General features: G+C 39.3%; 1 pseudogene; it reads left to right on the plus strand.

The window, feature by feature from the left end:
- Positions 1-47390: 47390 nt before the first annotated feature.
- On the plus strand, positions 47391-49055 carry LOC116475673 (chromatin assembly factor 1 subunit B-like; annotated as a pseudogene).
- Positions 49056-72089: the final 23034 nt, after the last annotated feature.

Consider the following 72089-nt stretch of genomic DNA (forward strand, 5'->3'; position numbering starts at 1 on the left):
GTCTCTTATAGGGACTCAATCAAGTCAACTCCATATTAAATGTCTGTTGTGTGCAAGGCATAATATGAGTGCCTTGAGAGCCATAAAGAACAAAAATCTTTGAAATGTTTCTAACCCTCAGGAGTTTACAGCAAAGTTAGGAACAAAAATTTGAATCATGATCAAGCTTTTAATCAATCTAAATAAAAATAAAATATGTCAATAGCAGCTCAAAATAAAAAGAGACAACAGCTTTCACAAGGCTGTCCATGGTTAATTGCCAAGTGAATTCTACAAGCAGGAAGTGCCCCGACCTCAAAGAGGGCAGGCCCAGGAAGGCATCTTTCAGGACAGGCAGAATGTAGGTAGGCTGGCAGGAGGCAAAACAAACCCACCTGGTTCTTGTTGGGTTGTGAGGTCAGGCTGATCTGAGCTCACCTCCACCAAAGGTGACCTGGGACAAGTTCTCTTCCACTCTGAGTTTGTCTTCTCACAAGAAAACAGATAATAAACTCCACGCCTACCTTTGAGTTGTTGTGAGGAGTAGATGAAAGCTGTGTAAGTAAATTATTGGCACAGAGTCTCACACATATTACATCTTTTTTGTTTTTGTTTTTGGGACGGAGCCCAGGCTGGAGTGCAGTGGCGCTATCTCGGCTCACTGCAAGCTCCGCCTCCTGGGTTCACGCCATTCTCCTGCCTCAGCCTCCCAAGTAGCTGGGACTACAGGCACCCGCCACCACGCCTGGCTAATTTTTTGTATTTTTAGTAGAGACGGGGTTTCACCGTGTTAGCCAGGATGGTCTCGATCTCCTGACCTCGTGATCCACCCACCTCAGTCTCCCAAAGTGCTGGGATTACAGGTGTGAGCCACTGTGTCCAGCCACACATTACATCTTATGATACCAGACATCATATTATGTATTGATTATGTCTTTTAGTTTATTGTCTGTTTTTCCTACTCCAAAATAAACTCATGGAGGGTAGGTATTTAGTATTGTTCCACTCTTGGATCCATACTGTCTATGTTACTACCTGGCACACAATAAATACCTAGTACATATCCGTTGAATGAATAAAATCAATGAATAATTAATTTAAACCAAAAAAACAGCAAAGTTCATATAATTGTCCAACCATATCTTTTTCGTATTTTTTTCTCATCTCTGTCCACTTTCTTCAACTTCGTGAGCAATAAGAGATGTTACAAGCAACAGGCTAAGTTCCAAAAGGAGCAAGATCATTTGGAAGTTGTCCCTATGAGTTAATGGCTACTAAAACTCGGATTACTTGCCTTGAGAAGAGTAGATAATGCAATGGGAAAATAGTTTGTCTTCCCATTTCCTCCTCCTGCATTTGCTCCTGCCCATTGGCTCCTGATCATACCTGTGCCCCACAGGCCCCTCTTACCATCAATGTCTAAAAATAAGGGACAGAGACAAATTGCGGGGAGAAAACAAATGGTTTCCCATGTAGACCTTCTAAATCTCACGGAGAGAGGGTTGGAATGTTACTTCCTTTTTCTCTAACGTACCTCAATGCCCTATTTTTAAGCCTGAGGATGAGTGAGTTAGCCAAGGCATGCGAAATGAAGCACGACGGTTACAAAATGTTATGTTTTCCGTGACATTAGGTCAAGCAGCAGTGAGGTTCTGCTGGAGATCACTTGGCTGTACGTAAAAGTCCCTGTCACCACCACTGGAGACAGACTTATTTTGACGTAATTTTTTGTCCCATTATAATTTCGTAAGCTTAATTAAATTTGGTATGTTTCAAGAACATGGACTATCACTAGCGCTGGGAGGGAGGAGATCAACAATCAACTTTTTATTATCTCCCGTTGGTGTGTGACCAGCTAAAGAATCTCATTAAAATCTTATTTGCAGGAAATGGACTCATTTATAGCTCCCCACTTGGTAGTATGTTTGTTACTAGTGCAGAGGGGAGGTAAAGTGAGTCACAAAATGTCAATGCTGGATCGTGTGAGCATCCTCCCAGACTGCAGATTGCTGACACCTCATTGCGTTCTGTGTGTGTGACACAAAGCTCTGATCCATGTACACTCTAACCCCTCAGATAAAATCCTGTCCCCAGACCTGCAAAACCCATTATTGCCTAAGAAAAGCCAGAATTACTGAATGTTTTCCTTTCTTCTGACTTAAAATGCACGTCATCAACCACGTAAAGGAAAAGAACAATGCATGAAGTATTCTCTGGGGTTTCTCACCCTTTCTAAGATATTTTCATAATGAGTTTTCTGCTTAAAAATTGTTTCGTCAGAGGATTTTGATGTCCCTGTGTGAGACCTTCTAGAGCTTCAAAGAAATAAAATCCAAACATCTCTGGGACATCTTGTGGGGAGATTGATTAAAAAACTTGGGTGTTTTTGTTTTTCATGTGAAAAAATATCTTAGAGTCTACATGAGAATCTTTCTGGACTTTATATAAATATTCGGTAATATTATATATTAGTCAGGATCCTGGCAAGAACAAAATCCATCCCAGAAGTTTCCATAAAGACAGTTTGATAAATGCCTACTTACAGAGGTACAAGCAGGTTAAAGAAACAAACAAGGGATGCTGAGGCACCCAGAGACTAGCGACAGTGGGAAGCTCTTCTTTTACTTAGGCCTACAGAACAAGAGGAGGAAATAGTGCTGCTTGAATCCAGTGTAAGCTAGTAGAGGCTACAGCCACTGTCAGAGACCTATCCAGGGAAGGCAGGAGCCCTGGAAGAAATACTCTGATTGCTATCTCCTTCCACCCCGATCTCCTGCTGGTGCTGCTCATTGGACAAATTTCACTGGAAGCCAGTGTCACGGGAGCCTGGGTAACAAAGCCTATAGGGTTCAGCTTCCCAGGACACAGCAGCATGGAGAAAGGCCAAATATTAATCTGTTTAGCATAGTGCTCTTTATACGCAATGATCTTGTTCAAAATTATGTCATTATTTTGCCGGGGCTTATGATAAATTTGCAGCCCATTATCTTGGTGCTTTCTCTTTATCCTGACCTCCTTTGTGACTCTGTGATCTGCACATATATTCTCAGTCCTGAACAGAGTTTTTCTCTGTGCAATGCTAACTATTCTCTGTTGAGATTAAACCCGATCTCCATATCAACTAAATAAATGTTAAAATTATGAAAACTGTGAAAGTCCTTCTTCACTCTCATGAAATTTTAAATTCGTAATCTCTTGGCTTGGCATAGTTTCATTCCTTCAAGGACATTAAAACATTTTACTTTCATTATCTCATAGATTTTTTTACCATATCTCTCTTGGGTAGGCATCTTGGTATAGTACCTAGTAGAGTGATACATGAAAATAGATGCTTAATAAATGCTTGTCAAAGGGACGATCACCATCAAATGCCCCTTGTGCAGATAGGGGAGCTCATGCTGAAAAGTTAAGCAACCTGGCCAATATCTCATGATGTGCCAATAGGGATATAAACCAAGTCAGAGGGCATACCCCGAATATGCTGTCTACAAACTGAGATTTTGCTAAGCAGGGCAGGAATTTGAAGAAGGGTTCATTTTCTTCCTGTACTTTGACCCAATGTTAACAACAGTTGAGATACACAGGGCATGGTTTTTCAACTGATTTGTTTCCTAGATTGTCAAAGAAATATATGCCCATTATTTTTTTCTTAATCATTAGACATGAAATGTCATCAACAGGAACAAAAAGTTGAGTTATACACGTATAGGAATTGAACTGAACTGTGATGGTTTTTTATTTCCGGGATGAGTAAAAGGAAAAATCAAGGGGGGATTTAATCCTAAGATTTACCTGGAACTCAGTTACAGACAGCTTTTTCTTATCAGTGGAACAAAGGACAGGGAGGAGCTGAAAAAGCAAATGTTTACGGTTTTATCTCCACAGCTGCTATAAACTCATCTTCAACCAAACCTCCCACTGTGTTCCAAAGTTCTCAATGATGATTTTTCTTGCATGCCACTGTCTTACTAAATATCTGGTGGAGGATTCACATAGAGAAGGAAAAGCTGAGGGACCTGGATTCACTGCCCGCCAGGTCAAATCTTTGTGGCATAATACCAATCAGGTAGATTAAGTTTTGTAAATAGGGTAAGTCATCCATTGCCATGAAAACATTTGCGGATGAGGTGGGTCTGTATTTTTGGAAGCACCCTCGGTGCCTTCCTTTGGAGAGTGTGCCACCAGCCCACATCATTTGTAGATGGTGTCTTGTGTGCACAGCTTCGTGGTGGGTGTGATATTATAAGAGAAACCATCTGAGACCACCGTTTTCAGAATTACATTGATTTTAAATCAGTTATACCCAGTTTCTAAAAAACTTATGTTCTTTAATTGGGTATTATCTTTATTTTCTTCCTCTTTCTCTTCACACTCAGAATCACATGGAATCCTATTTCCTACATAGGAAATATTCCCGTCTCTTGAATGTGACCTTTTTCCTCACCATCTCCTTTGCTTAAACCGGGTTACTATCTATCAATTCTTATGTGGGCCATCACAGGCCATATTCTTAATTAGCCTCTCTCTCTCCACATTCCCACCTCAACCTCCTTCACACTGCAAACATCTTTGTTGTTTAAAAATACAAATATATTCAAGCCCATCGTTAGCTTAAAATGCTTCAGAGGTTTCCCATGGCCTTGAAATTCAAACCTTAACATCATCTCTTCATGCTTCTTAGCTTTCTCTCACACTATTCTCTACCTCAAATTCCCTTTTGTCCGCAAAATAAAGCCCAAAACTCAAGGCCTGTCATAATGTGATCACAGCCTGTTTCTTCGGCTTCATTTTCTACTACTCTCTTCTTTACCATCTATATCCAGGGGTGAAATCATTGAGGATCCAGGGAAATAGCTTTGTGGCATGTGAGTAAGAGGAAATTATAGAAGACATTAGTTACAACTGAGCTACCAAACTAGACAATACACTTCCTAAAACTGATGATATTGAAAGGGCCAAAGCTAACCATTCTTTCTAGGAAGACGTTATTTACCAAATTAATGACGAATTTCCTTAAAGCCTTATTTGAACCTTCCAACATTCTTTGTTTTTCCAAAACACAAAAACTAATCTACAAACTACTCTAGATGGGTTGAGAATGAAGTGAAATAAAACCTGAGTCAGACAGCAAACTTAATTGTGGGGCTACATTCCATCCAGAGAAGAATAATAAAAACTAGCAACAAAATTTCTTGGAACTAACATTTCAGGTCTCTGCCACTTCAGATGACCCCTTTATCTTTCATAGACAGATAAGACATTATTGCAAAAAGGAGGAGGCTTTGTCTTCCATATGGAACCCTAAGACCTAAGGTCCTGCTTGCCAAAGAATCATGGCTCAACATGTTGAGTAACCAAGACTTCTTATCTCTTATCTCTTCTCCAAAGATGGTGCTTTTATTGTTACAATTTATGCAAAAACTTTCAGGCTAAAATATATATATGCATATACTTATATGTGTGCATATGTATATATGTATAGAGACTCAAGGGAAAATATTGATAGAAAAAGAAACAGATAGATATAAATGGATATTTAATATGAAAGGTCAACTATTAAATGACTTGTCTATACCCAGCCTTTGCCACATTATTCTAAGCATAGGGAATAAAGGACAAGGTTCTGTTCCCAGGAAAGTTTACAATATTTGATGGAAGTTGGGCCTGAGGGAAGGAGAAGCATTATGGGCAAATGTTGGAGGGGGTGAGGTGGGGAGGTGGCTCACATTTGCCAACTGCCTACTATGAACAGACACTGTGATTAGATGTGTTATATGAGGGTATCTCATTTAATTCTTACCAAATCAGTGCATGAAAGCAATATCTCTGTTTTCCAGATGAGGAAACTGAGGGTTGGAGGAAGAGCCCAATGAAAGGGCAGTCCCACTGAGTAGCTGTCAGAGAATCATTTAAAAGAGACATAAGATATTTTGCAATTAATCAGGAATGTGGTATTTGTTAACTTAAAATAATTTTATTGCATGGTTTCTTACATAACTGGTAAAGTGTAAATTGGCCCCCTTCTGCTTAGCACATGTATTACTCTCTTATGTGAATTTAATCATACAACAGAAAAAAGTTTACACGTGTATTTTAACAATTTCCTCACTGCCTTTTAAGGAAGATAGAGTCTGGTACTGAGCCTTGGTTCTTTGATTTGTTGAGTTCAACGAAATTGATATTCTCAGGAAAATGGTCTTTGACATAGCTGAAGGTTTATATCATTCTGCGAAGGAGATTCCAACTTTAGAGAGAGAAGCTGAGGTGAGGTTAACTCGCTCTGCCAAGAAAGGGAGAGAGATTTCAGGAGGTGTAAGATCTGAGAATAGGGTGTCAGAGTTGGGAAGGTTGAGGCCCGAAAGAGAAAAGGGAAGAGAGAGGGGGAAAAAAAAAGAGAGAGAGAGAGAGAGACTTGGGCAAGAGGTCTATCCAGAGGGGCTTCTCAAGTTGCAGGCTGTGGGAGAGGGCTGGTTCAGGGTTTTCTTCTCTTGTGTCTCCCACGGGGCCAATGCAGTGCCGAAAAATATACAATGTCAATAAATGCTGAATTGGATTGAATCAAGATTGCCAAAGAGGAAATAAAAGAGAAAAATCAAAGTGACCAATGAGAAGCAGGGTATTTGCAGTGTGATCATCCTCCATACTTCTGGAAGCAGTAGATTTTGTTAAAGTCTTCACCAAATATATGAGTCTACAAGGGTCATTAATGCTTTTGACTTGGAGAAACTGGAGTCACAGGACAAGAAGGTGGACATATTGTTCAAAACAAAGGAATGTGGAATTTTCGTTATTAGAAAGTCAGTCTCTCCAATTCTCACTAAATAAAGATAAGCATCTAAAACCTATCCATTTGAAGGGGAAGCTGGTCATCATCCTGCCCGATGCACTGATGTCTCTGTCAGGTCTTATCTCTGGCAAAACAACCAAGCCAGGCAGGCGACCATTGGCAGAGAGGCCTTATACCCAGCCCTGACTTCTTTCACCACACATGACCTCTTGTATGATGGGAACAATTCAGAACTTGGAGAGGGAAACTTAGTTTTAAATCTCAGCTCTGCTACTTACTAGGGTTTAAATTAGTATTACTGAATCTAAATTAGGCTCTCTGGGTCTGCTGCCCCTGTGTGTGAACTGTGAATAATCAGACATTTCAGTCTATCTCACAGGTCACTTTTGAGAATCATACGAAATAACAAATGAGAAAGTCTTTTGCAGACCATACAGAACTTTAAGTGACTGGGCCAGCTAATCCTGCAGAAATACCTGAACAATCATGAACATACTTGCTCTGAAAGGAGAGATCCTGGGTCAGCATAAACTGATGTTACCGAAGAGTATTAGTCGCTTGGCAAATGCCAAAATTGCCACTATGAAAATAAAACAAAAAAATCCAAAGCAAAACAACCAAAAACAAACAAACAAAAAAGCAAGACAAAAATCAAACATACACATCCAAGAGATTAGGCCTCTTGTTTTTACAGTTAGTATTAAAGTTTTGTTCAGTCACGTGACTTGGTAAATAGTTTAGTATTCTCTTTTTGACTCAGTTTGGTTCCTGGAACTGTGGCAGGAAGAAACAAAATGGGATTCAATAGAGTGTTTAGCATGAAGTTCATTAGGTAGCACCTTTCTCTTAATAATGCTGGGCATTCTGGAAGTCATTTTGAACAACCTGAATGGCAAGTATTGCTGTGAAAGCCTTCTTGGTTTCTTGTATGTCTGAAGCAAGAAGGATTAAGTTTGGTGCTTTGAGCCAGTGACAAGAAGTCCTCAGTCTTATCATCACTCCCATCTTGGTACCTGCAGACCCAATGTAAACTCTCTTGACCTTGATTGCCGTGGCATGATCTTTTTCTTTCTATTTCAGAAGACTTTTTTAGGTGTAAAAATACAAGTACTCTATGAAATCTGATTTCTATTCCTCAAGATAGAGAGGAAGAGTGAGTCTCACTACAAATTTGTTTCAAGGCTCTTCCAACTCACATCACTTTTTTTTTCAGACATGAGAGACTGCTGAGTCAAACTAATAACTAGGTTAGCATTTCTCTTCTTTCACCAGCCAATAAAATAAAAGCAATTAAGCAATAGAAGGTATGGAGAAACTTCAGGCAACATAGCAGGGTTTTAAAGTTATGTCTTGTGGATTTCTTATCCCTAGAGCACAGGAAATATTAGTGCCAGGAAAATCTACATTTATGTCTCCCTTAGGCATGTGTTCCTATAATAGCCAATTTAAGATTTTCAAAAAATTGTGCCTTTCCTAAAACATGTGAAAAATGAATCAGCTGTGGTACCACTCCTGGGGATTGTGTTTGTCATAAGAAAGGATTTGTATTACACCATCAGAAACTTTAATTTCCATGCCTAATATATTTTGTCACATTTTCACTAACCTCCTAATTGAGATGAGGCTGAGCAACTGTCAATTTGGATGGCTTTTAAAGGCTGGAGGGTAATCATCAACCTGTTTCCAAAGTGCTTCAATGAGTGAGTGCATGTAGACCATGCCAACACAAGCCTTGGAGAACATGCTCTCAGAGGGCTGAGACAGGGTTTTCCTTCTCTTGTATTTCCCATAGGGTTGATGCAGCACCAAAAATATAAGATGTCAATAAATGCTGAACTGGATTGAATCAAGACTGTAAAAGAAGACGAAATACAAGAGAAAAATCAAAGTGACAAATGGGAAACAGGGCATTGAGGAAACAAAAAGACAGAAACCAAACCATTCTTTAAATAGGAAGTACAAAGGGTACCAATCAAAAGTCAACCCCATTGAGGCCTTTTGGATAACTTCCTTTTCCTTTTCCTATTGACCTCCCTATGGATCTGTTCTTCCACTGATATCATTGACCTTGATCAACTATCAAATTCCAATCCATCCTTTAAAACCTATCTCAAAATAACCTTCTCTGGGAAGGCTTTCTTGATGTCCCCAGAAAAAGTGAGTTTCTTCCTTTCCTGTGAAGTTTCTACCCTCCTAGGACTTTGTCCTTGATTTTGTCTCAGGACTTATTATATGTTTACGGTTTCTTTACATATCTGTCTCTTCCATCCTCTTTGCCTCCAGACTCAGGTTATAACTTTACTGAAGATCCAACTTTTTTTTTCCTATCTGCATCAACTATCTATGTAACCAATCCCTAACCCAGTCTCTGGCCCACAGGAAGTTCTCCATAAATGTTTATTGAACAATGCACAAGGTAGCTTCCATTTGTAGGCTCTATTAGATGTATCAAAATGCAAAAGGAGCTTTTTGAGTGTCTGCTTGAACCTCAGGAAGGCTATAGCTCTTTCTCAACAGGCAAGAAGAGAAGCATGTTAGACACAGAAGAGTGACCTACATAGGCTTCATTCTTATCTCAATGTGTGAGCCACAACCCAGCACACCAAATGGTTCACATCCCTGTAGAACAAATGAAACCAATAGACATTCGTGACAGGGAAGTTCTTTCAAAAGACTCACTGTCCTGCTTACATCAAGATGCAATATGGGATCACTCTCTACACTGCTTTCTCAAGGGCCTGGTTTAATTTGGTTTTAAAATAACCACTACAGAGAGGGTCCCATGAATTCCCTAAGATGGCTGTCTCCTAAATTAGTGGACTTCTAGGGATCTCTTGTATAAATAAACAGTTTGTGACACTGAACCAGGGCTAGGCCGCTTTGGTATTTGTCTGTGCACAGCTTAACTGAAACATAGCTGGACTTGGAACATGTTTATACAAACTAGCTAATCCTACTAGGTCATCATGACCTGCAATCACCCTGCTCTTCCCAGCCCGTATTCGTCGTGTGCCAAACAAGGCAGTAGCTTCATAATGAGGAAGAGTTTCCATTACAGAGGCAGGTAGGACCCCTGCACTGCTTTCCTTTCACTCAAGCAACCCACGCCTCCCTGTATCTAAAACTCCCATTCTCCTTGATAAAGAAAAAAACACAAAGAGCACCAACCTCCGAAGGGCTGCTGTGCTGAACTCGAGAGAAAGCTTCTCTTTGTTACCAGTTGGATCAGAGTTAGAAACTCTTAAACTGGAGGTCTACTGCACCGTGTGGTGGCAGTCACTTTGCTTAAGTAGAGCCTTGTGGCCACTCACGATAACTCCAGTTACTAAATAGTTCACTTATACAAATGTCAATGATACTCCAATATTGTGATACTCCAGTAGGCTTGCAAAGTCATACTTCAAAATCACGGCGTATCTTAAAATATTCTGCATTTAGAATCTGACAGAACCTAAACTATATTTTCCTCAAATGTCTCTTGTAAATTTTTAAACAGCCTGAGGATTCTGAGGGGATATTAATGCATGTGTTTTTGATTCATTTACACTCGTACCATTAAAATCCTGTATTATAAGAACTAGCTGATGTTCAAGAAAGTAGTTAAAATTTTACATAATCTTTGTAAAGGCTTTCTTCTTAACAACAGGAAGATGTGTTTGCCAAAAGAAAATGAACTCAAACACTAGAAAATCTGGGTTTGATTCAAAACTAACCCGGGAGGTTTAAAAGGGCCATAAATTTGGTGAGTGAGATGAGTTGAGTTTCCATATACTACATATCCATATGCCATGTTGATACTCGGTGTGCACATGCTATCTCACACGTGCTGATGTATAGTGTTAACATTTGAAAGGTCAGACCCAGTTGGCAGGTTAGGTTCGAACAGGGTGCTAATGAGGTCAAGATTCCAGACCTGAGCATGGAGTGCCACTTCTCTTAAACCAACCACTTGCCATTAATGAGCTCAGCGGCCTTGGGCTACTCTGATTCAGTCCAATCTAAGTTTATTGAGGCCTACAAAGCGCTGGCACTGTACTTGGCACTGGGGCTACTACAAGGGCTACAACCTAATCCCTACACTCAAAGAGCTCACAGTCCACCAAGAGAAACAAACAAGTAAATGTACAAAGGCAGCACATAAGAAAGAGTTACAACTAACCAAACCTTGAGGGTCGATGAAGGCTTCATGGAGCCAGCATTTCCTCCTCTTTCAAGCCTCAGCACAAGCATTCTCCTCTTCTGTATGGATTTCTCTAGGAAGATATAGCTGTTCCTTTCTCTATAGTCCTAATGTACATGAAATAGACCTCCCTTATGAGCAATCAAGAAAATCTGGTGAATAGATAGCAAGGATTATACAGAATTATAGAGTTTGGAGAGGAGAAAAGCATATCAAAGGAATTGGGAGAGGGCACTGGAAGGAAGGGCCAGTGGATGAAGAAATGGCAGGAAATAAGGCCAGGGAGGTAGAACACTAGAATGTAACTCTTGAAGATTTTACTATGGGAAAAGTTTGGATTTCATTTGGTAGCCTGTGGGGAGTTGTTGAGGGTTTTAAGAACTGGACCTGTGTTTTAGCAAGACCCATTTGATGGGCTGTTTGGATGGGAAAGAAGTGAATCTAGAGGCAATGAGACCAATTGGAAATCTAGTGCCACTCTCTAGGCAGAAGCCAAGGATAGCCTGAACTTAAGGAATAGTGGGGAGGATGGAGAGGAGAGAGTGGATCCAAGAGACGGCTAAAGGGCACAACCAGTGAGGCTTGAAGGATGATTGGATGTGGAGTGAGGGAAGAAGGAGTCCTGCTTCTCCTTCGGGACACTAGGTGAATGGTGGGATTACCAGTCAGCACAGGCAATGTGGAAGCAATTGCAAAACTGAGTGGGAGGAAATGTAAGAAGTTCAATTTCAGAAGGAATGAATTTCAGTTTGTAATGGACATGCATGGAAGAAAATGTCCATTGTGTAATAAGAGATAAGGTGCTTTTTCAGGAGCTTGGGGAACTGAGATATAAGATGAGATTAGAGATGGAGATGGAGAGGAAGATGGACATGGAGGTGGACATCGGTGTCTAGCTAGAGCAGAGAGAGTGAGAAGAGAATAGGAATGCAGCAGGAAAACACTCAAGCATCCCAACATTTAAGAGGTGGACAGAGAAATTGATTCAGTGAAAATTCTGAGAGAGAACGTTCAGAGAGGTAGAAGATGAACCAAGAGAAGGTACCACTAGAGAAGATAAAGGAGGAGGGAGGGAGTGGTCAGTCATGTCAAATGTGACCTAGGAAGGTCAAGAAGGGAAGGGACTGAGAGGAGTCCACTGAATTTTGTATTAGGGGTTAATCAACAACTTTACTGAGAGCAGGTATCGGAAGCAAAGACATGTTTTCAGAGGAATGAGAAAGAGGTGAGGAGAACTGTGCCTTTTGTTGAGAAGTTTGAAGACAATAGAACGGAGAGTGATGAGGGGTCAAAACTTGAGGGGCTTTTCCTTCATGTAGAATGGGTAAGATCCAGAAATGTTTAGAGGCTGAAGAAAGAAAGAGTAAACACAATGTCTCCGGGATAGAGAGAATGAGCACAGTGGAGGGGCTGGTCTACCCAGGAGCCTGACACCTCAGCCACCCAGGAGAAATTTCTTCCTCAGCTTTTGGAGTAATGAATTATGATGTTTTCATGCCAAACATTTTATTCCATTATTCATCTAAAAGTCCTCCCATTTCCCCACTTAAAAACATCTTTAACTTTGTTTTTAGATGTGATACCAACTCTCTGTGAAATGATGTGGAATTGGGGGCATGGTCATGGTGCAGTTAAATGAGTCTTTGGGGAGGACTTGGGTAGAGTCCCAGCTCTATCAACTATATATTACCTGGCCTCCCTGGGTCTCATTTCCTCCTGTTTACTCAACCTATCCAACAGGGTTACTAAAGGATCAGATGAGACAAGGTCTATGAAACCCCTTGGTAAACTAGTGTAAGACAGTGTTAGCAATTGCATTCCATTTTGTGGCACATGGTCTGTCTTCTCCTGTCTTACTGCCAGGGCTGATTTAAGTAAGGTAATATATTTGCATAAAGCCCTTAAACAAGGCTTGGCACAAATAAGTGCAAAATAAAACTAAAAGATCATCAAGCCCTCTCCCCTATCTCCACCATGCCTCAGAAGCCATCCAGATGCCATGCTGCCTTCTGTAGTGATCCACGCGACACATTTTCTGCACTTTCGCCCTGCCCAGAATGAATACTCATTGGACTCGTGTCACATTTCCTCAGACCCACCCTTCTTAGCAGTTATTACCGTGAAACACAACCATTTAGCTAATTCTAACTACAGCAGAGATGACTGATAATAATATAAGTGATTACTCCTCCCAAGAATATTTACAGTTTAGAATGGCACAAACCTTTAGCCAAGAGAGAAACCCACTAATGGTAAAATATCAGGTGATATGTTAGGCACACTGCAAATTAAGTGGAATTCAAGCTTGGTATATTTGAGATGACTAACACTTTCCAGCATAGATGGAAAATCAAAGCTGAATGTTGCTTGGGAATGTTCTATGTTAGAATTCTCATTATTCATAGTCACATTAACCGTTTGTTTATATCACAGCCCTTCCTGAAAAGGACTTGAGTCATCTTACAATAAAATACAAGTATATAAAGAGTTTAATAAAATCAAAATAGAAAATCAAGACTATGGAAAGGGAAAAATATATAGAAAATATTGTAAATGTAGAAACATAAGAAACAATCCTAATATTCACATGGAACCACAAAAGACCCCAAATAGCCACAGCAGTCTTGAAAAAGCAGAACAAGCCTGGAGGTATCATATTCCCTGATTTCAAACTCTATTATACAGCTACATTAATTAAAATAGTATGGTACTGGCATAAAAACAGACATACGAACTGATGGAACAGAATAGAAATTACATAAATAAACCCATGCATTTATGGTCAACTGATCTTCAGCTAAGGGGCTAAGAACACACAATGGGAAATGGAAGTAATCCCAGCACTTTGGGAGGCTTAGGCAGGCGGATCATGAGGTCAAGAGATCAAGACCATCCTGGTCAACATGGTGAAACCCCCTCTCTACTAAAAATACAAAAATTAGCTGGGCGTGGTGGTGCATGCCTGTAGTCGCAACTACTTGGGAGACTGAGGCAGGAGAATTGCTTGAACCTGGAAAGCAGAGGTTGCAGTGAACCGAGAACATGCCACTGCACTCCAGCCTAGCAACAGAGTGAGACTCCATCTAAAAAAAGAAAGAAAGAAAGAAAAAGAATAAAATGGACACTTATCTTGTACCATTCACAAAAATCAACACAAAATAGGTTACAGATTTAAACATAAAACCTGAAAGTGTAAAACTTCTAGAATAAATCACAGGGGAAAGCGTTCATGACATTTGTCTTGGCAATGATTTCTTGCATATGATACTAAAAGCACAAGCAACAAAAGCAAAAATAGACAGGTGGGACAATATCAAACTATTAAGAAAAAGCTTCTGAAGCAAACAGAAACAATCAGCAGACTGAGAAGGCAGCCTACAGAATGGAGAAAATATTTGCAAACCATGTGTCTCATAAGGGGTTAATATCCCAAATATATAAGGAATACTTGTAACTCTATAGAAAAAAAAACCAGATAACATAATTTAGAAATGGGCTAAGGACCTGAATAGACATTTATTCAAGGAAGACACACAAATGGCCCAAAAGTATATGAAAAGTTGCCGAAATCATTAATCATCAGGGAAATGCAAATCAAAACCACAATGAGATATCACCTCACATCTGCTAGGATGGCTATCATTAAAATAATGAAATATTATATGTCTTTGAGGATGTGGAGAAATTGAAACCCACGTACACTGTCGATAAGAATGTAAACTGGTGCATCCACTATGGAAAACAGTTTGGAGGTTTCTCAAAAAACTGAAAATAGAACTACCACACTTCTAAGTATGTATCCCAGGGAACCCACTTCTAAGTATGTATCCAAAAGAATTGAAATCAAGATCTGAAGAGGTATCTGCATTCCCATTTCTTGACAGCATTATTCCCAAGCACTAATGTGTACATACATGTACATGAATGAAACAAATTTGACTTTGAGCTTCCTGATTTCCCAGGACAAAAGAAAAACAAGATTATTTGATTCTATAGTGGAAATTGCAGCTGCTCACCAAGGCCTACTTCTTTCTAAAAATGATGTTTCAAATTTTTCTTACAGCTAAGCCTAGTCATGCAGTTAACCTCTGGCCAACAGGATATGAGTGGAATTGATAGGTGCAACTCACAGGCCATCCCTTTTAGTGTAATGGATGTGCTGAGATACAGGTGTGATGGTAGGAGCTGGGGCAGGTATTTGGAACCCAGAGAGGCTGTGTGGTAAGGATGGCAGAATCTGTCTACTGGCCCTGGACTGCTGACCTTTGAGCTATTCCTTTGCTGAAGCTACTGTAGTTTGGGATATTTTGTTTTATCAGCTTAGACTGTACTCTACCAATATAAAAGCTGGTATCTAGAAGTGGAATCCTATAGGAAAAACAGAAACCCTAAAATAGACAACAGTGCCTTAATATCAGGCAACAGGCATTGAGGACAAAGATACTGAAATCTGTAAAGGTATTGATAGTTGTCATGTCATGGTAAACATTTGGTAAAACTACTACCAGTGATAGATGACTGGTAATTGCCAATTTTAGCAAAGACTTATGAGAGTGGTTAACTTGGGTGATAGAAGTCTGCAAGCAGATCTCTGCTCAGAAAGGCTCTCTCTTGCCTGAAGCCTGCATGTAAATTGAACAAAAATCTGGTAATTCGTAGGTTTGAAAAAAATTACTGCTTTTGTACCACTAAAGACACTGAAAGATGAAACCGTAACCTCAAATCTTCTTCAGACCTAATACTATGTGCTCTCTACTAGATAATAGGCCACTCCTAAGGTAAAGATTAAGTGTGTTGCCTTCTCACTCAAATCTATTGTTTCTGATGACCTCTAGGGAGTCTCTAGCAATATGAGAGAAAGAGGTATGTTGAGCATGGAGACCAGGAAATGAAAGAACAGAATCTTGTGGCTGATGATTTATTGATAGATGAGAACTTCAGCAGTGGTTACTGGCATCTGGAACTGACGGAAAGCAACTGGATTTTAAGTCTATTAGGTTTTAAGGGAATTGTATTGCCAAAGAAACCATAAGCCTGGCCTGCAAAACTTTGTGGCTATCTGAACCCTAAACTAATCCACAGCCTTCTAAACCTTCACCAGCAGGCAATAGGTTATGCCCACTTCATGTGTGGCCATGAAGAATAAAAGACAAGGAAAATCCTTCCGAAGGGCCAGGGAGAACAATAGATGCCCAAGGGAGTTGTTCCCAGAGTCAGGATCTAACCAAGGAGCCTGCACTGCCAGAGCATAGGGTCTGCAATTCCTGCCCGATGGGGTTTGACAACTTCTCTGCACCAGTGGCTGCTGTCTGTTCATCATTTTTCACTTTTTTGAATAGTTTTTATTGTGGTTATCCACGATAAAATGATCATAAAGCTTTGTTTATTGTGGTATTTTGGGTGGAAAGTGGGGTTGAAGATAACTTGTCTCTTATTTTCTAGGTCACCAGATCATAGGAGTTAGATGTAGACTTAATGAAGAGGATCGTACATTATGTGGATTTTGGACTTTAAGCCTGATGGAGAATGTCCTACATGTGGGAAGAAGGGTGCACGTGGACACTTACATGGCCAGAAGGGAAGATTCCAGCAGAGACTCCAGCTGTCCTCCAATATCTATTCTCCTTTCCTCCTTTAAATCAAGCATTTCTCATCCTCCTGTGTAGACAGGATGGCCATCAGGCTAACATCTGGCTAGTGGGAAGTAAATGGAAACAAATGCCTTCCAGTTTCCTTTGATCCTTACTTTGGACCAATCACTTTGAATGCACAGAAGCTGAATACTGAGAATGACAGAGCTCCCGCCAGCTCTGGAACACCTATTTGTGCAGTATTACACAAAATAAAAGTACACTTCCATTGTGTTTAAGCCACTGAATTGTGGAATACCTTCATCATAGCAGCTTATATTACTAACACACTCTACTTATTAGAAAGGAAAAAGTCTGCCACTTTCTTAAGAAAAGCCTTTTTATTTATCCTGACTCTCAACCCAAAATGAAGATGTTCAAGTAGAACCTTATACTCTGTGTCCTGTAGACAATATCCTTGACAACATTACAACAAATCCACAGCAGTTTGCTATCCTCTACTTTTCCCTTCTTCAAGTGTTAAAATCGAAGGCACAACTTTGCAAAGCAGCAGTGAGCAGCCCTTTACGGGCCTCCCGACTACTGGAGTACTTCAGACAGAGTCTTCCAGGGGAAAACCAAAACTTGATTCAAGGATAGATCTTAAGACCTACGGAGTAGCAGAATACACAGAGTGTTTCTCACTCTAAGCAATCTAAAATCTCTCCAGTTAACTCCAGCAATGGCAAGGAGGGCCGAGAGGGTGTGCATTGAATGTCACTTTGGAGATCTGCAGAGCGGGTGGAGTGGTTGACGTTCTATCAGAAAGCCAGAGAAGCATGATCAATGTTCTTTCGTGCACTGAATCCAACCCTTCCTCACTTGAAGGGGACCAAAAAGCTTCCCCTGAACCATTAGTCAGGGATTTCCTTACAATGAGCTCAAGCACACAGGTACCAAACTTCACTGGAGACTTGTAACCACGAAGAGGCATCACACCACACTACGGGACCACAAGCACCACAAAAAGTGGGCCCCGTGCTTTTTCCATCTTCTCAAAATAAATCTCAGTGGCCAGGGCAAACACACAGAAAACAGAACAGTTCATTTTTGCAGCACTGGTGCTTGGCATATGGCTTCCAAATACACCTGCAAAAGCCAATAACGTCTGTCATTGTCATGGGAAATCACTTTACATTTTATAGTAAAACAACATAAAATGAATTTAAATCTATCTTTTTTTTTTTTTTGAGATGGAGTCTTGCTCTGTCACCCAGGCTGGAAAGCAGTGGCACGATCTTGGCTCACTGCAGCCTCCATCTCCCAGTTCAAGTGATTCTCCTGCCTCAGCCTCCCAAGTAGCTGTGACTATAGGCACGTGCCACCATGCCCAACTAATTTTTTGTATTTTTAGTACAGACAAGTTTTCACCATGTTAGCCAGGATGGTCTCAATCTCCTGACTACGTGATCTGCCCGCTTCGGCCTCCCAAAGTGCTGGGATTACAGATGTGAGCCACCACGCCCGGTCTAAATCTATCTTCTTAATTGGTCTGTGGAATTATTAATTTCCAAGATGAATTAACATGAGTTAAGAAAAATACTCTAGAGGCTCTGGAGAGACTTCTGCTCATGGGCGCAAGAAGCCTACAGTTCTATAACCACAGCAGGACACAGCTGATTCAGGCCTGGAATAATTTCAAAACAGATATTACTAGGACATTGGCTTTATCCACAGAAACCTTCTGCAGTATGTCTATGGGTTCTCAATTCCATGGCCAAACAATGACCCTCTGGGTATCTGAACATATTGGCTTGCGGTATGGGGTTATTTGGTTTCCAGCAATTTAAATATACAGATTATCTGTCAGCGCCACTGACTTTGGTTTCAGCATAATATTGAGCTACACTTTTTTGGTTCCATAGTTGATATCCATATTGCTTAGCTTCTTTGGGCCACTGCTACCTCATGATCATAAAACCATTGCCAAGGAGGTTATTTGTTTCCTGTTTGTTGCATAGCACAAGTGCATCTAAACAGGTCATTAGTTCAAGCTAACTGAAAAAAGTTGACTATGAAACTGCACATTGTGTGTAAAAATTTGGAGGGTGGGAGTGTGGATAATTTTCAGTTTTTTCATAGTACATATTTTTATTATTGAAATAAACACACATTACTTACATATTCAGAAAAAAATACTTTAAAAAATATTCCCCTCTAATCTTCCAGGATTTTACAAAACAGGAGTTGGGCTGATAGTTACCTAAACCCATTGGCCTGGCCAGTATTAGTATCTTTAAAAGTATGCCAACCAGACAGTACATGTTTCTTGATACAAGGCAGAAGAACACACACAGCATCTAGCCATAAAGTGTTCCTGCTCTCTTCCTGCCTAAAAGAAACCCTCAAGCCTCAATATCTAATTGCTACCTTGCAGGTAAAGCAACTATAAAGACATTTTTGAGAAATGTCTTTATTATGACATTTCTATATTAAGAAATTAATACGAAGAAATGTCTATATTAAGAAATTAATATGAAATGTTGACTGAGAAAGTAAAGTGCCAAGGAAAATAAATATCAACCTAATTAAACTGTCCTTTGAGAGGAAAGATAAAATAAAGATATTTTTAGTCAAATAACTTGCCCTCTTCCCAAATGCATGGCATTAGGGTGAAAATTAAGAGTATGAGAAGATTAAATTTAGTTTTTTTTATATGTAATGAGTCTGTCATATAATCTCACAACTTCTGTTTTGCTGTAATTCTTGCAGAGGGATTAAAATCCAAGTTTCATAGCAGCTATCACCAATAATCAATGTAAAGTAGAAAAGACATGGTTCCCACAATGATGGCTAATGTCCAAAACAACCATGGGAAATAGCACAGATAAATACTATAATAAAATGATAAAACTGAAAACCACCTCCTGTTATTGTGAACACAGTTTCCTTAAGGTGGAAGAGAATTTAATTTAGTTAATATATCAATATGCCTGAATTCCAACTATTTCTCAATTATGATTTTCGACTGAGAGATAAAACCTGCATTTGTTAGAAGAACACTAATTTGAAGCTTAGAATTCCTCAACCTGTTCCCTATGGAGGGGCAGAGACTACTGAGAAGCAGCTAGAAGGTTAGCCCCACAATGGTAAGGAATTTTGTGTTGTTTGATGATGTGCCCTAAGTATCCAGAGCAGAGCCTGGCATACAGTAGGTGCTCAATATATTTTGGTCAGTGTTTAAAATGTGCACTATAAATGGGACACAGAAAAGAGAGACCATGAAAGTCATCCTGCGCCTTCCAGACCTCACTTAGCAAAAAGGAGACTGGAGGAAGAATCACTGAGGGCTCCACACTAAGGCAGGCAGGTCTGCTCTGGAGATACATGGGAATAAGTTGGAGGGAAGTAACGTAAAGATGAGGGCTTTGGGTATTAGTTGACTTGCTGGGTAGAGACTTTAGGCCACCATAACAGATTCTTACTCTTCCTTCTGGAGATGAGGTCAAGGATTACAGGAAAAGGTCCTCAACTTACTCCATTTTATGGACTGATTGATTGATGATTGATTGATTTTAGGAGGTTGAGGTTCATGGTCAGTAAGTGCAGTGGTAAGATTCCTGTTTTGATGGAAATACAGGGATTCAGAGCAGCCCAAGGTGTTTAATGAGTATTTTTTATTTTGTGCCAATAGCCCCAGTAGGAATGCTTCTCTCTATCCTAAAATCTGTCCATGTCCTAGCCAGTATTGTACCCATGGTGATAAAGGAAAGGCATATTTACATATATGTTTTGATTACCATCATATGTACATTCAACCTGCATCTGCAGACCCTTAGATCACATGTGTATTCCATCCAAGCCCATTTATTTATATTGAGATTAGCATATTTCACAGGGAAATCCACAGATAGGTAGATCTCTTCTTAAAGAGTACCATCCTACCCAATCAATTCAACTTGGGAAGCTTAGCATGAAAACTCCTAGGGACTTAGGAGATATTCTGACTCTGGCCATGACTCAGCACCCCAACAGTCCCATTGTCAGCTTATCGCTGATACTTTAGTTTAGCAATTTATGAAGGATTTCAAAGATGTTGGAGAACAACCAGCATGGACTTGTTAAACATAAAAACTCCCTTCTCCATTAATGAGAAAGCTTTTGTACAAACACCATGGTCATAACAATGGCTATAAACACCATTAATTTGCATACGTATTTAGTAGCTCAGTTTGTACTAACTTAAAGGGGGGGAAATCCTTTATAGCTTGGTACATTCAAACTAATCATTCTACCTTGATTCTCCCTAGCGTGTGCCAAAGGAGATTTTGTTTTAACGGGTGTAGAATGAAAAGATGAGAGGAGTGCTCCTCTGCAGTTCTTGGAATGTTTTTGTCATTAAGTTTCCATGAATGTCTTGATTGTACTTTCATGTTAATAGTCTGCTCTGAATTAGGAGGAAATTTTATTTCATAACACTTGTCACCAAAGACAAGCACATCTCATAGCCCATCCATAACATGTATAAACATATGAAAAATCAAAGACAGGTGTGCAGTTGAACCTGAGATCCTAAGATGGAACAGGTTAAACTGGTAGAAGGAAATTTTGTAGGGCTTTGATATTCCTATTTTGCAAAGTTTAAGTAAGGGCCTATTTCCTCAATATTCCAGTAAAGAAAAAATTATATATAAATTTGCAAGTATAGTCAAGCAATTTTTAAAAAGTCAGAATAACATTGGGCAAGGAAAAAACACATCTTATCAGTGAGGTGAAAACACATCCTATCAGATAGCATGACATTGTAAGGCCATAGTAATTAAATACACATAAGTGTTTAAGGACAAAAAGATAAATCAATTGAATGGAGCGTTCAGAAGTATATGCAGAAAATGCAAAGTTTGAGAGAAAGTGAGAAAATGAATGAGTTAGATATGTAAAATATGACCCGCAAAGAAGTAGATTATCAAAAATCTAAAATCATTCATTGATTTAGCTGACCCCATTCATTCTTTACTTCACAATTCAGGTTTCATTCAAGGATGGGGATGAGCTTGTTGAAAATGCGTGTTTATTAAAAATGATACTAGGAGCACTAATAATAGTAGCAGAGTTACTGACTGGAGCTAATGTAGATTCTTTTGATTAGTGACTTTCGCTTGGAGGCTTAGAGCTTCCAACTACTACCCAGTGGCATTGAAAACCATATAATGTGTCACTCAAACTGTGATACTTTGGAGAACAAAAGAGGCATCATTAATAATTGTGCTCAAATAACACACACAAATTGGCACCATACTGGGAAAATCAGGATATATAATCACTCTACCCACAGACGTATAATACCAGAGACTTCATATTAATTCTAAAGACCTTAGGAGCACTGTAATTTTCAAAGTTGCCCTCAGAGATCCAGACCTGGCTTAGTGTGAATTGGTACATTCTGTCTTGGCCCAGAGAGTATAGATGTATTTGTTCCAGAATCACATCATTCTTTTCCTTCCCACCATGCTCCAACATCTTTAAGATCTTTCAGTTTGGGGTTCTGCCCTATGGAAAGGAACTAGAGTGCATTTCTCAGGTAGAAAGATGTGTTCTTGATCTCCTTGTAGCCTTTGCAACGCCAACACTTTCCAGAACAACCCATTCTACCATGACTTGAGCTAAACTCGTGGCAAGATAGCTATAAACTACATTTCCTATGTATGTTACTTGGTTCTATAATTTTGAAGCCAAGACGTTTCAAAGCTGGTAAGACACCTGGAAGTATAATGAAAAAGTGAAGGGAGTGGGTGGGAAATTAACATTTTCTGAGCACCTAGGAATGTATCAAGCACTAGGCCTCATGTATCATAAATATAATTTCATTTTAGCATCATCCCGGTAACTCTATAAGATCGGTATTATATACACATTTTTAAGATGGAAAAATTAAGCCTCAAAGATAATTTACCTAATGTCACACAGCTAGTAAGAGCTAGTTAAAGGAATGCTTGTTACCCTATGCTTTTCCATTTCCATCTGAGCCTCTTAGTGATAGCAATGAAAACTTTAAGATACAGCCAATGGAGACAGATCCAATGGAGAGGAAGGTGCACTCTCTCAGCACTGGGGAGGCAGAAACACCATCATATGGTCATGTAAAAGAAACAAATGACTTAAAGAAAGATTCGTAAAATTTAGCTTTATTTCCCAGATGTCAATTGGACCTAAATGGGCGTTTTCTACACTGACAATATACTTTTCCGTACCATGGCTATAGCATATGTTCTGAGTTCTCAGAAACCATCATTTTTCGTTCACTCCTTAGGGTCTCTGTCACTCTTGGGGGTGAGTCCTGTGCTTAAAAAGCTGATGCTTCCCCAGCATCAGATGTGCTGTGTACATGTGACCACATTGGTCTCTTTGATTCTCAGTTTCCTGTACATCTGGATGAAGAATGGCCAGCTGGGGAGTTGTAGGCATACAGTTGTGCATCATGTCATAGCACACAGTAGCATTCTGGGTTATATACTGAGCTTTTAGATTACAGTTTATTTGGGTACCCCTAAGTCAGGCAAATAAGTTCCTGTCCTTTTTTTTCCTGGCAGTACATCATCTCGCCTTTCAGCCCATACCTTTTCTCTCTCTCCCTCTGTCTCTTTCTCAGGCTTGAGCTCATAAAAAATCATAAACTTCGGACATGCTTATGGTTAAAAAAAAAAATTCTAGAAAAGGATACACATGGTTCATCCAGATTTTCAGCACAACTCCTCCTCCAACAAACACTGAAAAATTAGAAAGCAATTTGAGAAAAATTGTTTTGAAAGGTATGTAGGTTTGACTTTTCAGTGTGGGCATACCCATATTTGAATTACAGGGTTATCCGTTGTGCTCAGAAATTACAATAAACAGGATACCTGACAAACAAGGACAGTGGAATCATAGAATTGCATCATTGTTCATTAGAAAAAACAAGTACCCTTATGATGCTGTGACTGTACAGAATTACACTATCATCTATTCCAAGCACAAGCACAAATATGGAACAGAAGATCTAATGAGTCGAGATGTCATCTGAATTTCCATGTGTTACATTTACAGCTTAGAGTTGCAGCTTTATTGAATGGCGCCAAAACATTCTTACTTCATAATAGCATTAGTGATATTTCACTTGGATAATCCTATTTGTTTTCATTTATCTTAATGAGGTAGTTTGGGATGGTAACCTGCAACGGAAAGCTTGGGAACAGGTGACAGCATGACTTGAAATGCCTATTGAATTGAAAGGTAGTTAAAAGCTAAACGAAATGCTTAGATGCACAGTGGTTTTCCAGCACCATATATTTTACTCTAAAAACAGTAAGGCTAAAGTGCCAATTTTAAGAACCTAAGACTTTATTACCTTTTAAAACTTTCCTGCGTGGATGAGTGGACAATAAGGACTAATTTGCTGCATTTTTGTGGCCTGTTTCCACATGTTCGCATTTCCCAATGATGCTTTCTTTATGGAAAAGAGTGCTGGGCACAACACATTTTTTTCCTTGCAGCGATCATATGTCTATGATTCATTCAATCCTTCAATATAGATACACAGTCAGTAGTGATGCAGACGGCTAACAGGCATGCATATTTGCCAAGCCTTAAGGTGACCCAGCTTACAAAAGGGGTTTCTAATGTTGAGAACTTCAATTATGTCACTTAAACCCATCAATTTTTTTCCCTTGCCTCATGCTACAAATATTTCAGATCTATTATTTTCATAACATCTGATGCCTGGAGTGACAAGTGCCCCCTCACATTTTAAAATGTTTTCCATGGAGACTTAGAATGAGAAAATGGCGCCTCATTAAGTCTTTCTTATCAATTAAAAAGGAAACACCTTTTCCTGTTCCAACTTATGCAACAGCTAACTCAGGTATTAAGTAAGCTGCCAATATCTTTCTAGAACCCAGAGTAAGAATTCATAATTGACCCTGGTCTTTTAGGCCCAGGGAATAAATAGGAACAAGAAATTCCCATCCATAGAACACCATGTTGACTTCAGCTATACCTTGTAAGATCTAGCCAACGTCCAACTGAAAGCTGTGAGATCAAGGAAAGGACCCCTATTTTATCAATCCAGGTCCAGACAAGAGACAAATTACACCAATGGAGATAATTTAATATAAAGAATATAAAGAAGTACTTACTAGGTACTGAATGACTGAACATGCAAAAAGAGAACAATAAGTTATCATGGAAATAGGACACATTTACCACTTGCAGGGCTGGGGAACAAAGGGAGGAGATGGGAACCATCAAAATAGATCCCAATGAATGCTACATTCAGATGTCTGAGAAAAGGGCACTGCTCTGAAGTTGCTGGTGCTTCAGATCTTGGGTAGGGGGATAGCCTCAGATCCCCCAGGGAGGTGGCAGCTGGCTGGTGCTGGTGTACCTAAGTAGGGGGTAGACTCAGATCCCCCAGGGGAAGTGGCAGCTGGTGGCCTGTGCTGATGTACCTAATGCCAGTGTGGGGCCACGGGGTTGACCCAAAGTTCCAAAAAGGGGATACTGCCAGCTAAGACAGTGCATCTGAGGGGTGTACCAGGAGACCGGTTCTGCAAGTATTGGAAAAATTGTAAACTGGGCTGGGCATGATGGCTCATGCATATAATCCCAGTACTTTGGGACACTAAGGAGAGTGGATCACCTGAGCCCAGGAGTTCGACACCAGCCTGGGCAACACAGTGAAAACCCATCTCTACAAAAAATACAAAACTTAGCTGGGCATGGTGGTGCACACCTGTGGTCCTAGCTACTTGGGAGGCTGACGTGGGAGGATCACCTAAGCCCAGGAGGTCAAGGCTGCAGTAAGCTGTGATCACACCACTGCACTCTAGCCTGGGTGACAGAATGAGATCCTGTGTCAAGAAAAAAAAATGCAAACTAGTATAAACAGCTGTTACTGAAGCAAAATGCCACTGCTCGGGTGAAGAGGTGTTGCTGGGTTATACTGAAAGAAACAGGCAGCAACACTGGAGTCAGAGGTAGCAGAGAGGAAAATAAACTTTCTCCTTTCCCAGACTTGCAGTCTTTCTCTAGCATCCCCTGTTGGCAGAGCCTAACAGGGAATTATTAGCAACACAGAAATAAATGTGTTTGGCAGAGGTCCGGCATCACAGAGCGGAGTGTAGGAGGATAGGCTTGATGCTGCGAGACAATAGCTTAATGATGGGCCTAACCCACTGACACTTAAAAAATACATTGACCAAGCATGAGAGAAAACCAAAAATTCTAAGTGGTATTCTTGTAACTGATCTTTCACTTGACTTTCTACTTCCTTTCCATTCACCCCCACGTCAGCTCCTCTGGCCAAGAATATTTGCTGGTAAAACTTGAGCAAGATTTTTCTAACTTTGATGCACTTTTGTGTCAGAACCAATATGGAATCAAGCAGAGAATGTCTTTTGTAAAGGTTATCTAGATGACGCTTACTTCAGAGAGTTGTTTACTACTCTGAGAAAGGATTTTTTTTTAAAGACTACTTTTACTTAAGGAGGAAGAGCAAATTCTACCTGGGAAATGATTTACCACAGAGGTCTTATTCATGGGCAGAGGCAGTAGTAAAACTGCACTCATCACGCCTTGGTCTTGAGAAATTCCTGGTTGGGGGGTACTTCCTGAGTATGGGACAGAATCCATAATGCTCATAGTAGCCCCTTTCAAAACCTTTAGGCTTCACTATGGGCCTTCTTGCCAGTTCTGAGTTGATGTAGATAATGAGAAATTGAGGTAATGAAAAATGTCCATTTGTTTTTTTCTTTTAAACTGTGGAACCCAATCCATTATTGACACAGGTTTTTCTCCTGAAGTGTATGGAGATCTATACTCTATAGACAAATAGAAGAGTAGAACACTAGCTGGATTTTGCTGTGGACATGGACTTTAGTTGCTGAAACAAGTATCTGTTTTATGTAAAGAATGATCCATCAGTAGCCACTTTGTTTAAAAAGAGCACTTGGCAAATCTCTGGAAGCCGGCTTATGTAACTAACTGCCTCTTATGGTAGTATGTGAAGGCAGCAGAGAACATATTGTTTCCCAGTGTTTCTCTTTGAGAAATTAGTCTGGTGCCTGGCAAGAGGAGAGATGTGCAGGGGCAATATTCCTAGAAATGACTACCTGTGTACTTGCTGGAATTCCACACTGGATGGAGGCTCCTTTGTGAAAGGCAGGTGTTGACTTCTAGGCTGAGAGAGTACTAGCAGGGAGCTCCTCAAAGGAACTTGGAAAGAATTACTTAGGTCTCATTTCACACCCTGTATCTGATTTTTTAACTAAGTCCCTAAGAGAAAAGTGGCTACAGGTGTTGTAAATGACCCTTCCTTCAGTAAACTAATTTAAACTGAACACGGATCACAATTTCTTTGCATGAGAAAGACAACTAACTGGGCACGGAAAATTTTGATCTAAGAATATCTGAAAATTAGATAAATAACATCAACAAGTGTTAGAGTGACAGAAACAATGAGGCCAGATTTGTTCTAACATGAAAATATAAGGGCTATTTAACGTATTTTAGGATGGAGGGGGTGTTAAGGATTGTTTATTTTTAGCTCCCATAAAAACTCAATTTCCTTCATAGTGGAATCAGTCCAAATTGAAGATTTGCTCTTGCACAGACACTGGACTCTCCCCAAAATTTTCAGATTACCAGTCATACCCCAAAGAATAAACCTGGGCTAAAGCTGCAGGTTCTAGCACTGAGACCGAGATCATCTGCATTCCTGTTGCCTAGTCAAGTATCCCAGATAAATCACAAAAACATTGAAGTCTTAGGTAACGTCACCAAGTCTCACATTCCAAGAACTGTCAAGAGATTGCTTATATAGCCACAGGCCAGACAGAGAGGGGCTTTGTGAGACTATCCCTCAGGGGTGCTGGGGGTGTTTGCATTATTAGCCTGGAAAAAGCTAGCCAGACCAACAGAGTCACAGCAATTGAAAATCCTGAAGGCCCATCTATGACCAAATGTATTAATAAATAAAAAGACCTATAAGTAACCTTCCCACCAGCATTAACCACACCAAAAGCAAGTCAAACCCAGGCTTCTCATAATTGGTTCTTGTTCCAACACAAGAGTGAGAAGAGCCTCTTGCTGCGGCCAACGGTTACTATAGCTCTCCTTTTGTAGAAAGCCACTGTCTTCGAAGAGCTTACTAAGGGTCTCCACTAAAGAACAAAAAACATGGGTAAGACTGGTTTCCTCTCAAGTTATGACTCAGCTTTGATCACCACACTTCCACTTGAGCCTATTAACGTTCAGTGGACAGAATGTCACTCTTTTTCAATCAGCTGCTACAGCAAACAACAGCCTTGCTGCATTTCAGTCATATAGAAAGCCACAGAATATTTCCTTTTGACTCTCTTCTCTCCACATCAGACCCACAGTCAGGCGCATGCTGAGTTCTATCTTCTCACAATCTACTAGAAAGTGGCCTGCCTCGACATGCTTACCCTGCTAAAATGAGAGGCAAGAAATAAACAGCTTCATGTTAATTATAAATAGGAGGCACTGGATATTAAACCTGCCCATAGAATAATGGAGAAGGAAAGCATTGCGCTCCCTTTCTGCTTGAGTTGGGAGCCATATCCCTTGCCAGAACCGTGAATGCAGGAGAGGCCATGATGATAAGGACCCAAGTGGAAGCCTGGGGGTGGGGTCCTCACGACCACTCACAGACCCCTGGACCTGGGGAGAGTAGCAGAGAACAGCCAAGAGTGACATGGACTGTCTTGCATTTTCCTCATCTCTTTATTCTAGAAAAAAAAAAAAGAGGAAGGAAGAATGAAAGAAAAATGCTATAATTTTCTTTTCTCCATCTTTCTTGGAGATCAGAAAATAGTAGGTTCTGAAGATCTCCTCTGTGCTCACGGGCACGTGAAAAATTTCATGATGCTTACTTGGTTTTGAGATTTTATTACCATTATTATTGTTATTAATGTTATTTATATTAATATAAAAATAATAAAGATGTATTGAGCTCCTTCTATGTGCCCAACACTATAAGCATAATAAATACTTTATCTCTTAATCCTCACAGCTCCCTATGAATTAGATACTATTATGATACTAATATTATCCCAAATTAAAAATTAGGAGCCTGAGGCATGAAAACGTGAACTCATTGGAGATCACACCACTCACAAATGGCAGAGCCAGGGTGCAGCCCTAGGTCCAGTGTCCCCAGAGCCCATTCTGCTATTCACTTCAGGTCATTCTCTTCCCATTTAAAACACTGAACTTTATATATCCTCATCAGACCCAAATGCTCAGCTTCAAGAGCCAAACAAAAATAACTGTTACAAATTCCACTGTTTGTTTTCCCAGGGGGTGCGTATTAGAGTTATTAAATGTGATCCTCTGTTCCCCTTACTCCAGTAGTTTCTTTACCCCTTCGGGAGTATCCTCCCATTCTTCCCCATTTCTTCACATTCCCTCCTCCCCCCACCCTCACCCAGGCTGTCTGAATTCTATTCAGCCTTAAAGATGTAACTCAACTTCAATCTCTCCCAAAAGGGCTTCTTCAACTCCTGTCACCTCCACCTCTGAATTTTTATAGCATTTAATGTTAATACTATTTACTTGGCATTTGTGTTTTTTGTGTTTTACTTTTTACTGTTAGTTCTATTTGAGAATAATTCATCCTGAGGCAGAATTCATTCTATCCCATTTTTTGATTGAGATGAAACCCTTGAAGGCAAGGAACAAGTGTTCAAACATGTTTATATGTTCACACACACCACACTCAGCATCTTGGACATAACAGACACTCAATAAATCACCTTTGAGAGCTAGGTTAGAAAGCCTATTGAAGCCTGTGATTTGAAACAGGCTGGGCTGGTAGAGAGAAAAGCTAGCCTGTCTTCTTAGAGCTCTGGAGCGTACTGTGGAATACATTTAAAAATAAAGTCTATGGAGTCTCTTCAAGGACACAAAAGAGTCCTCTGACTCCTCGATTCCTAACCTCCCATGTCCCAACTTATCTCAGTGGTCCACTTAAACTCCTAAATTTTGAACCTAAAGTATGTAGAACGTCAGATCCTGAAAAACAACACCAACTTTTACTTGACGGTTTCACTTACCCTCACACCTGTGGTTTTGAAGGTGTCAAGTTTCCTCTGAAGTCTTTCTGTGAAGCTTTATCCCCCTCATTTTTCCACCCTGCCAGTCAACCCTGTCAACAGTGACAATCTCCTTGTCAAGCAGAAGTCACTCGAGCTATCAGTTTTCATTAGCCGTTTAGTTGGGATAATCCCTTCTTCCTACCAAACTGTTTCCTTCTAGGAACTGTGGATTCCTTTTATTTGGGGTTTCTCAGGCTTCTCTAACTAAAGCCCCTCCACCCAGATGATTTCTCACTTTTCTGAAGATCTCCTTCAGCTAAAAAGATTTCCTATAACCTCATTTTCTATAGTTTGTATTATGAAAAAATTTGGTATATAACTTTTTTTTCAAGCAACATATGGCAACTAAGAGTTCAGTATGTTCTAGAAAGGGGTATTTCCTCTGGGGAAATTTTTAATTATTTTTTGTTTTCAATATGACCTGTTTCTTTACCTCTTCCATTTCCTATTTACAGCCTACCCATCCTTTAGTGACTTAAGTAAAAAAAAAAAAACCTTTATCAACTTCAAAATTGTGTCATCTATTTTCATTCATATTGTTAAATTCACTAAGCGAGAGGAAAGCTGTAAGATGGTAAACGTAACCATGCACAAGGTCCCCATTCATCAAGCTTGTGGAAGTGTTAATTTTGGAGACAAGTAAAGAAATAAGTAAATGTTCAAACCTATTTCATCTCTTCCCTCCCATGACCATTTCTCCATTTTCAACTCACCAATTACTTGTCCTTATTGTCAACATTTTAGAAAGGTTGAGTTTTAGGAAAGGCTAAGTAGCTCTTCAACTTCCTGTGAAGTTGAACTGTGGCCTGAGCTTAGCATCTCTCCAACACCTGCTCACCCTTACCATCCACTGCCCATCCCTCCTTTCTTTTCTGTTCCTGTATACTACCATGTTCTGTGAATGAGATATCACTACAAACTTACATCCACAGAAAGAGAAAGCATGAGGTAAGAAATAACAGAATGACTCCCTATAAGTGACTTAAGACATCTGATGAAGGTCTAAAAGCAGGTCCTTCTTCCCTCTCAGGCTAAGTCTTCACCTGGCCAAAATTCATGCAAAAGAAGCAGGTGACTGGAGTAGTGTGGACCAATGTATTTTCATCAACCACTTTAAAGCAAACTGCTAGAAATATTGTCTTTCTTTCTTAGCTTCTGATTTCCCTGAAATCAGCCAATGGCAAAGCAGAAGTTCTATCTCCCTTTCTAAAGGACAGAACAATCATTGCCCAAGAATCAGAAGATGCAGGTTCAAGTTCCACATCAACAAGATACCAGCCATACAACCTGGGGCAAGTGATTTAGCCTCCCCAAATATCAGTTTCCTCAGACATAAAACACAGGTTTTGCTCCAAGAGAGATGTTGTGAGGATAGACTAAGATAAAAACACTTTGTAAACTTTAAAGCTCTACATAAATATAAACTCAACATCATATTACATTTCTATTTTTATTTTCCCATTAATAATTCTGGGTTTGCTGTCATTTCTCAAATCCATCTTTTTTTTTTTTTTTTTTTTGAGACAGAGTCTCACTCTGTTGCCCAGGCTGGAGTGCAGTGGTGCAATCTCAGTTCACTGCAACCTCCTTCTCTGGGTTGAAGTGATTCTCGTGCCTCAGCCTCCCAAGTAGCGGGGACTACAGGTGTGTGCCACTACACTCAGCTAATTTTTTGTATTTTTAGTAGAGGCAGAGTTTCACCATGTTGACTAGGCTGGTCTCAAATGCCTGACCTCAGGTGATCCACCCGCCTTGGCTTCTCAAAGTGCTGGGATTACAGGCGTGAGCCATTGCACCCGGCCTCAAATCTTCTCTTTCAATATACCAATGATTCTTTCTGAAATATTGAAAAATTCCTTTTTTGTAGTTTAAACTACATTTCTAATCCTCTGCAAAATAAAATAAAACCAGCTCTTTTTTGAACTACTTCTGAATAAATATTCAGAAGTTCTCTTTTAATTTTTTTGAATAGTAAAGGAAATGGTTTTCTTTTGACAATTTTTAAAAGCATTCTAAGCCCACAAGAAAGAGATTGAGATCTCTTTAAACCTGACTCTGAGAACACAGAAGCTTTCAATAACAATCCAGATTACAGTATTATAACATCAACGTCTACCTTTCATCTGCAGATCTCAAGAAACATTATAAACACTGTCGCCTCAACCTTTGCATCAGTATTAATATACTCATTTTTAAAGCTGAAAAAAATGATTTAGGGAGTTTGTAAAAGCCAAACATGAAATTCTACTCTTCTGTTTAAATGTGCAAAATAAATGGATAAATGACAATGCTTTGGCTAAAAAAAGAGACAGGGCCTTTAGCTTGAAGAAGCAAAATTGGAGGAGGCAGGACACTGTGACTGAACTCATTACTCTCATTTGATGACATCTGAAAAACATAACTTTTACAGTGCATTTTTCTCACCTCTACTGTTATACCAGTTTAGTAGAATAGCGATCCTTGAATCAGCAAGAATAGCATGTCACCATCTCAAAATTATCCTAATTTTCTTTCACAAATATTTAATAAAATGTTTATTGTTTACTAAGAAAGTGACCTTTGGTCTGTTGGTACAGCCAAGGTAGATATTCTGAAAAACCTTTGCCTTATAAATGTTTGTGGAACCTCATGATAAAGGTTTCTGAAATGGTATGATAACACCTAGATAAATATTTCAATACATCTGAGGGCGTTTTAAGTAACCATATATTCCCTAAATGATCATTTAACATCTAAGTAACTTGCCTTTCTGTGAACATTATTCATTTAGGTGTAGATTCTCACATCATCTTTGAGAGGAAGATAAGCATTATTAGTCGCTGAGACTTCAGTTCACTTCATTGATTCATCTTTCAAAAATAAAATGCTGAATAACTGAAGAGACCAGAGGCCAACAACAGTGTCAAGGTAATTAAAATTATGTAGTTCTTCTTTGTTTAGACATAGAAAGAAAGAAACAAATTTGAGTAGAAAGAATACAGAAAAGATGAAGGTCTAGTTAAGAAAAAGACAGGATAAGAAAACAAGAAGAATGATAATTCATAAATACATCAATTTCAGTGGGAAATAAAATCTATAAGCTCTGATGGCATCCTGAATGTTTGTTCTCATTTGCATTTGGGGGTAGTTTTTGAAGGGAAAACTTTTAGAAGAATTCGGGATATTACTCCAATTCTGATTTTCCAAGCATAAAGAGATTTTCTCTTCTCTTAGAGGCTTAAAATACCTGAGAGTACAGAATTATTCATTTCAGAGATTCCTTTGCTTTTTCTAGAAGCCAAAATGTAAGATAAGCATCTGCACAGTGGGCTGGGACCTGTAGTGATCCCTATCCTTCTCCATATACCAACACCTGAGGGTGTGAACATTCCCATCAGTACAAGAGGTTTCCGGTGGACCAGATTCACAGAGGACCCAGAGCTGAGATGAGTGGCAGCACTTTGGCCAAATGGCATCTGTGCAGGTAAAAATGAGAAAAAGGTAGCACTCACTCAATTCCCTCTAGGATAGCCAACTGACCAGGCTCAGAAGGGGTCCCATCCTGCTCCTCAAAAAAGAGGAAATCAGCTCATCACATCAAGAATATTCTCTCTTCTTTTGGTCACCACTGTGGGCACACTCATAAGACACTGGCACCAGAAAGCAAGAGAGTTGACATAGAAGTGGCTGACCACACACCAAGCCACAGGGGCACAGCTGTGAGTCTTACAACCCTTCTCAGAGACAGGGGAAAGGAGGAGATAATAACGACTTGGGTGGAATAGAGGCTTTGAACATGCTAGGAGCAGCTAAACCCAACTGATGAATAACAGAAGCACCAAGAAAGTGTCAAAAAGCAAGCTTCTGCCCACATTTTCCAGGATGAGCCTATTAAGTCTTACAATGTAGTTATACCAGTACAGAGAGTTCTGGATTTTAAAAATTGAGGCCAGGTGTGGTGGCTCACGCCTATAATCCCAACACTTTGAGAGGCCGAGGTGGGCAGATCACGAGGTCAGGAGTTTGAGACCAGCCTGACCAACATGGTGAAACCCCATCTCTACTAAAAATACAAAAATTAGCTAGGCATGGTGGCTTGCTCCTGTAATCTAAGCTATTCAGGAGGCTGAGGCAGGAGAATCGCTTGAACCTGGGAGGCAAAGGTTGCAGTGAGCCAAGATCGTGCCACTGCACTCCAGCCTAGGCAACACAGTGAGACTCTATCTCAAAAAAAAAAAAAAAAATTGAGATATAATTCACATACCATAAAATTCACTCTTTAAAAGTGTCTGATTGAATGGGGACTGTTTCTTAGTATATTTTCAAGGTTATGAAATCATCATCATTATCTAATTTCATAACATTTTTACCACCTCACAGAAATCTCATGTCCAATAGCAGTCACTCCTGATTTCCCCCACCCCTAAGCCCCTGGAAACCACTATCTTTCTGTCACTATGGATATGCCTGTTATGGACATTTCAAATAAATAGAATCATACAATATGTGGCCTTATGTGTCTGGCTTCTTTACTTAGTGTAATTTTTTCAAGGTTCATCCACATTGTGGTAAGTATCAGTAATTCATTTTAATGGCTAAATAATATCCCATTGTATGAAATTATAAAATTTTGTTTACACATTCATCAGTTTTTAGACATTGAGTTGCTTTAGGATGTTCCCACTGTTTGGCCATTATGAATAGTGCTGCTATGAATATTGGTGCACAAGTTTTTGTGTGAACATAAGTCTTCAGTTCTCGAATATATACCTAGAAGTGGGTCATACGGTAACTCTATGTTCAACTTTTTAAAGAAATGCCAAGCTCTTTTTCAAAATGGCTGCACCATTTTAGATTTCTGTCAGCAATGTATGAGGGGTTCCAATATCTCCACAACCTCCTCAACCCTTATTTTCCATTTTTTTGATTATAGCTATTTTCACAGGTGTGAATTGGTGTCTCATTGTGGTTTTGATTTGCATTTTCCTAATGACTAATGATGCTGAATATCTTTTCATGTACTTATTGGGCATTCGTATATATTCTTTGAAGAAAATATCTGTTCAAATACTTTGCTTATTTTAAAATTGGGTTGCCTTTTTATTGATGAATTTATGGCTTTTTAATTTAGTTCTTTCTGGGTAAGAAATACTTATAAGATACATGATTTACAAATATTTTCTCCATCTCTGTGGGCTGTTTTTTTTTTTTTTTTAATTTTCTTGGCAGTGTCCCTTGAAACACAAAACTTTAGTTTTGAAGTCCAATTTATCTATACATGTCTTTTGGTTGCTTGTGCCTTTCATGTTATAGCTAAGAAGCCATTGTCAGTCTAAGGTCACAAAGATTTACACCTATGTTTTCTTTAAGGGTTTTACAGTTCTAGCACTTACATTTAGGTCTTTGATTGATTTTTAGTTAATTACTGTGTATGGTATGAAATAGGTATCTAATTTCATTCTTTTACGTATGAATATCCATTCTCTTCAGCATCATTTGTAGAAAAGAATATTTTTCCCTCTTGAATTGTCTTGGCAGCGTGCTGAAGGCCAATGTATTTTTAGACCCTTCACTCTATTCCATTTATCTATATATCTATCCTTAAGCCAGAAGCATACTGTCTTGAGATAAGTTTAAAATGAAGAAGTCCTTCAACTTTTTCTTTGTAAGATTGTTTTGGTTATTCTTGGTTCCTAGATTTTCATATGAACTTTGGGGTCAGTTTGTCAACTGTGTCAGAAAAGCAGCTGGAATTTTGATAAGGACTGCATTAAATCTATAGATTTGGGGGAGCATTGAATCTTAACAATATTAATTCTTCAAATCCATGAACATGGGATGTCTTTCTATTTATTTAGAAATTTTAAAATTTTCTTCAATGAGATTTTATAGTTTTCAGAGTATAAGTTTTGCATTTCCTTGTTAAATTTACTAAGTATTTCATCTTTTTTGATTATTGTAAATAGAATTGTTTCCTTAATTACATTTTTAGTTTACTCATTGCTACTGTATACAAATATAGTAGATTTTTGTATATTAATCTTGTATCCTGTAACTTTGCTAAACTCATTTATTTGTTCTAACAGTTCTTTAGTGTATTCATAAGACTTCCTATAAACATGCTCCTATACACATGAACATATCATCTACAAATAAAAATAGTTTTACTACTTTCCAACTTGTAGGCTTTTGATTTTATTTTCTTGCTTAATTGCCCTGGCTAGAACCTTCAGTACAATGTTGAATACAAGTGACAGAGTGAAAATTTTTATTTTGTTCCTGACATTAGAGGGAAAACATACTGTCTTTCACCATTAAATGTAAAGTTGGCTGTGGGTATTTCACAGATTTACCAGGTTGAGGATGTTCTCTTCTATTCTTAGTTGTTGAATGTTTTTATTACAAATGTATGTTCAATTTTGTCAAGTGCTTTTTTCCTCATCTATTGTGATAACTGTGTGGTTTTTGTTCTTTAATCTCTTGATGTAGTTTAATACATTAATTAATTTTTTGATGTTAAACTAATGTTGCATTGCTAGGATAAATTTCAATTGGTTATCGTCTTAGTTGGCTCAGACTGTTGTAACAAAATACCATAGACTGGTGGCCTTAACAACAGAAATTAATTTTTTGACAGTTCTAGATGTAGGAAGTCTGAGTTCAGGACTAGTTTCAAATGGGACCCAGAACAAGAGAAGTCTCTGCAATAAATCCAAGCTGCATGTACTTTGACACTTGGGCCACATGATCCAGCAGGTCCATGGTGCTTGAAGCAGCAGTAGGGATATGTTTTGGAGGAGTTGGCAGGCCCCTGTAGTTAACTCATGGTGCAGAACATTAGGATTTTGGAGCAAAGTCCTGCCATCTTCAGTGGATAACTAATTCTCCTTTGAGAATCAGCTCTTGTCCTGGTACTGGGCCTTAGTAGAGACTGAAGACTTAACCATGGGCCATCAAGTTACCATGCAACCTGAACTGCCCATTGTGAACTATCTGACCTACAATGCCATAAAGTCGAACATACACAGCAGCACTCCCTCCTCACGTCCTCACCACCTCAAGTGGTATACGTGAGATCAGTCCTGAGAAGGACCTAAAGGCACAAGTAAGTTACATGAAAAAATGACCAAAAGGTCTATGGTTTTTATGCCTGCTACATTGCCTTCATTCTCCCAGCCTGTAACTATGGCCTCATAGGAAGTTTCCTACAATCAGCTGAGAGAGGAAGAAAAGACTCATGCCTGGTTTACTGATGGTTTTGCATTGTATGCAGGCACCACCACCTGAAAGTGGACAGCTGCAGCACTACAGACACTAAAAGGCAGTGGTGAAGAGAATTCATCCTGGAAGTGCGTCTGATTGTTCACTTTCTTTGAAGAGAGAAATGGCCAGTCATGTGATTATATTCCATTTCATGGACTGTGGCCAATGGTTTAGCTGGATGTTCAGGGCCTTGGAAGGAACATGATTAGAAAATTGGTGACAAGGAAATTTGGGTAAGACATATGCAGATAGACCTCTTCAAATGGGCAAAAAGATGTGGAGATATTTGTGTCCCATGTGGATGTTCACCAAAGGGTGGCTTCAGCAGAGGAGGATTTTAATAATCAGTTGGATAGAATGATGTGTCCTGTGGGTACCAGTCAGCTTCTTTCCCCAGCTGCCCTTTCATTGCCCAGGGAGCTCATGATCAAAGCAGCCATGGTCACAGGAATGGAGGTTATGCCTGGGCTCAGCAACATGGACTTCACTTACAAAGGCTAACCTGGTTATGGCCACTGATGAGTGCACAATGTGCCCACAGCAGAGACCAACATTGTTTTCCGAATGTGGCACTATTTCCTGGGGTGATCAGCCAACTACCTAGAGGCAGATTGATTACATTGGACTACATCCGTCATGGAAAGGGCAGCATTTGTTCTTTACTGGAATAAACACTTACCCTGAAAATGGATTTGCCTTCCTTGTACACAGGCTTCTGTCAAAACTACCATACATGGACTTACAGAATGCCTTATTCATTAGCATAGTATTCCACACACATTGCTTTGGATCAAGGAACTCATTTCATGGCAAAAGAAGTGCAGCAATGGGTTCATGCTCATGGAACTCACTGGTCTTACCATGTCCCTTACCATCTGGAAGCAGCTAGTAGGTTGATAAAATAGTGGGATGGCCTTTGGAATATATAATACTCAGATATAATACCAGCTAGGTGGCAATACCTTAAAGAGCTGGGGCAATGTTCTATAGAAGATTCTATATGCTTTGAATTGGCATTAAATATGTGGTGCTGTTTCCCCCATAGCCAGGGCTCATTGTTTTAGGAATCAAGAGACAGACATGGGAGTGGCACCACTCACTATTACCCCTAGTTCACTATTACCCCTCGTGACCCACTAGTAAAATTTTTGCTTCTTGTTCTCATGATCTTATGACTTGCTGGCCTAGATATCATACTTTCAAAGGGAGCAAAGAGGAGACACAACAATGATATCATTGAACTGGAAATCTGGCCACTTTGGGTTCTTCATGCCTCTGAATCCATAGTTATAGAAGGGAGTTACTTGCTGGCTGGGGTAATTGATTCTGACTACCAAGGGCAAATTTGACTTCTACTCCACAATGGAGGTAAAGAGGAGTATGTCTGTAATATAGGACATCCCTTAGTGTGACTCTTTGTCTTACAATGGACTGCTGCCCTAGGGCATTATGGAAGGCAGGACTTAAGAGCGATGAATTAGGATATCTGGAAGAAGAAATATCTAAGCAGCAAAGCATTCAAGCTGCTGAGTGGCTACTTTTAACGTACACAGCGAGATGTGAGAAGATAGGGAAAATTTAAAGACAGAATTTAAAATTAAAAGAGAAGCAGAATGAAAAGTCTTGAAAAATTTACATTCTGGCCATGTAAAGAGTAAAAAAGCATGTTTGGGAGAAAATACTAAGGGTGTGGCCAAGTGACTATTTGCTGAAGAGATTAATAGAGCTGGAAGGGAGCCAGGTGCTATTCATCAAGACAATGGGAGATAGACTCCAAATGCATTTCAGGGATCTCTGAGGCTATCTCTCCCATCACAGGCTCAGAGCTCAAGGAGGTCAGAATAGTTTCCGGGGTTGGGCCTGGGGTAGCCTCTACAGACTTTTGTAGACTTGCAACCCAGAGCTGCCTTGTGTCTCTGCTCCCTGCATTCCAGAACAGTGTTCCCGCCCCTCTGCTGCTCCTGCTGTGGCTCAAGCAGGCCTAGGTGCAGCTTAACCCACCACTCCAGAAGGTGAAAGTGGTGTTAAGTCTGTAGGCATGCAGAATGCAAGAGGTATAGAGGCATAGCTTTCTTCACTTAGATTTTTAAAGGACATTGTGGATAACCTGGGAGCCCAGGCAGAAACTTGCCACAGATGTGGAGCCACCACAGAGAGCTCCTACTAGGACAATGCCGAGTGGAAATGTGATGTTGGAGCTTCCATGGACAGCCCTCACTAGGGCAATGCCTAGTGGAGCTATGGCAGTGGGACCACCACCAAGACCCTAGAATTTTAGAGCTACCAGTTTGTAACATCAGCCCAGAAGAGCTGCAGACATGAACTTCCAACCTGAGAGAGCTGACACATGGGTTGAGCCCTGCAAAGCCTTAGGGATAAGGGTACCTGAGGTCTTGGGGGCTCAACACCCACCCCAGTGTACCCAGGTTGCAGGACATGGAATGAAAAGAGATTATTTTCTAGCTTAAGATTTAATGTTGTTTTCTCTGTTGGGTTTTGGACTTACCTAAAATCAGTTGCTCTTCTTCTCTCTCTCTTTTTTTTTTTTTCCGCCTATTTTTTCACTTTCTAATGGGAATATCTATGCTATGCCTGTCCCACCATTGTATTTTGGAAGGAGATAATTTCTTTTAATTTCAATGCTCACAGCTGAAGGGCATTTGCCTCTGGATAAATGGTTCCTTGAGTCTTACATCCAATTTACATGAGACTCTGGACTTTGGACTTCTGAGTTAATGCTGGAACAAGTTAAAACTTTTGGGGCTATTAGGATAGAATGAATGTATTTTGCATGTGAAAAGGCCAGGGACAGAATGCTATGGTTTTAATGTACCCTCCAAAACTCATGTTAAAATTTAATTGCCAATCTAAGAATATTGGGAAGTAGGGCCTTTAACAGGTAGTTAGGTTATGAGGCTTTGCCTTCATGAATGGGTTAATGCCATTATCTCAGGAGTGGGTTCCTGAGTGGGTTTCTCTCTGTGTCTCATACACTGTCACCCTCTGTCATCATGAAATTACTTCCCCGTTATGATGTAGTGCAAAGTCCCTTGGCACATGCTGACACCATATTCTTGGACTTCCCAACCACCAGAACCATGAGCCAAATAAACTTTTTCTCCTTCGCAAATTACCCAGTCTATGGTATTCTATTATAGCAGTGGAAAATGGACTAGGACATAGTGCTGTGGTGTACACACATCTTTAAATTTTAAAGAAATTGTGAAACTGCTTTTTTAAATACCATTTTACATTTCCACCAGCAGTATGTGAGAGTTCCAGTTGCTCTGTATCCTCACCAAAATTTTGATATGAAGTCTTGAATTTTATTCACTCGAATGAATGTCCACAGTAATATTATTGTGGTTTTACTTGGCACTTCCCCTAGTGATTAATCAAGTTGAACATCTTTTTATGTGCTTATTCTTATCTATATATCTTCTTTGATGAACTATTCATTCAAATCTTTTGCCTGTTTTAAAAATTAGGTTGTCACTAAATTGGAAGAATTTATTACATATTCTATATATAGGCTCTTTGTTGGATATTGCCAATATTTTCACTCAATCTGTGTCTTGCCTTTTTATTTTTGTAAGAATATTGATTGAAGGGCAAACTTTTAAAAAATGGTGCATTAAATTCCATTTATATATTAAGTTTTTTTAGTTCTTGCTTTTGCTATAGAATTTAAGAAATCTTTGCCAATCCAAAGGTGCACTATATTTTCTCCTATGTTGTCTTACAGAAGTTTTTAATTTTGTTTTACAATTATAATTCATTTTGAGTTCATTTGTGTATATAGTGTGAGTTAATGATAGTTTTTTCATTTGACTAATTGTTTCAGCATAATTTGTTGAAAAGATTTTTCTTTCACACTGAATTGCCTTGCTATCTTTGTTAAAAATTAATTGATTATATATATGTGGATTTATTTCTAGAGTCTCTATTGTGTCCCATTGATAAATATGTCTCTTTTATACAAATATCATAGTATCTTGACTATTATATCTTCATAATAAGCCTTAAAATCATCTAGTATAAGTCTTCCAACATTGTTCTCCTTTTTCAAAGTTGTTTTTGCAATTCTAAGCACTTTATATTTCTATATAAATTTTAGAATCAACTTGTCAATTTTTAGAACGAAGTTTGATGGGATTTTGACTAAGATTGCATTGAAGCTATAGATGAATCTGAGAAAAAATGAAATCTTAAAATCATTTTCCACTTCAGAAACACAATGTTTCTCTCTTGTATTTAGTTTTTCCTCAACAATATTTTATAGTTTTCAAGTTCTGCATGCTTTTTTCAACTGTATTAGTCCATTTTCGCACGGCTGTAAAGAAAGACCTGAGACTGGGTAATTTATTTAAAAAATGTTTAATTGACCCACAGTTCTGCATGGCTGGGGAGGCTTCAGGAAACTTACAATTATGGCAGCAGGTGAAGGGAAAGCAAGGCACACCTTACATGGCAGCAGGAGAGAGGGAGAGAGAGAGCTATGGAGGAAGTGCCACATTTTCAAACTATTAGATCTCATGAGAACACAATCACTATCATGACAACAGCATGGGGGAACTGCCTCCATGATCCAGTCACCTCCCACCAGGTCCCCCCCTCAACGCCTGAGGATTACAATTTGAGATGAGATTTGGGTGGGGACACAGAGCCAAAACATATCATCAATTAATATATTATTGTAACAAACAACATCAAAATATTAATAGCTTAACATAATTTTTTTCTGTGCTTACATAAATCCAAATTTAGTATTCTAGGACCCATCTAGTAATCCCAGGTCTCAAGGTGTTTTCATCTGGTGGCACCACCATCTTTTTGGGTTTCTGAGTCCTACATTGTATCCTCTGTATCTGCCCAGAAGGCAGGAGAAGGAACACTGGGGGATCCCTATGGGAAGTTTTCATGAGCCAGGACTGGACACATCCTATATCACTACTGCCCACATTCTATTGACCAGAAGCCAGTCACATGGCACCCAGTTAACAATTGTAAGAGAGGCTGTGGAATATATTCCAGCCATTGTGTGGACAGAGGAAAAGGAGATGGGAACTATTTCGTACATAGCAGTCTCAGCCACACAGATATACAACTTAGAAAAAATCTCACACATATGAACAAAGAGATATAAAAGGATATTCAATACAGCATTGTCTGAAAATGCAAATGGCCAGAAAAACCTAAATGTCTAATAGCACAAGTCTGAATTGAAAACAGACTTCTTAAGCACAAACCACAAGGCAAAAACTTAGTGGATTTGACAACATTAAAACACCAATGAAAACATTAAGAGAAGAATCAAAGACCGGGAAAAGATATTTATAACATCTAAACCTAAAAACATGCTTGAGAGTAAAAGAGGGTCCTTTTAATACTCAGGCTAGGACGATAGGCATAAATCTGGCATGTAGTCTCCTTATCTAAACACAATAAGGTATTAATGACTAGAATATCCATATAACCCTACAAATCAATAGGAAGGCTGGGCATGGTGGCTCATGCTTGTAATCCTAGCACTTTGGGAGGCCAAGGCAAGAGGATTGCTTGAGATCAGCCTAGGTGACAGGGCAAGAACCAGTCCATTAAAAAATAAAAAATTAGCTGTATGTAGTGGTGCACACACACTTGTGGTTCCAGCTACTCAGGAGGCTGAGGTGGGAGGATTGCTTGAGCCTAGGAGGTCGAGGCTGTAGTGAGCCATGTTCGTATCACCATATCCCAGCTTGGGCAAGAAAGCAAGACTCTGTCTCAAAAAAAAATTTTTTGAATAAAAATTTAAAAAGAAAATACAGGACACCCAATAGGAAAGAATGGAGAGGAAAACTGAGTGACTAGTTATTATGTGATGAGCTGTTCAACAGAAATAGCAGTTATAAAAATGCAAAATAGGAAATACTTTGCACCCATCAGATTTGCAAAAATCAAAAGGTCAGATAATATTAAGTGGCCATTAGGATAGAGAGACTATCCTCACCCTATGCATCTCTTAACCTATATCCTGGGGGCAGTTGCACGCAAAGTCAGTATAAAGTGAGAAAAGTAATACCAATATGTTAAGAAAACTATGAACAAATTGTCTTCAGTGAAGCAAGATGAAGAAAGAAAAAAAGTGGAAAATTAGAAGTTGCTCTCAGAAGCAGGCCCAGCAGAAGAGAGGTGTCACCTGCAATGGCTTTCCTTGTGACTGAGGGTCATGAGACGGGATGCTATAACCAAGCAACATTGTGAAGCTATAGCTCATAAGAGGAGTTGATGACTTAGGGAGAGGCCAGGTTCTGGCTGAGCCATCCTGACAGCAATGCTAAAGAGTCTTGTGAAAATAGTGTATGATTTGGATGTAAATAAGCCTGGGTTCAAAACCTTCTTCTGTAAAGAGAAGAACACTGCACCCACCTCCCCCAGTCATTTGGGGGTTAAATCAGAAACCATGAAAAGTGCATTGTGTAAGGCCATATGGAGTAACTGTGCAGAATGGCACTCTTGTCCAGCAAAAGAAGAAAGGCCAAGTTCAAGGCAGAAATAGCCTGTTTGAAGGTAGTGGCATTGCTGTTGAGGCAAAGAGAACTGTAGGGGCTGAGACTGGAGAGTGTAAAATTGGAGAGAGGTGAGCTGCAGCTAGCAGCCTCTATCTGAAGGGCATTCACCTATTCTGGGTCATGGGAGAAGCTGAGAATCTGGAGATGGCGAAACCAGAGAATTTCCAAAAGAGACATGAAGAGCCTCAAACACACAGCTGGAATTCCCTTCAGGACATTTGCTGAATTGGGAGTGTATGAAGCTAAAAAAAACAGAAGTAGAAAGCCTCTGAGAATCATCAGAGTTTTCAGCAGTTTTAGAAGATGAAAATAGGAATTCAAGATCTGCCGAAGAAGGGGTCCAGGTGAATACACTAGGCTAACAGTCAGGCCAAGGATAGATGGTGACCTGACCTCATTATCATATTGAAAATTGAATTGAGATGGATCATGACCAAAATGCAAAAGGTCAAACAATAAAACTTCTAAAAGAAAACAGGAAAAAAAATCTTCACGGTCTTGGTGTAAAATTTCTTTTTTTTCCTCCAAGTTTAAAAAATATAATACTCTATTTTGCTTTAAAAACATTTCAACTTTCAAGAGAAATTAAACCTATGTATTAGGAGTGGGGTAGAGGTTTCTGGGGAGAAGAGGTGGCTAAAACTGCATGGGGTGTGAATGGGGGCTCATCACCCTGGGTAGTTGTCACCTAAGTGTGTTCACTTTGTGAAAACTCATCACACTCTATGCTGTTGTATACTTGCTCTATATACACTCTTTTGTATTTGTTATGTTATGCTTCAATAAAAACATTAATATGAAAAAAGTGTGCATTTACCACATGACCCAATCATTTCATTTCTGGATTTACACGCATACTTTGGAGATATTGTGGGTTCGCTTCCAGACTCCCACAATAAAGGGAATACTGCAATAAAAGAAGTCACTCAACTTTTTTTATTTCCCAGTGCATATAAAAGTTTTGTTTATACTCTACTGAAGTCTATGAAGTGTGTAATGTCATTATGTCTAGAAAACAAGGTACAGACTTTGTGCAAAAATATTTTATCGCTAAAAATGCTGATAATAATCTCAACTTTAGCAAGTTATAATCTTTTTCATGGTAGATCTTGCCTCGATATTGATGGCTACAGACTGTTCAGGGTGGTGACTGCAGAAGTGTAGGGTGGCTGTAGCCATTCCTTAAAATAAGACAATGAAGTTTCCTGAATGGATTGACCCTCAATTTCCTGAATGATTTTTCTGTAACTTGAAATGCCGTTTGATAGCATATTACCTACAATCGTTTTAAAATTGAAGTCAGTCTTCTCAAATCTTGCCACTGCTTTATCAACTAAGTTTATGAAATATTCTAAATCTTTTGTTGTCATTTCAACAATGTTCATAGCATCTTCATCAGGAATAGATTCCACCTCAAGAAACTCAAGAAACTACTCTTTGTTCATTAAAGTTTTATCATGAGATTGCAGCAATTCAGTTACATTTTCCAGCTCCACTTCTAATTTTTTTTTTTTTGAGACGAAGATTCATTCTTGTCACCCAAGCTGGAGTGCAATGGCGTGATCTCAGCTCACTGCAAACCTCCGCCTCCCAGGTTCAAGAGATTCTCCTGCCTCAGCCTCCTGAGTAGCTGGGATTACAGGTGTCCACCATCACATCCAGCCAATTTTTGTATTTTTAGTAGAGATGGGGTTTCACTATGTTGGTCAGGCTGGTCTCGAACTCCTGACCTCAGGTGATCCATCTGCCTCGGCCTCCCAAAGTCCTGGGATTACAGGCATGAGCCACCACACCTGACCTCCACTTCTAATTTGAGTTCTCTTGCTGTTTCCACATTTGCAGTTACTTCCTCCACTGAAATATTGAATTCCTCAAAGTTATCCATGACAGTTGGAATCAACTTCTTCCAAATTCTTGCTAATGTTGATATTTTGACCTTCTCTCATGAATCATGAATGTTCTTAATGACATCTAGAATGGTGAATTCCTTCCAGAATGGTTTCAATTTATTTTCCCCAGATGCATCAGAGGAATCACTATCTATGGCAGCTATAGCCCTAGGAAATGTATTCCTTAAAGAATAAGACTTGGAAGTCGAAATTACTCCTGGATTCATGGACTGGAGAATGAATGCTGTGATGAAAAACACATTAATCTCCTTGTACATCTCCATCAGAGCTCTCAGATGACCAGGTACACTGTCAGTGAGTAGTAATCTATGGAAAGTAATCTTTTTTTCTGAGCAGTAGGCCTTAACAGTGGGCTTAAAATATTCAGTAAACCATGGTGCTAACAGATGTGCTGTCAGCCAGGCTTTGTTTTCCATTTATGGAACAGAAGCAGAGTAGATTTAGCATAATGCTTAAGAGCCCTAGGATTTTTTGAATGGTATACGGGCATTGGGTTCAACTTAAAGTCACTAGATTCATTAGCCCCTAAAAAGAGAGTCAGCCTGTTGTTTGAATATTTGAAGACAGACATTAACTTCTCCACTCTAGGAGAGTGTTGTGGCTGGTTTGATTTTCTATGCAGACCACTCAAACTTTCCCCGTATCAGCAATAAGACTGTTTCCCTTTCTTATTCTTCATGTGTTCACTGAAGTAGCACTTTTCATTTCCTTCAAGAATGTTTTTCCTTTGCATTCACAACTAACTGTTTGGCTAACTGCTGAGCTATCTCTTTGGTGCAAGAGGCTTAGTTTTGGCTTATTTCAGCTTTCAACATACCTTCCTCATTAAGCTTATTATTTCTAGCTTTTGATTTAAAGTGAGAGGTGTGTGACTCTTCCTTTCACTTGAACAGTGAGATACCATTGTAGGGTTATAAATTGACTTAATTTCAATATTATTGTGTCTCAGGTAATAGGGAGCCCTGAGGAGAGGGAGAGAGTTGAGGGGACATACATTTGGTGAAGTAGTAAGAACACCCATATTTATAGATTAAGTTTACTGTCTTCTATGCACATCGTTCATGGCACCAAAACAATTACAACGGCAACATCAAAGATTACTGATCACAGATCACTATAACAGGTATAATAATAATGAAAACATCTGAAATATTGCAAGAATTATGAAACTGTGACACGGAGATGCAAAGTGAGCACATGCTGTTGAAAAAATGGTACTGATAGACTTACTTGACACAGGGTTGCCACAAACATTCAATTTGAGAAAAACACAATATCTGCAAAGTACAATGGTGACATTCAATAAAATGAGACATACCATATGCTGTAAAGAGACATATATGAGAATATGTCACTGTAGCAAGAGTTGGAGGCAACGTGAGTACTCACTACTAAAGGAATAGAGAAATCAAATATGATGGCTACACATTATGGAGAACCATGAAGCAGTTAGAAGCAATGAATTATTGGATGAACATGCATATGAGGGAAGATCTTAAAAATCGAATGATGATTTTTAAAAATAAAGTTACGGAATGAAATTGATAGCACCTCATTTATTGACTATTAAAAACACATACATGGCTGGGTTCGATGGCTCACACCTGTAATCCCAGCACTTTGGGAGACTTAGGTTGGAGGATTGCTTGAGTTCAGGAGTTCGAGAACAGCCTGGGAAACATAGCAAGGCCTTGCCTCTATAAAAATTAGCCGGGCATTGTGGTACCTCCCTGTAGTCCCAGCTACTCTGGAGGCTGTGGTGGGAGGATTGCTTGAACCCAGTAGCTGGAGGTTGCAGTGAGCTGAGATTGTGCCACTGCACTCCAACCCGGGGGACAGAGCACTCTGTCTCAAAAAACAGAAATAAAAATAAAAACTCGGGTCCTGCCCACGTAGGGTTGGGGCCTGTGGTGCGCAGGAAGCAGCACAGCCCTGCACAGGAGGTGATGGCAACGCTGACCATCCGGGTCCCTGCAGAACGGTGCCGGAGAAACGTTTTGCCCCGTCAAGACTCAGGAGGATGAAAGTTATCACTTGTGAAATAGCCTGGCATGACAAAGACCCTGTTTACAGCCTGGACTTCCAGCATGGGACGGCCGGGAGCACGCACAGACTGGTGTCTGCAGGCATGGACTCCGCTGTCAGATCTGGAAGATAGAAAAGGGACGAGATGGAAATGCCATCATCGAATTTTTGTCCAATCTTGCTCATCATACCAAAGCCGTCAATGTTTTTCTCCAACTGGGGAGATTTTAGCATCGGGAGGAGATGATGCTGTCATCCTGTTGTAGAAGGTGAATGATAACAAGGAGCTGGAGCAGATTGCTTTTCAGGATGAGGACGAGGCCCAGCTGAACAAGGAGAACTGGATGGTTGTGAAGACTCTGCGGGGCCACTTAGAAGATGTGTATGATATTTGCTGGGCAACTGATGGGAATTTAATGGCATCTGCCCCTGTGGATAACACAGCCATCATATGGGATGTCAATAAAAGACAAAAAATATCAATTAACGTAACATAAAAGTTATGTCCAAGGAGTAAACTGGGACCCTTTAGGTCAATATGTTGCTACTCTGAGCTGTGACAGGGTGCTGCGGATATACAGTATACAGAAGAAGCGTGTGGTTTTTAATGTTTCGAAGATGCTATCTGGAATAGGGGCTGAAGGAGAGGCAAGAAGCTACTGGATGTTTCACAATGATAGCATGAAGTTGTTCTTCAGTAGACTGAGTTTCACTCCCGATGGATCTTTGCTCCTCACACCAGCTGGATGTGTGGAATCCAGTGAAAATGTAATGAACACCACTTACATTTTCTCCAGGAAGAATCTTAAAAGGCCCATCGCTCATCTTCCATGTCCTGGAAAAGCCACTCTTGCTGTTGGCAGCTGTCCAGTCTACTTTGAACTGAGGCCGGTGGTGGAAACAGGTGTGGAGCTAATGAGTCTGCCCTACCGCCTGGTATTTGCTGTGGCTTAGGAGGACTCTGTGCTTCTGGACACCGAGGAATCCTTCCCTTTCGGTTATGTGTCTGATACACATTACCACACCCTCAGTGACATTTCATGGTCTAGCGATGGCGCCTTCATGGCCATTTCTTCCACAGACAGTTACTGCTCATTTGTGACATTTGAGAAAGATGAACTTGGAATACTTTTAAAAGAGAAGTCAGTTTTGAGCACGACAACTCCTGATACAGCAAAGAAAACCAAGAGTCAGACACACCGAGGATCTTTGCCAGGACCCAGACCAGTAGAGGGGACAACTGCCAGCAGAACCCAAGACCCCAGCAACCCCTGCTTGACCCCCACTCAGGCCAGACAGGCCCCAGCCCCAACAGCCATCAGGGACCCTCCCTCTATCATTCTGCTGTCAAAAGCTCCTTGCCGAGGCCTTCAGAGAAGAAGACCCTGCCACCCAGTAGTTAAAACACAAAAGCCCATCCATCCCGGAGGGTCACTCTGAACACATTGCAATCCTGGAGCAAGACAACACCCCGGAGAATAAACTTAATACCCTTAAAGGCAGACACTCCACCAAAGTCTGTACCAATCAATGTAATTTCCACCCCTTCTGCAGAAGAATTTAGTAGGAGATGCCTGGAAACACTCAGGGCAGTCCTGCAGAGCTAAAACAGCCCAGACTCAATGAAAACAAAGGGGGCACTGAAAGTCTGGAACCTTGATGGGACCTTGGCTTCTGCTCAAAGCCTTCCAGGCCTCCCATGTGTGCAATGAGGTGGTGAAGCTGGAGATGCCTGAGACCAGTCGCTTCCATGGAGCGGGACAGATGCTGTAAATGGATTTCTGTAACAGAAGTGACATGTGTACTGATTTTTCTCCAGAAATATGGATGCCGTTTTATTCGGTCTCCATTTTTAACTTGGGGATGTGAACGTTTTAACATACTGAATCCTCTTTTTCATGAGTCTCTGAAACTGGAGCAGTTCAACATTATCCAGTGTGAAAATCAATGAGTCCTCCCTGGCATCCTCATGGAAGTGCAGACACTTCATGGAGGGACTCCTTTTAAAGTTAGAATTAGGAAGATGAGAAAGTAATTTGAGATTTTACTCTGTTGAATTTTAGAATATTTGAAGTAATTGTTAGATTTTGCTTCTAAGGAGTTGATTGGTTAAACTTCGGAAGGTTAAAAAAATAAAATAAATAAAAACACATTGTAGGGTTCACTAGAGGGACAGAACTAATAGGATAGATAGATATCAAAGGGAGTTTATTAAGTATTAACTCACATGATCAGAAGGTCTCACAATAGGCTGTCTGCAAGCTGAGGAGCAAGGAAGCCAGTCTGAGTCCCAAAACTGAACAACATGGAGTCCGAAGTTCGAGAGCAGGAAGCATCCAATATGGGAGAAAGGTGTAGATTGGGAGCCTAGGCCAGTCTAGTCTTTTCACATTTTTCTGCCTGCTTTATATTCTAGCCATGCTGGCAGCTGATTAGATGGTGCTCACCCAGAGTAAGGGTGTGTCTGCCTTTCCCAGCCCACTGACTATAGTGTTAATCTCCTTTGGCAACACCCTCACAGACACACCCAGGATCAATACTTTGGATCCTTCAATCCAATCAAGTTGACACTTAGTATTAACTATCATATACATATACAGAAAGAAGCAGTTTGCTGCTATAAACTCCGTGAGACAGCCAAAAAATTGTGAGTTCCCCAAGTGTGAGAAGGGAAAAGTCTGCCTCTGAACACACATCCCCATTGGGGAACCTGAAAATCCGGATCACAGGAGGATTTAACCTTACCTATAATGGAAATGGATTTCGAGTTGAGCAAAATATAAAAGTAGAAGCAGCAGCAGGAAAAGCCCTGTAGGTACTCCTGGTCCCCAGCTAGAGCCCAGGGAAACCATCCCTGGCTTTATCTTACAGCAGTCCTTGGGGACAGCAACAGAAGCCAGTGGAACTGGGGAGGGGCCTCAGGGTGAAGGAAGCTTCTAGCTGAACTTTGTAATAATTTTGACTGAGGATGAATTTACCTAAGCAGATCAGGGGCAGGGGTACGGCAAATGGGATGTGTAGATACAAGTGCAGAAGCCACAGTGCATGGTACAGGCAGGCATGCAGGGAAGGGCAAGGCCTGAGACTGTTTACTTTCTCAGCGGGGAGGCTTGTAGCCTGGGGCAAGATTTCAGCCCTGGTGACCAACTGCCTGGATATAAACTTTAGGATGTTAGTGGGGTACGGCGGGAGTGAGACTGGCCTTGCTGGCTGTGTAGGAGCCAGGTGAGGCCTGTCACTGCTGGTTTCCCCCCACTTCCCTGGTGACCTGTAAGATGCAGCAGAGGCAACCACAATCCCACTGGGAACCTAACTCTATTGGCTGGAGAAACACCTCCCATCCTTGGCCACAAACAGTGACCGAGGCAAGCCCTGCCCAAGGAGATTCTGAGTTCAGATCCACCTAACCCTGCCCCAGCCTGATGGTTTTTCTCTACCTGCCCTGGTAGCTGAAGACAAAAAACATAAAGTCTTGGGAGCTCTATGGCCCCACCCATTGCTGGCAAAACCCGAGTGCTTCTCCTGGCCAAGGTAGGGCAAGCTTATATCAGCCTTCAACTACTCCAGCTAGTGCGCTCTTGAAAGTGCCATCTCCTGGCTGGGGGCCAACCAACTCAAGCCATTACGGCAACTCATAACAGAATAACCCTGCTCCAAAGAAGGAGAAAACAACAGCTAATTCCACTGCCCACAACACCCTGGCTAACCAGAGCTCTTGAGTCTGTCCACATGACAACTTCATTGCTAGCAAAACCAGCATTCAAGAAAACCAGTGCAATAAACCAAACTACAATCAAGGACTCCTACAGAGTCTACTTCACTTCCTTGCCACCTCCACTGGAGCAGGTGCTGGTATCCATGGCTGAGAGATCTGAAGACAGATCACATCACTGGACTCTTTGCAGACATTCCCCTGCACCAGCCCAGGACCTGGTAGCCCCGCTGGGTGGCTAGACCCAGAAGGGAAATAGTAATCACTGCAGTCTGGCTCTCAGGAAGCCCCATCCCTAGGGCAAGTGGGAGAGTACCACAAAAGGGATCACCTCGTGGGATGAAAGAATCTGAACAGCAGCCCTTGAGTTCCAGATCTTTCTACTAAAACAGTCTACCCAAATGAGAAGGAACCAGAAAAGTATTTATAGTAATATGACAAAACGAGGTTTTATAATATCCCCAAAAGATCATAGTAGCTCCCTGGCAATGGATATAAACCAAGAAGAAATCTCTGAATTGCCAGACAAAGAATTCAGAAGGTTGATTATTAAGCTACTCAAGGAGGTGCCGGAGAAAGGTAAAAACCAACTTAAAGAAATTTAGAAAATGTTACAGGATATGGTGAATCCATATCCTGAGAAATAGGTATCATAAAGAAAAGACAATCACACCTTCTGGAAATAAAAGATACACTTACAGAAACGCAAAATATGCTGGAAAGTTTCAATAATAGAATCACACAAGTAAAAGAAAGAACTTCAGAGCTCAAAGACAAGGCTTTCAAATTAACCCAATCTGACAAAGACAAAGGGTAAAGAATAAAAAAAAAAAAAAAGCCTCCAAGAAATTTGGGATTATGTTACACAACCAAACCTAAGAATGATTGGTGTTCCTGAGGAAGAAGAGAGATTTAAAAGTTCGGAAAACTTATTTGTGGCAATAATCAAGGAAAACTTCCCTGGTCTTGCTATAGATCCAGACATCCAAACATAAGAAGCTTAAAGAACACCTGGGAAATTCATCACAAAAAGAGTCAAGTCTCTTAGACTACAGGGGAATAAAATTGGAAATTAACTCCAAAAGGAACCCTCAAAACTATAGAAATACATGGAAATTAAATAATCTGCTCCTGAATGATCTTTGATTCAACAATGAAATCAAGATGGAAATCAAAAAATTCTTGGAACTGAATGATAATAGTGAAATCTCTGAGATACAGCAAAAGTGCTACTAAGAGGAAAGTTCATAGCATTAAATGCCTACATCAAAGAGTCTCAAAGAGCACAAATAGACAATCTAAGCTCACAAGGAACTAGAGAAACAAGGACAAACCAAACCCAAACAGAGAAGAAGAAAAGAAGAAACAAAGATCAGAGCAAATTGAAACAAAAAAATACAAAAGATAAATGAAGCAAAAAGCTGGTTGTTTGAAAAGATAAACAAAATTGATAGATCATTAGCAAGATTAACCAAGAAAAGAAGAGAGAAGATCCAAATAAGCTCAATAAGAAATGAAATGGGAGATATTACAACTGATATCACAGAAATATAAAACATCATTCAAGGCTACTATGAACATCTTCATGCACACAAACTAGAAAACCTAGAGGAAATGGATAAAGTCCTGGAAATATACAACCTTCCTAGATTAAACCAGGAAGAGACAGAAATTCTGAACAGACCAATAACAAGAGACTGAAACAGTAATGAAAAAATTGCCAGCCAAAAAAAAGTCCAGAACCAGATGAATTCACAGCTGAATTCTATCAGACACTCAAAGAAGAATTGGTACCAATTCTACTGAAACTATTCCAAAAGATAGAGCAAAAGGGAATCCCCCCCCCCAAATCATTCTATGAAGCCAGTACTACCCTAATACAAAAAGAAGAAGTCAAATTGTCACTGTTCACTAAAGATAGAATTTATATCTAAAAAGCCCTAAAGACTCATCCAAAAGGCTCCTAGATCTGATAAATGAATTCAGTAAAGTTTCAGGATACAAAATCAACGTACACAAACCAGTAGCACTGCTATATACCAACAGTGACCAAGCTGAGAATCAAGTCAAGAACTCAACCCCTTTTACAACAGCTGCAATAAAATAAAATAAAATAAAATAAAATACTTAGGAATATATCTAACCAAGGAGTGAAAAATCTCTACAAGGAAAACTACAAAACACTGCTGAAAGAAATCACAGGCAACACAAATGGAAACACATCCCATGCTCATGGATGGGTAGAATCAATATTGTGAAAATGACCATACTCCCAAAACCAATCTATACATTAATGCAATTCCCATCAAAATGCCATTATCATTCTTCACAGAACTAGAAAAACAATCCTAAAATTTATATGGAACCAAAAAAGAGCCCACATAGCCAAAGCAAGACAAAGCATAAAGAACAAATCTGGAAGCATCACGTTACCTGACTTCAAACTATACTACAAGGCTATGGTTAAAAAAACAGCATGGTAGTGGTATAAAAATAGGCATGTAGAGCAATGGAACAGAATAGAGAACCCAGAAATAAAGCCAAATACTTATAGTCAACTGATCTTCAACAAAGCAAACAAAAACATAAAGTGGGGAAAGGATACCCTATTCAACAAATGGTGCTGGGGTAACTGGCAAACCACATTTAGGAGAATGAAATTGGATCTGGTCCTCACTTTATACAAAAATCAACCCAAGATGGATCAAAGACTTAAATCTAAGACCTGAAATCCTAAAAATTCTAGAAGATAACATTGGAAAAACTCTTGTAGACATTGAAGAACCCAAAAGCAAATTTAACAAAAACAAAGATAAATAGATGGGATTTAATTAAATTAAAAAGCCTCTGCACAGCAAAAGAAATAATCAGCAGAGTAAAAAGACAACCCACAGAGTGGGAGAAAATATTCACAAACTATGCATCTGACAAAGGACTAATTTCCAGAATCTACAAGGAACTCAAACAAATCAGGAAGAAAAAACAAATAATCCTGTCAAAAAGTGGGCTAAGGATACGAATAGAAAATTCCCAAAGAAGATACACAAGTGGCCAACAAACGTATGAAAAAATGGTCAGCATCACTAATGATCATGGAAATGCAAATCAAAACCACAATGCAATACCACCTAATCCTGCAAGAATGGCCATAATTAAAAAATAAAAAAAAAATAGATGTTGGAGTGGATGTGGTGCAAAGGGTACACTTTTACACTGCTGGTGGAAATGTAAACTAGTACAACTGCTATGGAAAACAGTATGGAAATTCCTTGAAGAACTAAACCTAGAATTACTATTTGATCCAGCAATCTCACTACTGTGTATCTACCCAGAGGAAAAGAAGTCATTATATGAAAAAGACACTTGCACATGTATGTTTATAACAGCACGATTTGCAATTGCAAAAATATGAAATCAGCCTAAATGCCCAACAATCAACAAGTTGATAAAGAAAATGTTACACACACACACACACACACACACACACACACACACCATGGAATATTACACAGCCATAAGAAAGAACGAAATAATGGCATTTACAGCAACCTGGATGGAGTTGGAGACCATTATTCTAAGTGAAGTAACTCAGGAATAGAAAACCAAGCATCATATGTTCTCACTCATAAATGGGAGCTAAGCTATGATGATGCAAAGACATACATATGATATAATGGACTCTGGAGACTCAATGGGGAAGCGTAGGAGGGGGTTGAGGGATAAAAGACTACAAATTGGGTATAGTATACACTGCTTGGGTGATGGGTAAACCAAAATCTCACAAATCACCACTAAAGAACTTATCCATGTTAAACAAACACCATCTGTTCTCCAAAAGCTATTGAAATAATTGTTTAAAAACACATACATACACAAAATATTCTTAAAATCTGTATACATATTAGAAGACATATTAAGTACTCTAGAGTGACTGCTTGCAGAGGGGGAAAAAGAAAAATAAATCATGACTTATAGAGGCCTTGATTGGACTGATGATGTTAACGAGGCTTGAACTGATGAGATGATTAGTTCAAAAACTTCTACCTAAAGCTCGCTGCACAAAAAACTCTAAATAAAGTGGAGCGAGTGGGATGCATGAAGTTAGGACAGACAGTCAGACTGGCTAGAAGACAAAGGAAAAAAACCATATATGAATTCCTCATGTTTGAGTTAACTCTCCTAAGTTGAGATAGTTTGGGAACTGAAGAAGAAAACCAACAGAACAGTGTTCTCTGACACCATTGGTTTCTCAGGGTGTGAGAAGCTTTGTGAGGGTTTTGGGTGAGCTTTCCTTTTTATTGAGAAACACACGAGTGGTTTGAAAGGCTAAGCATGGTTTGCCACAATGCCCTATACTGTAATTAAACCATTGGGTTAGAGGCCTGTTTGCTCTGTTTAATGTGCTTTGTGAAACAGGATGCTTTGTCTTTTGTTGTTGCTGGATCTTTCTGACCAGCAATTGGGGTGGCGGGGGGGCGGGGGCAGTCTCTGTATCTTCCTGCTCTACACTTAGGTAATTGGTGTGTGCATTGCTACTTAAAAAGCATGGCTTTGCCGTGACTATTTGATTTTAGTTACAAGTGTCGGCAGGAGATGCTGAAGGAGACAAGAGGTATTTAGGAATGGTGGCCCTTTGAGATACAAAATTATAAAGCAGCCACAGAAATGAGTCAGCCCATTAAGCTGAGCCATAACCACAGCTAGCCAGAGTGCTCAGGCTTCTTTAGTCATGAAATTTACACGGCCCTTCAAATGCTCCATCCCTTTGTATCCTCACGACACCCAGAGCATATTCCTTCCACAATGGCTCCTAAATGAACTTTGTTGATTAACTGCTGAACACATACACAAGCACACAAATCTGAACCTCATGTCTACGCAAAGGTGACAATGTTCATGGAGTTCTAAAATTGTTGAGAAGAGTTAGTTGTATATTTCCCTGGACAGAAAATAGCTCATGGAAGACAGCACCAGACGAGTACTTTGAATGACGCAAACTACCTCAAAAGTGATAGATAACAGGATAAAGCCCGAAGAATTAAGTTTATAGAAACTAATTAAATTATAATTTAGAGGGAATAGAAGAAAACTCATGAATGGCAAAAGAAAATTCCATTATCAACTAATATAGAATTAAATGATTTAATAGATTACAATAAAAAAAGTGGTTAGTGAAATACACAGACTTAAGCAACTGGAATTTCAACTTTTAACTATGTTTTAAAATGCTCCCTGGCCCCATTTGCACCTCCACATACTGCATATTTCCTTGTTCTCTCTTACAGTAAAAATCCTCCAAAAAATGGTCTGTACTCACTATCTTGACATACTCATTTCCCATTCTCTCGAAAACACTCACATCAAACTTTTGTTCTCACTACTCCATGAAATTGCTCTTAGCAAGGTCATTAATGAATGAGCTCCATGTTGCCAAATTAAACACTGAACTCCAAGTCCTGTTCTTCACTGACTTCTCAGCAGCATTTGTTTGCTCCTTTTCTTAAAACTGCTTTTAACTATTTTTTTAAATGTCTGCTTTGAAATACTTTTAGACTCACAGAAGTTGCAAAAATAGTTCAGAGGGCTCCTAAGTACTTTCACATAGCTTCGTCTAATAATACCAACTTTTATAACCATAGCGCAATTACGCACTTTTCAACTTTTCACTTTTAAAAGCTGCTCTGATCTTCTTAAAACATTTTTCTCCTTTAGTTTCTCTGGTGCCATCCTCCTGGTTTTCTTCCTATCCTGTCTTTGATGTGGGACTCACCTCTTCTCCCTAACTCGAAGTGTTATCATATCTCAGGATTCAATCCTTGTACATTATCTTCTTTTATCTAAGCTCACATCTCACATGACCTTGTCTAATCCCATGGCTTTAGATAGCCTGTATATGAAGAAATTCCCAGATTATTATCTCCAGCCTTGAACCCTCCACTGAATTCCTTGACATCAAACTGTCTACTCAACCTCTCCTGCTCAGTATCTAATAGGTATCTCACTTTAACATGTCATAACTGAACTCGTTCAAGCCCTGTCATCCAACCCCTTCTTCCATCTTCTGCTTCTCAGTGAATGGTTCCCAAATTCAACCATGTACTTAGGCTGAAAACTGGAATTGTCCTAGACTATTCTTTCTGTCATACAATGACATTTAATCTAACAGCATATCCTATTGGCTGTAATCTTCAAAACATGACCTATTGGCTATAATCTTCAAAACACGACCTGTATGTGAACAACGCTCACCACCTCTTATCTCTACCATCCTTGGAATACGAATTATGTCATATAACTCTTCTGCTCAGAACCTCTCAGTGTCTTTTATAGATATAAATCCGTTATCTCCATAGAATAAAATTCACAGCACTTGTCATGGCCTGCAAGATCTTATATGACCCATGACCTTTTTATATGACCTTCTCCAACCTCTTCAACTCTCTGATGGCACTTGCTTTCTTAGCCTGTGCAGCCTCCTGGCTATACCCAGAGTATCTAGAATGTTCCCATACGTAGAGATTTGGACTTAGGGTTCCCTCTGCCAGGAACACACTTTCCCAGTTATTCTCATTTAAGACGTTGCTCATTCCTTCAGAGAAATCTTCTCTGACCACATTATCTGAGACAATACCCCCTCTCCCATAGCTCTGTTTCTATCCAGGCTTGTTATTCTTGGTACAAAGCTGACATCAGATGGTTGGCTGGCTGGCTTCTTGTTCTACCTCTCACAATGGAATATAAACTTCATGTGAACAAGGGCTTTATCTAATTTAGCCCCACAACATTACATACAGTAGGCCCTCAATGAATATTTGTTGAACAAATGAAGAAGCAAAGGAGCAATAAAGGACTGTATATGGAAATGCACTCAGAGAACAGAAAATATTTAGATTGGGAATGATGAACTTTGAAAGCCCTGTTAAAAAATATAAGATTTTTTTGCAAAGACTAGTTGAAATATATGTCACTTATGATGAAATGGCTTTGCTTTTGGCCATCTCAATCATATTGCATAATAAGAACCATTATTTATAAATACCCTGAATCATGGGCAATTATAAGTATGTCAATGTTGACTATTTCAAATGTAAAACCATTTTTATTGGTTTACCTCAAATGACTTCCAGACAACTTGAAGTGATATATGAGTTCTACAAGTTCCCTGCTATGTAAAGACATGTGGTGCATGGTTTAATTTCTGTCCACATGGCCCTGCCTCCTGGGTCATCACTCTAACAATAAATAGACTCACTTGAACAATAAGTGTGTGAGGGTTTTAAATAATATCCTTGGTTTAGCTTAATGATGCTATAAATATTTTCTTCTTTCATCTCTAAAGATATGTATACACGAATTACATGTATAGACCCCATTCTTATTATTGTCTTTCTCATTCTCTCTGAAGGAATGTTCTATCCTTATATAATTCCTAAAAATAAAAAGAATGGTAGGTATATCCAAAACCAAAATATGATTTCCTATTCCTTTTCATTTTCACTTTGAAAATTATCATGTTCTATTACAACCTCTAAGAAAGTGAGTCTAAATTATAATGGTAATTTTGGGCTAACATCTCAGCTAATATTGTTCCTTTCCTTGGGCATATTCTCTTTAAAGAAAGACACTCCTGAGATTTCAGTATTGTTTGTGGGTCCCTGGGAAGGTTGGTAGAGTTATTCCAAAGGTTATGATAACAAGGTAGGAAGAGATTAACATTAAGAATTAGGATTCTCATGATTCCTGCTGCATTCCCACACTCCGTCATCCTTACCTTAATTTTATCTTCCTTGGATCTGAGCTACTTTCCTTTGCTCTCTCTTTGTATATTGCTTCTAATAATGCACATAACTTCCTTTTATTCCAATCAAGACATAGAAGAATCAACCTTGTGGAAAGCACAATAAGGTACATAGAGCATAGACACTAAAAAATTCAGAAACATAAAACAAATTTTTAAAGAACAATAGAAAAATCATAGATATAGAAGGATATCAAACATACTCAAAATTAGCATTCCAAAAGAAGAAAAACAAAATAATGGGACATAACAAAAATCTAAAGATTTAACTGAAGAAACTTTTCCTGCAATTAAAACATGTATCAGGAATAACAGATCCAGAGTAATGACACTATAACATATCATGATACAGTTATTGGCCTTCAAATAAAGAAAGAATTCTTTGCACAGCCAGGCAGAAAGAACTCACTTGTAAGGGAGCAAAAACAGGCTGAGTTCAATATTCTATGCAGAAGATAACAGATTAATAACTCTTGCCAATATTCAAAGAAAGAAAATGTAGTCCTAAGAGACCTCACTGTCAGCAAGAATAAAGGATGCAAACAGCTTTCTAGAACTGAAAGAATATTTTTCCCATGAGCCTTTTTTGAGGAGACTATTAGATAATAAACTCTAGCCAACAAAAGGATAACAGGGAAAACTATGATGGTTGGACAGGAAACAAACACTTAATATATTTGACAGAGACAAAATAGAATGTAAATGATTTGATAAAATAGGAATGATACAACTGCAAAAACTATTGTAAGATTAAAAAATAGGGGGGATCATTATAAATGTAACCAGTAAACACAAAAATATAAGCCTTCCTAAAAAACTGCAGGTACATACATAAAGCAAAGAAAGTAAGCAATATTCAAGGACTTCAGTTCTGTCTACCTTGTGGCCTGGATATTTGTAATGTGTTGTTCTCACCAGCATTATCTACAATGACTCAGGAGCCCCATACTTGCAATAAGGGGAACATAAAGGAAAGCCAGAGAAAGTGGCTTTATTTTAAAAATAAAGTTTGACGATTTCTTTCTATTCATTTACTTACTCATGTGGCCAAGGTTAACTGCAAGGAAGCCTGTGAAATTGTGTGGGAATTCCATTTTGGCATTTCTTAGAAAATCTATATGTTTTTCTAAGTCCAAAATCCAAAGAAAAATTGTCAAGAAATTAGAGAAAATTAGATAAATGTCTAATTTCCTTGCAGGAAGAAAAATTTTTCAATCAAAATGAAGATGTTGCCTGGGCACAGTGGCTCACGCCGGTAATCTCAGCACATTGGGAGGCTGAGGTAGGCAGACTATTTGAGCTCAGGAGTTTGAGACCAGCCAGGGCAACATGGTGAAATCCTGTCTCTATAAAAAATTCAAAAATTAGCCAGGCATGCTGGCACACATCTGTAGTCCCAGATACTCAGGAGGCAGAGGAGGATCACTTGAGCCCCAGAAGTTGAGGCTTCAGTGGGCTGAGATGATGCCACTGCCCTCAAGCCTGAGTGACAGAGTGAGATGCTGTCTCAAACAAACAAACAAACAGGAGACGTTACTGATTTGAAAGAATCCAGTGACATCAAGTTGAAAGCAAGAACAGGAAACGTTGACTTGTGGAGTTGAAAGTTAAGGTCAGTATTTCTGGGAAACCAAGACAGGAGCACAGAGAGAAGTAGTCACAGTCTAATCAGTCAGTCTTGTTTATAGGTGTTGCTGTGTTATACATAGACAGAATATTATGGAAATCTGCAGAGTCATCCACTTAAATCTTCACCTGGGTAATGATTAGCACATGCTCATGAGGAAACTATTCGAGGCTAAAGAAAGAACCACCCAAAATGACTGGAGAGAACATTCATTGAAGATTATACAAGACCAGGAATAGTTTCTGTTCTCATTATTCAGAATGAAAAACCTCATAATTCTACGAGCATCAGCTAGAATACTCAGAAGTATTGGATAAGAGCCCTAAAATAAATGCTGCCATGATCCCATGTAACAAAGCTTAAATGCAAGATCCTAAAATGTTCAAACTGTTCCAGGTAACTTAATTGTATCCCAGAAGAAAGTTCAAGGATATTTACAGAAATACAAAGATATCCAGCACATAGAAAAGTAAAATTCACAATGTCTAACATGTGATCAATAATTGTCAAGCATATAAAGCAGGAAAATATTATTCATAATAAGGAGAAAAATAAATCAATTGAAACTGACCCAGAAATTATACAGGTAATAAAATTAGTAAATAAGAACATTGAAACAGTTAATTACAAACTTTTTTTGTTGAAGAAGATAAAGAGTGAGAATGTTAAGTAGAAATATGGAAGAGCCTAAATCAAAATTATAGAAATGAAAATATATTTCTAAGATGAAAAATATGTTAGATGGGATTAACATAAGATTAGACACTGCAGAAAGAAAAGATTGGTGGACTTGACAATAGAAGTTATCCAAAATGAAACACAAGGAGCAAAACTCTGGGGGAAAAAAAGGCAGCAGCCAAATATAGATACGATTGGAGTCCCAGAAGGAGATGAAGAGGAAGGTAGGAAAAGAATTTTGAGAAATGGTTGAAATGTTCAAACTTTGATGAAATTTTCAAACTCACAGATCCAAGAATCCCCACACACAGGAAACATGAGTAAAGTTATAAAGGACATCATAATCAAATTACTTAAAACCAGTGACAAAAAGTAAATCTTAAATGTACTCAGAGAAAAAAAGGCAAGTAGTCTTCTTGTTAAAAAAAAAAAAAGCAAGCCAGAAGATAGTAGAGAAACATCTTTAAAGTATTGAAAGAAAAGACAATCAACCTAGAATTCTGAACGCAGTGAAAATTTTTCAAAAATAATGTGGGAAGTAAACCCCACTTTTTCACATCTACAAAGCAAAAAGAGTTAATCACCAGCAGACATGTACTACGCAAAATATTAAAAGAAAGTCATTTAGGCAGAATGAAAAAGGATAAAAGATGGAAATCCGGTTCTACCAAAAAGAATGGTGAGTATTGGAAATGGTATCCATGTGGCTAAATATAAGACTTGTTCATTGCTTAAATCTCTTTGAAACATAATTGTTTAAAGCAAAATAATAACAATATATTAAAGGGTTTAAAAGATAACATATTCTAAATGTTTCTGCACCTAAAAACAGAGATTTAAAATACATGAAGCATGCAGCCAAAAAACACATGAAGAAATGCTCATCATCACTGGCCATCAGAGAAATGCAAATCAAAACCACAGTGAGATACCATCTCACACCAGTTAGAATGGCCATCATTAAAAAATCAGGAAACAACAGGTGCTGGAGAGGATGTGGAGAAATAGGAACACTTTTACACAGTTGGTGGGACTGTAAACTAGTTCAACCATTGTGGAAGTCAGTGTGGCGATTCCTCAGGGATCTCGAACTAGAAATACCATTTGACCCAGCCATCCCATTACTGGGTATATACCCAAAGGACTATAAATCATGCTGCAATAAACATACGTGTGCATGTGTCTTTACACAAACAAAACTTGGAACAACCAAATGTCCAAAAACATAGACGGATTAAAAAAAATACTATGCAGCCATAAAAAACGATGAGTTCATGTCCTTTGTAGGGACATGGATGAAACTGGAAAACATCATTCTCAGTAAACTATTGCAAGGACAAAAAACCAAACACCGCATGTTCTCACTCATAGGTGGGAATTGAACAATGAGAACTCATGGACACAGGAAGGGGAACATCACACTCTGGGGACTGTTGTGGGGTTGGGGGAGGGGGAGGGACAGCATTAGGAGATATACCTAATGCTAAATGACGAGTTAATGGGTGCAGGAAATCAACATGGCACATGGATACATATGTAACAAACCTGCACATTTTGCACATGTACCCTAAAACCTAAAGTATAATAATAAAAATTAAAATTAAAAATAAAATAAAATACATGAAGCAAAAACTGATAGGACTTCCAAAAGAGATAGACAAATCCACAGTGATAGTCATAGATTTCTCCTGACCTTCTCTCAATAACTAGTAGAACAAAGTGGCAAAAAATCAGTAAGAATATAGAAGATTTGAACAACAACATCAACAAAATGATCTGACATTTATACAACGCTACACCTAACAACAGCAGATACATATTTATTTCCTTAAGTGTAGAATATTTATTAAGATAGATCATATTTTGGGGAATAAGGCAAGTTTTACTAAATGTAAGAGGATTCCAATCAGTCATACAAATAATGTTTTCTGACTACTATGGGGTTGAATTAGAAATCAATAAAAGAAGGACATCTGAAATATTCTCAAATATTTGGAGTCTAAATATACATTTATGCAAGCATATTGCCTATTCAAAAATTAATATAAGAGGGTTTTTTTAAAGAAATGAGGTCAATTGCTTTACACAGCTGACAGGTGTTAAGGTGATTTCAAAGAGACATTCCTCAAAATATTCTAAGCTTTATTTGAATAGATATGTGTTCTCTCAAGAGTACCACCTTGAAGGAGAATAGTCTTTTGGGTGTATAAATTTGGTTAGTTTGCTAGAAAATCAGACTAAGTCCTATATAGGTCACACGCTACCTATACAAAAACCCACAAAAATTATTGAAAAAACAAAATTAATACTCTAGCAACAGACTTGCCACCAGAGCTGATATTCTTTACCTTTCTCTCAGGGAAGGCAAATAAATTGTTACATTTGTTGTTGTTTTTGTTGAATTGCTCAAATTTTCAACAAGTACTAATCAAGCACTCAATATTTACCGGGCACCATATAGAGCAATAGAGCACAAAAGAAAACACAGTCCTTGCTCTCATGGAGGTTACATTCTAGTGGGGTGAGTGGGAGGCATAAACAAAACAAAAATCTAATATGTCAGGTGAGAAATGACATATGACAAAATAACACAGGCCAGGTAGCCAGAAATATTGATGGGGAGGACCAAATGAAGGAAGAATATTTCCCAACACAAGGAAATATGAGTTTGTTGGAATCTTTAAAATTTAGAGTTAATTTTAGTTGTCTTTGGATGAAGTCACCATTTAACCAAACTTTCTAGACTTTTTCATGTGGAAGCACAAAAGAGTAACAGCCATTGAAAAGCAAAAATTCAAGCATTTTTAATGGCAGTTGCCAAAGAGGAGTTTCTAGATCCACAGCAGCATAAAAAAATGGAGGAAGCCAAGAGTCAGTTTCAAAGTCAGCAAATGTCCAACAGCTTAGTCTCTGAGGCCTATTGTTGTTATGAGGAAGCATATAACAAAAATAAAATAAAACATGCTCACTTCTCAGAAACGTGTTAAATATTGCTAACATTCCTTGAAAGTCTCCTCAAAGAAGCCCCTCTAAATTGGTTATCCAAATAAGTTTCTTTCTTTTGATTGGTAATGGTAAAAATAAGGCAGTACATGTAAAGATGAGAACTTTGCACAGTAGGGTACAGCACTGTACCTTATTAAACACAATCAGTACAAGTCTTTCATCAGATAAAGAGGGATCTAAACATCTCTATTGTAGAAAATCTCTCCAGGCAATCTTAATTCACCAGCTCAGCAAAGTACTATAAATTTGATAACTGTTTACGTTGTATCTTACAGTAGCATGAGGCTTGATTCATTGCAAGAAGACTGGGATTATGCTGTATGCACCAGCTAATAGAGCCATTATTTGGGAGGAGAAGTAACTTGAGGCAAGACTTGATAAAAAGATAACAAATAGTATGGGAGTTTGACTTTTATAATTACTTGGAAAAAAATTATTTATAATCCAAAATCATGATTATCTGTAATTGTTTTGTTACTTGATATGGTATACTTTTTCCTTTGTTTCTGTCAAACCTTTTGAAAAATTACAATCTTGCCTTGTACCTTGATCAGTCCAGGATACTATATGCCCTATTTTGCAAAAGTCCAGTGCCAAAAGACACAATCAGGGATGGCCAGGAGAATGTATGTTAATATTGTTTGGCTGTGTCCCCACCCAAATCCCATCTTGAATTGTAGTTCCCATAATCCCCATGTGTTGTAGAAGGGACCTCTTGAGAGGTAAGTGAATCATGGTGGCAGTTACCCCATGTTGTTCTCATGATAGTGAGTGAGTTCTCACAAGATCTGGTGGTTTCATAAGGGGCTTTGCCCCTTTGCTCGGCACTCATTCTCTCTCCTGCCACCTTGTGAAGGGGTGCCTTCTGCCATGATTGTAAGCTTCCTGAGGCGTCCCCAGCCATGCAGAACTGTGAGTCTATTAAACCTCTCTTCTTTTTTTTTTTGGAGACAGAGTCTCATGCTGTCTCCCAGGCTGGAGTGTGGTGGCATGATCTCGGCTCACTGCAACCTCTGCCTCCCAGCTTCAAGTGATTCTCCTGCCTCAGCCTCCCAAGTAACTGGGATTATAGGTGTACACCACCACACCCAGCTAATTTTTTGTATTTTTAGTAGAGACAGGTTCACCATGTTGACCAGGCTGGTCTTGAACTCCTGACCTCATGATTCGCCTGCCTTGGCCTCCCAAAGTGCTGGGATTACAGGGATGAGCCACCATGCCCAGGCTAAATCTCTTTTCTTTATAAATTACCCAGTGCCAAGTATTTCTTCACAGCAGCAATGAGAACAGACTAATACAGTAAATTGGTACTCGTAGTGGGGCATTGCTATAAAGATACTCAAAAGTGTGGAAGCAACTTTGGAACTGGGTAACAGGCAGAGGTTGAAACAGTTTGGAGGGCTCAGAGACAGGAAGATATGGGAAAGTTTGGAACTTCCTAGACACTTGTTGAATGGCTTTGACAAAAATGCTGATAGTGATATGGACAATGAAGTCCAGACTGAGGTGGTCTCAGGTGAAGATGAGAAACTTATTAGGAACTAGAATAAAAATGACTCTTGCTATGTGTTAGCAAAGAGACTGGCAGCATTTTACCCCTGCCCTTGAGATCTGTGGAATTTTGAACTTGAGAGAAATGATTTTGGATATCTGGCAGAAGAAATTTCTAAGCAACAAAGCATTCAAGAAGTAACTCGAGTACTCTTAAAAGCATTCAGTTTTATGAATTCGCAAAGAGATGGTTTGAAATGGAAACATATGTTTAAAAGGAAGCAGCGCATAAAAGTTCAGAATATTTGCAGCCTGACAATGTGATAGAAAAGAAAAACCCATTTTCTGAGGAGAAATTCAAGCTGGCTGCAGAAATTTGCATAAGTAATGAGGAGTCAAATGATAATTGCCAAGACAATGGGGAAAATGTCTCCAGGGCATGTCAGATGTCTTCATAGCAGCCCCTCCCATCACAGGCCCAGAGGCCTAGGAGGAAAAAATGGTTTCATGAGCCTGGCCCAGGGCCTGGATGCTTTGTGCAGTGTAGGGTCATGGTGCTCCAAGTCCCAGCTGCTACAGCCATGGCTAAAAGGGGACAAAGGTACAGCTGAGGCCGTGGCTTCAGAGAGTGCAAGCCCCAAGTCTTGGCAGCTTCCATGTGGTGTTGAGCCTGTGGGTGCACAGAAGCCAAGAACTGAGGTTTGGGAACCTCCACCTACATTTCAGAGGATGTACGGAAATGCCTGGATATCCAGGTAGAAGTTTGCTTCAGGGGTGGAGCTCTCATGGAGAACCTCAGCTAGGATAGTGAGGAAAGGAAATGTGGGGGCAGAGTCCCCACACTGAGTCCCCACAGGAGTACTGCCTAGTGGAGCTGTGAGAAGAGTGCCACCATCCTCCAGACCCTAGAATGGGAGATCCACCAACAGCTGGCACCATGTGCCTGGAAAAGCTGCAGACACTCAATGTCAGCCTGTGAAAGCAGTCAGGAGGGGAGCTGTACCCTGCAAAGCCACAGGGGCAGAGTTGTCCAAGGCCATAGGAACCCATCTCTTGCATCAGTGTGACCTGGATGTGAGACATGGAGTCAAAGAAGATCATTGAATTTCAGACTTGCATAGGGCCTATAGCCCCGTTGTTTTAGCCAATTTCTTCCATTTGGAATGGGTGTATTTACCCAATGTCTGTATCCCCAAAATAACTAACTTGCTTTTGATTTTGCAGGCTCATAGGAAGAAGGGACTTGCCTTGCTCAGATGAGACTTTGGATTTGGACTTTTGGGTGAATGCTGGAATGAGCTAAGACTTTGGGTGATTGTTGGAAAGGCATGATTGTGTTTTGAAATGTGAGGACATGACATTTGGGACGAGCCAGGGGTGGAATGATATGGTTTGGCTATGTCTCTACCCAAATCTCATCTTGAATTGTAGTTCCCATAATCCCCACATGTAATGGGAGGGACCCAGTAGGAGGTAATTGAATCATGGGGGTAGTTACCTCCATGCTGTTCTCATGATAGTGAATGAGTTCTCACAAGATCTGATGGTTTTATAAGGGGCTTTTCCCCCTTGGCTCGGCACTCATCCTCTCTCCTGTTACCCTGTGAAGAGGTACTTTCCACCATGATTGTAAGTTTCCTGAGGCCTCCCCAGCCATGAGGAACTGTGAGTCAATTAAATCTCTTTTCTTTATAAACTACCCAGTCTAGAGTATTTCTTCATAGCAGCATGAGAACAGACTAATACATATGTGTATGTGTGTGTGTGACTAAAATAGAGGCTGGATCAGTGACTGGTTCATTCATTTACTCTGACTCAGTGCCTTATATTCTTCTGCTCTATGTTTGTTTTAACTCTGGCAAGAACAACATCTTTCATAAAGGGGACTAAATTGCAAGGAAGGGCCAGCTGGGAATCTGGGAGTTTCCTGCACCATATGAAAACACACTGCCAACATGCCACAGGTGTACATCACAGCAGCACAAAGGACAACATGGCATTGCAAAGGGTGTGGGAGGGAAGAAACAGAGAGAGACACAGTGGTTACATTTGAGGAAAGAAAAACACGACTGAAAGATGACTGTGAATTGTCTCGAACCTAAAATCTTTGTTTGCTTTGAAAAGTTTTGACACAGTGTATTGGTGAAAGTTACTGGTGTGTACCATTGAACAACAGAAGCAGATCACTGGTACTCTAATGCTCTACATAGTTCTTTAAACTTCTGGGCAGCTTATCCTGAATGGGTGAGTAGCAGATACACCATCTCATTTTAACCACAGAAACCTCTGTCACAGTAACATAAAAGGACAATGAAAAGGGCTATGAAACCAAAGTGCCCTCATTACTTTGATGTGGGCAGGGTTCATTGGTGCCTGTGAGTACCAACTTCATGGTACATTTTACCACCTGTGGCCATCAGTGGCTGCTGATTCTTATCTGTCCACATTGATTCACTTGCAGGTACAAGGTATAAAGGTCCAGCTGAAAATGTGTATGCTGTGCCTGAACCCTACCCCAAAACTATCCCAAAATAAATAATTCAGGGGGAAGTTTGAATGCTTGTACTTCACCTAGCCTAATATATTCAACTCAAGCTATAAATCTGCCTGATGTTGTATTGCCACACAGAATAGAACTCCTTGCCTTCAGATGTCAGCCCCATAGGACCACTGGCTGACTGGTTTCCAGATTCATATGGCATCAATATGATGCCCTAGTACAGCTGTGTACCATCATCAGCTGAAGCTACTATGGCACTTTTGAGGTATTCTTCCTGCCCTAGGTCAAAAGAAAGTTCAGGGACTATTTAATTCTGTCACATAAACTAGAAGTCAGAAAAACTCAGTGGGTTGACGTTACAATTCAACCCAAAATCTATAATTGAAATAAAGCTTATTAGAATCACAGTTTTGGTCAAAGTCAACATCTTGCTAACTAATTTATTCCTATTCTATAATAGTTCCTCATAGACATTTATGCACAATGAGTCTCTCTAAAGACTTCTCTTCCATAAGCAATATGAATAGAGAAAAGGAGTGAGGAGAGATGGTTAGAACTAAAACGGAAAGCAAGACTGAGACCCAGTTAGAGTTCATCTCTTGGGTCACTCAGATATGTAGTGGCTACTCTGAGCCTAGATGCTGAGTCACCTCTCTCTGCAGAATGATCTCCCTCCATGTTTCTATTATTAAATAGCTTCTTTTCATAAATATACTCTCCTTACCTCTTCCTTAGTGCAAATTGGATAGTTTTTTTAAATAGAAAAGATATCACATTTTTAGAAACCAAAATCAAAACAGACTCTAAAGATGAATTTTGGTCTAAGGATTTTATGAATTAATTTATTTATAAAGTTGGACCAAGCTATAATTTATATATAAATTATATACAGCTATATATTTAACAATTCTTCTGTACTTTAAAGGATGAAATTTTTCAAAAAAGACCTTGCTAAAAATAATACACTATAGAGGAAAGAGTGGAATTGGGAATGAGACTTATTTAGTTCAAATCTTGGCTCCAATGGTGAATAGCCATGTGACCATGAGCAAGGTAATTGATCCCCCTGAGCCTGGGCATCTTCATCTGTAGAATGTGGAGAATAAACTATCTTACTGGGTCACTGTGAATACTGAATGTAATACATATAAGCAAAGCTCCCCAGGCCGGTGTCTGGCATAGAAGCACTCAACAAATATCTCTTTCTTTCTTCTACTTCTCTTCTCTCTCTTTGCCATTACTTTCAATGGCAAAAACCACAATTACTTTTGCACCAACCTAATATATAGAGCTATCAATCCTTTCACAAGTTTTCGCAAGGCACCAGTTGTTGGGATATGTATAAATCATTGCCTTAGAAAAACCAACATGACCCGAAGGTCTCCTGGACCTCCAGGTATCTATAGGCACTCTAATACTCCAGTCAATCATGAGGAATCACATTCATTTCTTCCATGAATCTTTCTTTAATTACAGCAGCCCCCATTAGCCAGCCCCGTTCTGTTGGTGACGCACAACACCTAAATCTTGGACCTCACAGCATAGCACTTCACTATGCTCTCTGGTATTTTGAGTGATTAGTGTTGGCTTCCATATAAAACTGAAATTTCTTAATGTCAAGGAATAACTTCTTATTTCAGCCTTGAGGATAAATAGATATTGATGGGTTAATCTACCTAAGAAGAAGCATATTTAGTCCTGGACTAACAATCATTCCAAGAACCCCAATACCAACAAAAACAATAATGTAGAGTATTACCACAAACCCTGAAAACTAACAAATTCTATTTGTAACCTCAAAAAATTAAATACGTTCTTGAGTTAAACACAATTTAATCAAATATAATCTTTTGAAGGCTTAAGTTAAATGCAATTCTTGAAAAGCCTTTCACAGAATGAATTTGAAAGTAAAGCACATGTTAATTTTCCAAATGTTTATAAAAATTAAATGACTATTTTACATGTTTTTATATGAGAAACAGTAAAAATGTATCTTTTCTGGGAATTAAAGCTCTTAGGGGACCTATGTATGTCTGATTTATTCCAAGACTACATATAGGGTAAATTTTAATAATGGTGTGATATCGTGTATTTTCTCTATATTTTAACTTTTCTAATGTGAAAACATTGAGTTTCTTGCCAAAATAGTTTGAATATAATTTAGCAAAAGTATAACAATTCTAGACTTTGTATATTCATACATATTGTCAGAGGCAGAGATAGTTGTGTAATTTTGCATTATGGATCCTTTTTTTCCTGGTTTAAGGGCAATATGCCATGTGTGTGGGGAGGGGTCAGGGGAGGGAAACTACTTCCCTACAGAAAAGTAGTATAAGTCATCAAAAACAGAAGTTTATTTGTGAGGGTTATGGTTGGAAAATTGGTCACTATTCACTTTTTGAGATTTTTGAAAAGTCCCTTCTTTACTCCTTATTTCCACAAAGGATAAAAAATCATGTGAATTGGAATGTACATGACTCTACCATATTTTTCCAGTTAGCAAATATTCGTCTGATTAGACATCACTGACTCCTGAAATATATGTGTATATGTGTGTACACACAGACACACATACAAACATATATTTGGTTCATATACATATGTATGTTTCAATTGGCATTTTCCCCTGTAACATACTTTAATGTCTTGTTCAGTTATTTTTCATTACTTAGATGGACATCATTTACTGATTTTCTTGGTGATATCATTGTTCAATAATGTATAGGAACAAAAAAATGTAGTCAAGATCTGCTTCTTGAAGTTATACAAGCAAAACTGGGGTATTTCTAATTGATTCAAATTGCACTGGGAAGAAGTGATAGATTGGAAATGACCTCAGGGAGCATCCCCAGCGCCAGATTAGACAGTCATAGGCAAATGGGTGGCCTTCGTTAGGAACCATATGCTTAATTAGGTGGGGTAGTTTGGGTTTGGTGCGTGGGCAGAAATGTGGGGATAAAAAGTCAATCAGCATGTGTGGCTTCAGGTACTACATGCACTTGGCCTAATTAGAAAGGCCCAGTTTGGAGACCCTCATGGAGTTTCCATCCCACTGTCTGGGAATTAGTGTCCCGGGGCTCCCTTCTTCAAGCTTGTCAGAGCATCCAGGGAAAACTTACCACCCTCACACAAAAGAACTATTGATGGGGGCCATGAGTCAACTGGAAAACATACATGGAACTTTCTCAACTTGTTTCTTTCCATTGCTGCAAAACAGAATGTCTTTTAATTTGGATTTCCACTCAACAAAAGAAGGGCATCACATTGACAAGAATTTACAAGTGGGCCTTAAGGCAGGGAGGAGACCAGTTCGTTAGGAACTAAATTTCTAGTAAACACCTCAATAGGCAGATCCAGTGCACAAAATTCAGACTGAGTTATTTCATGCCTATTTTATGGTTAGGTGAACTCTTGAGATGCTCAAGATCACGAAAGGCTCATGGGGAGGATGGGGTGCAGAGGATAGAGTGGTCCCAGCTCTACTTTGAGTGGGGGATCTCCTTCAGCCACTTCCTTGGGCATGCAAAGATGATTGCTGAACAGAAACTAATCTTATACTGAATGTCACATGTAACATGTGCTTGTATCTTAGTAAGTCAGTATAGTTGAATCAAAGAACGACATATAAACAATAGAAAAAAAAATGCCCCTGACAGATGGCAAAGGGAAATTCTGTTTCCAGTTTATTCTTTAATTGAGCTCTGTGTAAAGTACATGAAGAGATTCTGAAACTCTTTTTTTTTCTCTCTCTCTCTCTCTGTCTCCAGCTAATGCTGTTTTCCAGTCTTTGAGCTGCCAATGTACCATAAGAAATCCACTCATTGACATGACAGAAAAGACAGTTGTACAGCAGAAATGGTACGGTCTGTTGCAATAAATTAC

Source organism: Hylobates moloch, unplaced genomic scaffold (assembly GCF_009828535.3).
Source record: "Hylobates moloch isolate HMO894 unplaced genomic scaffold, HMol_V3 SCAFFOLD_2, whole genome shotgun sequence".
Classification (NCBI taxonomy): Eukaryota; Metazoa; Chordata; class Mammalia; order Primates; family Hylobatidae; genus Hylobates; species Hylobates moloch.